General features: G+C 45.8%; 4 protein-coding genes across 7 annotated transcripts in view; 2 read left to right on the forward strand and 2 right to left on the reverse strand.

Annotated features, from left to right (window-relative positions):
• The first annotated feature begins 5,338 nt into the window (after window positions 1–5,338).
• POP5 (POP5 homolog, ribonuclease P/MRP subunit) lies at window positions 5,339–8,561 on the forward strand. The gene is made up of 5 exons (XM_059676209.1): window positions 5,339–5,478; window positions 5,570–5,712; window positions 7,413–7,562; window positions 7,728–7,811; window positions 7,900–8,561. The coding sequence occupies exons 1-5, from the start codon at window positions 5,459–5,461 to the stop codon at window positions 8,007–8,009; spliced, it is 507 nt and encodes a 168-aa protein (XP_059532192.1). The 5' UTR covers window positions 5,339–5,458; the 3' UTR covers window positions 8,010–8,561.
• Window positions 8,562–9,246: 685 nt separating this feature from the next.
• On the reverse strand, window positions 9,247–44,492 carry RNF10 (ring finger protein 10). 4 transcript variants are annotated; one of them, XM_059676185.1, is made up of 17 exons: window positions 44,200–44,492; window positions 32,657–32,853; window positions 26,212–26,411; window positions 24,998–25,088; window positions 23,878–24,062; window positions 23,662–23,798; window positions 20,802–20,962; window positions 18,118–18,243; window positions 17,593–17,863; window positions 17,265–17,398; window positions 14,840–14,957; window positions 14,512–14,613; window positions 13,609–13,764; window positions 10,736–10,836; window positions 10,375–10,432; window positions 10,121–10,279; window positions 9,247–9,532 (listed from the first exon to the last, which is right to left on the reverse strand). In XM_059676185.1, the coding sequence occupies exons 1-17, from the start codon at window positions 44,351–44,353 to the stop codon at window positions 9,456–9,458; spliced, it is 2,427 nt and encodes an 808-aa protein (XP_059532168.1). In that variant the 5' UTR covers window positions 44,354–44,492; the 3' UTR covers window positions 9,247–9,455. The 4 variants fall into 4 exon arrangements, with proteins under 4 accessions (XP_059532168.1, XP_059532169.1, XP_059532171.1 ...); XM_059676186.1 differs by lacking the exon at window positions 18,118–18,243; XM_059676187.1 differs by lacking the exons at window positions 9,247–9,532; window positions 10,121–10,279; window positions 10,375–10,432; window positions 10,736–10,836 and adding an exon at window positions 13,054–13,085.
• Window positions 44,493–47,687: 3,195 nt separating this feature from the next.
• COQ5 (coenzyme Q5, methyltransferase) lies at window positions 47,688–65,003 on the forward strand. Its single transcript, XM_059676206.1, has 7 exons — window positions 47,688–47,923; window positions 52,660–52,809; window positions 56,560–56,781; window positions 60,735–60,841; window positions 63,367–63,455; window positions 64,053–64,164; window positions 64,247–65,003. Exons 1-7 carry the CDS (start codon window positions 47,722–47,724, stop codon window positions 64,346–64,348), a joined length of 984 nt encoding a protein of 327 aa, XP_059532189.1. The 5' UTR covers window positions 47,688–47,721; the 3' UTR covers window positions 64,349–65,003.
• Window positions 65,004–68,483: 3,480 nt separating this feature from the next.
• The window catches only part of DYNLL1 (dynein light chain LC8-type 1), a 2,454-nt gene continuing 874 nt past the window's right edge, over window positions 68,484–70,063 (reverse strand). The window contains exon 3 of the mRNA XM_059675811.1: window positions 68,484–68,909. Coding sequence (XP_059531794.1) covers window positions 68,772–68,909 — 138 coding nt within the window. The 3' untranslated portion in view covers window positions 68,484–68,771. The remainder of the gene's footprint in view (window positions 68,910–70,063) is intronic.

The raw sequence follows: 70,063 nt of genomic DNA on the forward strand, positions 1-70,063 counted from the left end.
CAACAGCTATTTTGAGCCCTTCTCCCTCCTAGCATGAGCGGTGGGAAGCGCTGGGAACAGCCCAAAGGGGAGGCCGCCCATCGCAGCCTCCCTCTGGATCTGGGCCACACCAGCCCTGCGGCTCTGCCCGTTTTGTTCCAGCTCTGGCGATGCGATCGGTTCTGATCACACCACCACACTGAGAAAACCCAGGAGAACCGACGCAAAGGGCTTCGCTGGGGGCTGGAGCCGAGGGCAGCCGGGCCTTGCCCTTCGGGGAGAAAATGAGTCGCCACAGCTGGACCCCCAGCCGGGAGAAGGACCCGCTCTGAGCTTGACGCTGGGGAAGATAATGTTAGCACAATGCTATAACCATACCTAAAGTTTCGCCCTGGCCAGTGTGGGTCAGTTGCCTGGGTATTGTCCTGTGCACCAAAGGGCTGCCGATTCCATTCTGGGCCAGGGCACATTCCTGGGGGCGTGCGGGAGGCAGTTGGTCAATGTTTTCCTTTCACATCAATGTTTCTCTCTCCCTCTCCCTTCTTCTCTCTAGAAATCAATAGAAATATATATTTTAAAAACACCTGACTTTCATTGAGCACTCAGGGTGAGACAGGCCCTGTTCTAAGCACTTGCCTTGGAGATGAGTCACTTAACCCTCGGAGGGGAGACTGAGGTTCAGAGGGGGGCAGTGACTAACCCCGGGTCACACAGCTGGTGAGTGGCTGAGTCAAAACTCGATCCCAGGCAAGCTGGCCCCAAAGTCCATGCTTTCATCGCTTTTCTCTCCTCTGCCCCTTCCCAGCCCAGGAGGCTAATATAAACCAGGGGCATGAACGCTGGCTCGAGAGTCAGCTCCCCTTTGCCGTTCTTAGCCAGCGGCTGCTTAACAACCCCTGGGTGAGCTCCGCTTCCTCCCTGTAAAATGAAGGTGAAAATAGCACCCACGTCCAGGATAAAGGCCAGATTCCTAATCACATACTTTGGGGTCTGGGGCTCATATGAAATTAACGTATGCACATGGTAAAACAAAATAACCCAGAGAGGACACGGTAAATAGTGAGTCCCCTCCTACTTCACACCTTGAACTCCTCTCACCAGAGGTAGCCATCATCAACATGCTTGGCATCACCGTTTGGGAATTTTCCACACACAGAGAGGTTGTACAGGAGCCGGCTAAGGACATGGGCTGCCTGTGGCTCTGCAGCTTACTGGCTGTGTGGCGCTGCCTTTTGCTCACAAACAAATGCTGCAAGACACATCCTGTTCACCTGTCATTTGGCACAAGTGCCAGCATCTCTGTGGGATAAATTCCTGGCGGAGAAATTGCTGGGTCAAACAGTAGTGCCCTTGCAACTTCAATTAATTTCTGGATGAGCAAATCCTCGCAGCAGGTGAGGGGAGGGAAAAGAGGCCCACCTAGCAGTGAGGACGAGCGGAGCGGACATGTGATGTTCTGACTCTGAGGTCCAGGGAGGGCCAAGTCTGCCCCAGCAACTTGGAGGATGTGGCAGCTCCCCAGGCCCTGGCCAGGCAGATGAGGGTTTAATTTTATCCAGATTGTCCCCATAAAGGCTTGACAGGGAATTGGTTGATGGGATTAGAGGAGCAGGAGCCCCTAATGAGCAGCGGCTGCTTAACAACATGCCAGAGCAGACACGATGTTCCTTTGCCATCGTCCGCCATGGCAGCCTTGCCCCGCTCTGATAGGGAACCCCTCCGTGCCAGCGGAGATCAAGGTCTTTTGTCGACTGGAATTGCTGTGTGACTTCGGGCAAGTCCTTTCCCTCTCTGAGCCTCAGAGACTCATGGGACCGGCGGGCTTGGAGGTGCTGAGAGGATTAAACGAACTCAGACGAAGAAAGTGCTTGGTTCCGTGCCTGGCACACGGTCAGAGCCTAATCAATGGCAGCCCATTAGATGAAGAAGACCCCCACCCCAGAAGGTATGTTATACCCTCCCGTTTACGGAGCATCGCAGCAGTCGCCCCACCACCTCGTGGGATTGTCCCGGATTCCCGGTCCGAGAGATGCACTGTGTGATTTTCGTGTTCAAGTAACTTTTAAGGCTTTGCCAGGATTAATATTCGGTTTTGTGTCTGATCCAAACGCACAAATGGAGCGTGGGAACCCTCAGATGGGAGGAAGGGGAAGCGCTCAAAGGAAGTTTCCTACGCCCCCCCTCCTCCCCGAGCCCCTCCCTCCCTCGCTGCAAACTGCGGACAATCGGGAGCGAGTGGGGGCCGCGGAGCACCCGGCCGCGCCCGCCCTGCATTCCGGGGACCCGCCCCGCCCGGGACACACACCGGTCCCCGCCACGCGAACCCCGCCGGCGGGAGGAGGCCGCCGCCCCCCCCCCCCACGCCTCCCGGGCGGGATCCGCGCGGCGGGGACCGGGAGCGCGCGCCGCCGGCGGCCTCCTTGCAGGCGCGTGGGCAGCGCTGGCGGAGCCGGGGCCGCGGGGCTGCCGCCGCGTCCTGATCCGCCCGGGCCCGAGGCGCGGTCCAGGCCCGAGGAGTCTCCCTCCGGGGCTCGCCTGCGGGGCGGGGGAGACGGTTCATTCAAAACCGCCTTTACAGCCACTCCCCGCGGGCGCTACACCGCGTCCCCGCGCTGAGCTCCACCCGGCCTCCGGGGGAACCTGGTCGCGTCGCTCAGCGGGGGACTGAGGTCTGGGGCGGGTCAGCGTCCCCGAGGGGACGTGGCTGGGAAATGGCCAGGAGAGGATTCGAGCCTCGTGGTCTCTCCATTTACACAAAGCGGACCAGCGAGGCCGGCACGGACATCGCCTGAACGTGAGAGCCAGGACCGGGGGTCGGTGGCTTTGGTTCGAATTCCAATCCCGCGTCTTACGGTGTGAGTTTGGTCTGAGCCCCAAGTGCATCCCATAAACTGTTGGATTAATGAGCTGAAGGCCGGCCGTGTGAGGGGTTGTCCCGCGGGAGGGAGAAGGGGAACTCGGAGTCCGTCTTTCTCCCGCACTGCGGGCCTCTGACGCCCCCTGCTGGCGGGGGGGGGGCGCTGGCGCGAGGCCTTTTAGATGCTGAGGCTGCTCTTGGGTGAGGAGGGCGGAGACACCTCAGCAGGGCCACTGCTCTTCTGTCCTCTTCGCTCCCCACCCCTCCTCCCCCCGCATCCCTCCTTTGAGGTGGTGAAAAGTGAGAGGTGGGAAAATCGAGGACTCATTCCACATCTTGCAAGTAATCAGCTGTGAAACTGGCCTTCCTTTATGGAGCTCCCAGGGCCAGCCACGCCCTTGACAGTTCTAACAGGAATGGGGGTAAAGAATAAAGACCTAACCACAGGCTGTGCGCCCAACACAGGAGCTGCCGGACCGCACTGGCCATTTACAGAGAAACGGCACCGGGGACCTGGTGTCCACAAAGCAACACTCGGCTTCCCCCAACCGGGACACAGGTCCCACCACCACCCCCGAGTGACAGCCCACCAAATCGCAGCCGGGGCTGCCAAGACCCCATGGCACAAAATGCACCCGACAGCCCAGCCCAGCTGTGGGTAGTGGGTAATGATGTCACGTAGCAACACCCAGCTTCCTCTCCCTAGCAACTAGCCTCCTTGGAGTTTCTTCAGCCCAGGAACATGACTTGCTTTATAGCCAGGTGCAAACATTTCACACTGTAACCAAATGTCTGTGAAGCGTTTTCCCGTACCTCATTTGATCCTCACAGAAGTCCTGGAGTGGGTAGATAGGAGACTCAGTGGAATCCTATTTTCTTTTCATTAGCCGGAAAATGGAGATTTAGGAAGCTTAGAAACTTGACCCGACTGAAAAGAAGAAAGAAATGCTGGACCTTGAAAATGACTTCAGGTTTTCTCCCTGAGCAGAATATAGTCAAACACTGCTGCAATTAAATATTTTACCCTTGGTTCTCCCTGCATGATCTACAATAATAATCTGCTTCGTGCTGATGTTTACTGCTGTGTTGCTGACAATTACCTGCAAGAAGTTGGGGTGCCTCACTGGGCCTCTAGTCTTTCATAATAGAAGTCAGAATAGAGGCTGCTTCTGGGAAGGATTTTGACTGGGAAGGGGGCATGGGAACCTTCTTGGGCACTAGAAATGCTCCCTTAATTTGGGCAGTGGTTTCACAAGTCTATGCATTTGTAAAAACACATTGAGTTGTACACTTATATGCATTGTATGTATGTGATACCTCAATAAGACATTTTTTAAAAGATATTCAAGCAGGAAAAAAGAGTACTAATCAGTATGATCCTCCTCTTAATAAGAAAATAAAAGAAAAATATAACAACATAGGGCAGCAGTTCTCATCTCAAACGTTTTTCATTGTCTCAGGACCCTTTACACTCACATTATCGAGGATCCCAAAGAGCTTTTGTTTTTGTGGGCAATATCGATGCTTACCATGGATATTAACATAGAAATATTTAAAACTCAATTGCATTAGCCATCAAAGGGATAACGTCAGCATGTCATGTAACCTCTGGAAAACTTTACTGTCCATTGTGAGAGAGTAAAAAAGACAAATAACATCTTACTGTTATTATGAAAGTAATTTTGAGCTCGGAGCCTTGGAAAACCCTGGGGTCCCTAAATCTCACTTTGAGGACCGCTGGCAGGAGAGGGGGGGGTGGGCGGGGTAAGGGGAGACACACCACATGATAAATTATTCTCTCTCGGTGATGGATTATAATTTATTTTTATTTGCTTCTTCGTGCTTTTCAATTTAAAAAATGGAAAATATGCCCTGGACGGTTTGGCTCAGTGGATAGTGTCAGCCTGGGGACTGAAGGGTCCCAGGTTTGATTCTGGTCAGGGATGCAGACTCAATCCCCAGTGTGGGGCGTGCAGGAGGCAGCCAATCCATGATTCTCTCTCATCATTGATGTATCTCTCTCTCCCTCTCCCTTCCTCTCTGAAAACAATAAAAAAAAAATTTTTAAGGAAAATATAACGACCACTGATTGGTTTTGCAAACAAAAAACGAGACTCATCTCCGTGAGACTGTTGAAAAGCCCAAACATAGTTGGCGGTAAGGAAAAAGCAAGCCGAGCCCTAACCTGCAAGTAAGGGCCGGATCTCCTGTGTCAGTCCTGGCCCGTAGGTTGAGAGCGCCACCGTCCAGCTTTCAAGAGGGAATATGTAAGTGCATGCGCGACTGTGTTGTAGTGGAATAGAAAGTAAGCGCCCTGAGGGCCCACGGGCAGCAGCTGCATGCTCTGCAGGATTGCACACCCCGGCGCGGACCATAACTACCCATCACAGCCACCAACCGCCCAAACGCCGAGCCCAGCGCCCAAATCCGGGCGAAACTCCGCAAACGCAAACGGAGGCGGGGCTTGAAGGAGACTGACACTGGGCTCGGCCTCTCAGCAGTACAGCTCCGCCTTTCTAGCCTACATCCCTCTCTGAGTGGTTGAAGACTGCGGAGGTGAATTCCCATTGGTCACCAGCAGACACCAGCTTTGCGCGTCAGGACGCCGGAGCGGAAGTCGCCATGGTGCGGTTCAAACACAGGTAAGCAGCGCGTGGCTCGCCCCTCGTGCCCTTCCGTGCCCGGTGCCCGCAGCCCTGGCCTCTGCTCACCTCCCTCTCGTCCGCCCCCCAGGTACCTGCTCTGCGAAGTGGTGTCTGACGACCCCCGCTGCCGCCTGAGCCTGGATGACCGAGTGCTGGGCGGCCTTGTACGGGACACGGTCGCCCGCCTGCACGGGACTTTCGGCGCGGCCGCCTGCTCCATCGGCTTCGCGGGTACGAAGATGCTGGGAACCCAGAGGGCTTGGGGGCCGGAGGAGGGAGAACGGGCACAAGCGGCCCACGGAGCTGCCAAGCCTGGTGCACCGCCCACGAAGTGTTTTTTGTTTTTAATATATTTGTTATTCATTCAGAGAGGGAAAGGGAGAAACATCGGTGATGAGAACCGGCTGCGTCCTGCACGCCCCCTACTGGGGACTGACGTGACCTCCCGGTTCACAGGTCCAGGCTCAACCACTGAGCCAGGCGGCTGGGCCACGAAGTGGTCCTTTTCAGGCGTCTGGGACTCGGAGCTCCAGGTGTGGACAGTCCAAAGTTAGGCGGAGAGCTAAGACAGAAGGCAGTGGAACTTTGGGCAAGAATCCCCTGTACCTATTTGACATGTGTATATTGGTGATTGCTACTGAATTTAATAGGATGACTAGAATTAAACGAGGGGAGGTGTGTATAGTTCCTATGAAGTTAGGTGGCTGGTTACATTAATATCACATGGGAAAAAGTCAGAATTGACCCTGAAAAGCCCTTATTAGGGCCTGTAAAGCACACAACACACAACTGTGTGTATGGAAATGAGGAAGAAGTGGTGCCTCCCAGGAACCACACAAATCTATATTCGTTCCGTTTTACTATATGCTTAAAAATGGGATCCTGGGGAATTATATGCACACTAGGGGCCCAGTGCACGAGTTCGTGCACCTTGAAAGGAACTGTGGGCCGCGAGGCTGTGGTGGGCACAGGGGCGGGTCTCGGCCCATCCTCCACTGCCCCCGTACCCCCTCTGCCAGCAGCTGCGCTCCCACGCACTGACAGCTCCAGCCCCACTCGCACCCGAAGTCTGGGCCAGCAGCAGCAGCAGATGCAAGCAGTGGCTGCTGCTCCAATCACCCCTCAAGAGCAGGGGGAGGTGGAAAAGCCCTCAGAGGTGATCGGGGCCCGCAGCCGCGCACGCACCCACTGATGGCGCCATGCGATTGAGACTGGCACCAGGCGCCAGCAGCGGGTACGAGCGGCAGCTCCAGTACCAGCAGTGGGTGTGAGCGGCGGCTGCCAGTGCTGGCAGCAGGTGCAAACACCAGGCAGGACCACAGTGCACAGGAGCAAAGAATTTTCAGTATCACCAGAGGCTCGCCCCAATGACAGCAACCAGCACCCCACCTTGGTCTGGCACCCCCACTCACCTCCTCCACCATCCCACCACAGCCGACACCCACCATGTTCCGCGTGCACCCCCTGGTGATCAGCGCACATCCCATGCATACTGACCGGTTATTTGGTTGTTCTGCCGTTCGATCTATTTGCATATTAGAGTTTTATATATGTATAGATAGAAGATAGGCACAATGGTACATCAGGTGAAACTCAGCCGGCTACAGAGCCTAGCTGCAGAGCCTTTCTTCAGCCAAGGGTTTGAATCTCCACCTCCCCACCCCCAACTTATTAGCCAGTCAGTGAATTAGAAGAACATTCAGATTTCTAAATTCATCAGTTCTGAGTGGTGTGCAAGGCACTGGCTATTGTCTCCCCCTCCCCCTTCCATAAATGACAATCTTTTCCTTCAGGAATCTATTCTTACTCAGTGATGTGTCCCAAGAGCCACTGCTTTGGACAGTTGTTGGCACTTAGTAGGCTTAGTTACCCTAAGACCTTTGACCTGCTGCTTAGAATCCAGTTTCCCAAAAATTCTTTCCCTGCTGTAGTGCGATACCTCAATGCCTATACTGGAATAGTGCTACTTCGATGCCGAAAGGAATTCTATCAGCTTGTGTGGTCAGCCCTTCCCTTCATCACACACTTGGAGAACAAAGGACACCGCTACCCGTGTTTTCTCAACACCTTGCACGTGGGAGGTAGGCTGCATGGGGTGTGGCTGATTTTCGGTGGGTGTCAGGCTCAGAGTTCAGTCATGTCTGGTGGGTGGGTCTTCCTATCCTGCCAAGAGCAAGATGCTTTCCCCTAGCTCTGCAAGTCTCTGAGGCAGACACCTGTCACCACAAAGCTCTCTCCTGTGCCAGGTACAATTAGAACATGTCAGAAGTTCCTGATTCAGTACAACAGGAGACAGCTCTTGATCTTGTTGCAGAACTGCACTGATGAAGGTAAGCCACACTAACCCAGTGCGTACTGAGCAGACTGGCCCCCGGCTGTCAAGAACATCTTTCACCCATGCTGCCTGCCTTTCTTCAGGAGAGCGGGAAGCTATCCAGAAGTCCGTCACAAGAAGCTGTTTGCTGGAGGAGGAACCGGGTGAGGAGGAGCTTTCAGATGGTGAGGAGGCTGCTGAAGCAATGGAGTGAACCTCTGCGGGCTGCACTGTGCCCAAGCCTTGGGGCCCACTTATTGGAACAGGGCATTCTGGGAGGCAGCTGGATCTACATTTCTAGGATCTGCTTTCTCCATCCTAGAATGGATGTCACGCAGAGTCCCGGACACATCTGGTAGATTTGTGACTTCTGCCTCAACCTGCCCTTTCATCTCAGGCTGGAACGCCCTCATCCCCCAGAGTTCCTGACCCTGGATTTCTGAGCGGCTTCCGGTTAAGAATGACAGGCTAAGCCCAGCTCACACTCATAGTAGCTGATACTTTAACCTATTTATAATAAGTATGTCCAGCTGACCTGACTTGAACTTAAAAAAAAAAAAAAAAAAAAAAGCTGCCCTGTCCAGGCAGCTCAGTTGGTTAGAGCATCGTCCCGATACGCCAAGGTGGCAGGCTCGATCTCCAGTCAAGGAAACATACAGAAATCAACCAATGAATGCATAGATAAGGGGAACAAAAATCGATGTTTCTCTATTTTTTCCCTCTCTCTAAAAACTCAATGAATTAAAAAAATAAAACAGAAAGCTCACATTGCTTGTGCAGGTAATTTATTGCAACTGTTTGCCTTCACATTCTGTTAGACCTAGAGGTTACTTTATTAAGCAGCAAAAGAATTCACATCACTCAAATTTAGCTCAAACCAAGGCATAAGACTACTCTAGACCACAGGCAGTGGGCAGCCCTGCCGCTTTCAAACCTGTCCTGCTCTACCTCCAGGTGTGCTGGACGCCTGCTCCTACAACTCGGGCTACTGTCACTTTAAACAACTTGGATTTAAAGGTTGGAAGGTCCTAAGGCTACCTTTAGTGAGTTATGTCTTTCCTTGCCAAACAGAAGCCATGTGGAAGAGGCCAAACCCTCCATCATACATGCAAGTGCAGCCTAGGTCTAGCCCCTGAGCCTGGCCATGTCAGATGAAAAACTGCAATTCGAGCCGAGTATCCTAAATCCATTTTATGCCATCCCTCTGTTTCTTAAGAGGACTGGACAGACAGAAAAGATTCAACTACTTTTAAAAGACTCACTGAAAGGTGCTGAAACCAGGATGCCCTGGCACATGACGTCAGAGCACAATAGTGCTATTTAACGCTCTGTTCTGGGCTGCTTTTCCAAGGGATGTTGAAGGGACTTGTTTATTTAAGGTTGAGAAAAACTAATTACACATGGTCAAAAAGACTAACCTATAACAAACTAAAAACCTTGGCAGGAAGAGATCTCTTATGAGTGTCAATACTTTATTTTGGTGTAAAGACGGGAAGCTGGAAAATACACTGTATTTAAAATCTTGGTTCCCCCTCATATTGTGGAAACCCCCTCCCCCCAGAACTAATCTGTTCAAACTCAGATACTTAAAAATTACAGCAGCAAAACAAAAGCACGGAAAAAAGAAAACCAGCTGGAGAAGTAGCCTGGGCCGGTAGTGTCACTTGGTGTGGACGACTGAGGTGCTGAACAGGAGCTTCTGTTTCTGTTTTTTTCTTTTCTTTCCTCCTTTCTCTTCTAAATGGAAACAGAAAGAGAACTTAGCTTAGAATGCCACCCCTTGTCCCCTGGCCAGTTTTCATTACTGAGAGTGACAATGGCAGCTAAGCGTACAGGTTCTGGAATCAGAATGCCTGTATTCACACACCAGTCCTTGCATACTCTTTGTTTTTGGACAAGTCTATCTCCCTTGAACTGTTTCAACTGTAACAGAGTTATACCTATTTAATGTGGCTAATGGGAGAGTAAAATTGGCACAATGCCAGGCACACACAGGAAGCGCACCATAAATGTCATTCTCTAATCATGAATGTCAGGGGGTGGGCTTCGAGCATCTATGAGCCACCCTTTACCAACTCAGGATTCCAAAATCTACTCTCCACTGCTGTGTCTTAGAAGCGGAAATAATAGTTCCTCATAACGTCATATCCAGGCCTCAAGAATGAATCTGAGGTGGCAAGAGGTGCTATGTGACACCAAATGGAATGTTAGCTGCCACGAGAAGGTGAGCCTAAGGGCTCAGGGAAAGGCCCGGCTGATGAGTGCCATCTGCCACAGGCCCCGGGCGGGAAGGACACCCTGTGCTGAGCACTCCCCGGCCTTTACCAGAGAGGGCATCTGAAGTAGCGGGCGTGTCCAGTTTCATGAAGGCTGCTTCGATAGCTTGGCTGAAGGAATTCTGGAAACTGGGCACAGGAACACGGTCCGAGTTATCACTCTCCCCATCACTGTCCACGGTGGCAGGAGGGACTAAGCTATTTTCATCTAAAAAACAACCAGTGTTACAATTCTAGGAACTCTAGAGACTTATATCTTCTGAAAAGGGAAAAACCGCCCTTCACCAGGAGGGCCATCCTCACCTTTCTTTGGAATAGTTTTGGGCCACACATCTGCTTTTGCTTTTCCAACTCTCAGCATCTGCCAAAGTGGGAAAGGGGGGGAAAAAAGAAATCTAATGATTTGCTGAATAATGAAAACACTGATTCTCCCTCAACTACTCTTAGCCTCTCTCCTTGGTACATCTACGATAATATCTGAGACTAAATCTATGAACTTCCCTCTTAAGAAAGCCTTCTGTGATTATCAGAATCAGTGCAACATTAGCCTATGAGCCCCCTCCCGCCCCCCCCCCCCCCCCAGCTAACAGAGTGGTTTCCAGAAAGAACAAGCAGTGGAGTTTGTGTTAAATATCCTTGGCTGCTTCCCAAGCACAGGACTTACCTGGGCAAACGAAGGGAAGGGAGAATCTTCCTCCAGGCTCCCGATGCAGAGTGAAGGACTGCCCTGGCTCGCAGTGGGTGACACAGGGGTCAGCAGAAAATCTGAAAGGGAACCAGACACCTGATTATATGAGTCAAGTTCCAAAGAACTAGTTTCTTAACAAGAGTGAAGAGATGAACCCTGAATCAGGTATGGATAATTACCAATCTCAACTCAAAAAGCAAACTTTGACCCAATTTCAACTCTGCCATATTCTCAAAAAGCCAAGAACAAGGCCTACTATCCATACCAGTGGTCAGTAGAGAAATGTTTTGCGTTTACAATAACACTAGAAGGTCTGGCAGAATCTACTCCCACAGTAAAAGACCTTTCCACACCGAAACCGGTTTGGCTCAGTGGATAGAGCGTCGGCCTGCGGACTGAAGGGTCCCGGGTTCGATTCCAGTCAAGGGCATGTACCTGGGTTGCGGGCATATCCCCAGTGGGAGATGTGCAGGAGGCAGCTGATCGATGTTTCTCTCTCATCGATGTTTCTAACTCTCTATCCCTCTACCTTCCTCTCTGTAAAAAATCAATAATATATATATATATATTTAAAAAAAAAAAAAAAAGACCTTTCTACATCAGCTGACTCTCAGGGCTAGGTTTGGTCTGTCATGACTTGGTTTTATGTAGATGAAAACACTCCAAGGAAAAGCTATAAAATGGAATCTGGTCAGCTTTTATGTTCCAGTCAGCAGATGTCTAAGACTTGGGAATATTCAGTTAGAATCCGAACACACACATCAACAAATCCCGAATGAAGATGCCAGCTTTTTCCTGTACTCCCCCGGGAACAGTCTTCCCCATCCTTTGACCTTAGGTTGAACGTTTCCCACAGATCAGGTCTACCCGCTGCCCTGATCACTACCCGGGGAAGAAGCCTATTCACTCTCCCACTAGCAGGCCCTTCCCCCGCCAGCCAGAGCTGTTCTATTTCTAGGACCATCCAACTGCTCTTGCTCAAACACCTTCAGAAAAACTAGTATGTGAAAACACAATCTTTATATCACATATAACGTGGTTGATAGTGTGCTGTATTCCTTTGTATAACAGCTCTCTTCTTAAATATGCTCTTCAGAGCATCATGGTCATGTAGCCCTCAAGATCAGCCCAGGTTCTAATCCCAGTCCCAGCCACTAACTAAGGCCCTGCCTTAACCTTAGACTCCTAATCAATGACAGCCATATCATCAAAGGGTAACCAAGAGTTTTAAATATTATGATCTTGGACATTTTGTTTAAAATACCTGATAGAGAAATAAAATTTAAGTATCACAATATCTGCCAGGTGGATGAAGATCAGAAATGATAGCTCTCTGAAATGATAGCAACTCTTTCTTACGTGTTTAATTTCATAACACGGTAATACATTCTACAGGAGGAAAAAAAATATTTTTTAAAGGCTAAAGGCAATCTCTCAATCCTGGTCTCACTCCCTAGAATGGAACACGATTACCTGTTTGGAATATAATCACCCCACTATTTTTCTATACACTTAGACATACAAACCCATAACATGTTTTGCGTGTTTTTCTTTAAACCCACAAATGGTATCATGTTCTGTTTGTTCTAAAAGTTTCTTTTATCCTACAGGTCTACCCATTACTTCATGAAGAGAGCCCTTTCTTTCTTCCTTAGGTGTAAAGTACAGTGTTTCAAAGTATAAATACTATAATTTAGCCATTTACTTAACAGTACACTTTGTAAACTATTTCACCCCACAAACACACCTGCTATCTATATATATAAAAGGCTAAGATGCTAAATGTGTCTGAATGTCTGACCAGTTGCTATGGTGCGCACTGACCACCAGGGGGCAGACGCGGGCTGCCATGACCCACACTGGCCATTTACAGAGAAGCGGTACCATGGACCTGGTGCCAACAATGCGACACTTGGCTTCCCCCAAGTGGGACATAGGTCCTACCACCACCCCAGAGTGACAGCCCATCAAATCGCAGCCAACACCGAGACCCCATGGCACAAAATGCGGCCTACAGCCCAGCCCAGCCCAGCCCGAAAATGATTGCTGTGGGCGCCGGGTAATGACGTCACATAGCAACACCCGGCTTCCTCTCCCTAGCAACTAGCCTCCTTGGAGTTTCTTCAGCCCAGAAATAGGACTTGCTCTATAACCAGGTGTAAACATTTCACACTTTAACCAAAAATCTGTGAAGCATTTTCCCTGTGTCTCATCTCATTTGATCCTCACAGAAGTCCTGGAGAAGGTAGATAGGAGACTCAGTGGAATTCTATTTTCTTTTCATTAGCCGGAAAACAGATTTAGAAAGCTTAGAAACTTGACCCGTCTGAAAAGAAGAAAGAAATGATGGACCTTGAAATGACTTCAGGTTTTCTCACTGCGCAGAATATAGTCAAACACTGCTGCAGTTAAATATTGTCCCTTTGTTCTCCCTGCATGATCTACAATAATAATCTGCTTCGTGCTGATACTGCTGTGTTGCTGACAATTACCTGCAAGAAGTTGAGGTGCTTCACTGGGCTGGAAAAAGTTTAGCTACATCAGAAAGCAGGTCTAATTAAGCAAGTTTATTCTACATCTATAAAAGGCTAAGTTGACTCGCACATGTGCCATATATATAAAGCTCTCGCTGGCGCCAATGGTACACGTGTGTTTCGACCTGACTGTCAATGGTGAATTTGGTTGACACTTCTATTACAGAGAAAGGGCAAATAGCAATATTAAAATATTTCTTCTAATTACTTTCCTTTCAATGTACACGAATTCATGCACCAGGCCACTAGTTTATTATAAACAATGCTACAAGGAAACACTTGTACCTTCATTCTTTACATCCCAACTTTATTTACCTGCTTGGGAACCTGGACTTCTGCTAAGAGGAGAAATGGAGAAAGCCCCATGGCCCTCAGTGCTGGTGGGACCCAAAGCAGAATCAGAGGAGCAAGTATAGGAATTGAAGGCAGGAAACTGCTGTAGATTCTCCAGGGGAATGTGGACTTCTGGGTCTGCAAAGGAAAAGATGAGAATGGTAGGCCCATTTACAGATTTCCTCAAAAGAATTTTTAAATATATTTTTTTATTTCAGAGAGGAAGGAAGGAGGAGAGACAGAAACATCAATGATGAGAATTGTTGATTGGCTGCCTCCTGCATGCCCCTACTGGGGATCGAGCCCACAACCTGGCTTGTGCCCTGACCGAAATAGAACCATGACCTCCTGATTCATAGGTCAACACTCAACTACTGAGCCACACTAGCTGGGCATATTTCCTCAAATCTTTTTCAACAGTTGAGGACTCCCCCAGGGGAGCAGGATCTAAGCATGTCAAACTCATAGCCCGCTGGCCACAAGTTTGACATGCTTGATAGATGTTTCAAAACCTACATTTATAACACTCCTTAGAGAGTCAAAGGTGAGGTCAATGATCCACCCAGAGAACACATGGGACAATTAATCCCAGCATTCAGCAGATCTCTAATTCTCTCCCCCACCAGGTTTTCTCACCCACTATACCAAGGATGAATTTAATCTTACTCCTTACTATATGCTATGCACTTTGATCCAAATTAACTCATTTAATTCTCAAATAAGCCTACGAAGGAGGTACTCTCACACTTCACACTTAAGAACTGAAGAGAACAAGTGGCAGAGCTGGGATAAGAACCCAAGCAGTCTGGCTCTGGGGCTTGGGCACTGAGCCTCTGGACATGATGCACAGCCGTATTAGTCAATGATGAGAGTTACTGAACTTACACTTGCCCTGTTTCTTGTTCTCTTCCATCTCAATCCTACGCTCTCGACGGCGCTCCTCCCGAGCCTTCTTCTGGCGTTGACGCTTCCTCTTCTCAATGTCATCTGTGGGTTGGTCAGATTATGAGGAGGCAGACCCAAGACAACCTGGCCATTCCCTCCTCCTAGTTGACTAGTACCTAAGGCCCGGTTGGATTGGATGAATAGATGGAGTGTATCAGGAGCTTCTGAGACTCTTGACACGGCTCCTGAAGTCCTCCCACACTGGGTGTCTAGTAACAGGAATCCCTGAACTCCACTATAACGGGAAGCAAAGTTGGGGCACTCTTACCTGAGAATATCTCTAGGGTTTCCTTAGAGACCACAGGGGGCTGCAGAGCCAGTTCACAGATGCTGAACTCACAGGTGAGGGGCAAGTGAGAGAGATATCTATGACGCTGTCGAACATCCTACAGTGGAAAAGGGACCAACACTCAACTAAGACCAGGCCTTACTCTGTAGAAAGAAAATCCCATCCTAGACATCCAACAGTCTACACACACTCACAGCCAGCACTGGGGCTCATAGAGTAGTCCTCACAGAAAGTGTCAATTAAGCTACAGTAAGGTAGACTAAGCAACCAAAAACGGTATTTTTGGTTTGTGCTGCAAATGAATAAACGGAGCCTGGCAATTAATTATCTAAAGCTGATCGGCTGTTTCTATTTTCTGGGGTCCATATCTCGGGGGAGAGAATAAAGAAAATAAAAAGAGTAACTTGTCAAAAATCTGGGAGCCACTGACAGAATTAATGATAAGTAGGTAGATACATAAAGCAGATTGCCCCATGGCATGAAGGTCAGCCTAAAACAGTAAAAATGAAGCCCATCAACTTTTGTTTCCTTTTTCTGCAAGTTTTATGGAAAGTTTATAGTACCCCAAGATTCTAGGCTTATAAAAAAATTTCAGATCAATACAGAAATAACTCTCAATGGGCAAATTTCACGTATGTAAATTATCAGGCAATTAACTCATAGATGTATACCCCAAAAATTCATTTTGAATTTGCATAAACTAGCTTTTCAAACGTCCTAAAGGACTTTTCATTTTCTTGGACATTTCTCCTAAGCAATAAGGAGAAACAAAAAAACAAACTCATCTTGAATGAAAGTAGGAGACAGCTATATTCCCAAACCACAGTAAGTAACCTGTGAAGCAGAGCACTAGTTGACTTAACAGAACCTAGCATCTAAATTTTTTTTTTTAAATATATTTTATTGATTTTTTACAGAGTGGAAGGAAGAGAGATAGAGAGCCAGAAACATCAACGAGAGAGAAACATCGATCAGCTGCCTCCTGCACATCTCCCACTGGGGATGTGCCCGCAACCAAGGTACATGCCCCTGACCGGAATCGAACCTGGGACCCCCCAGTCCGCAGGTCGACGCTCCATCCACTGAGCCAAACCGGTTCCGGCCTAAATTTTTTTAAAATAAATTTTTATTGATTTTAGAGATGAAGGGAGAGGAAAAGACAGAAACATCAATAAGAGAGAATCATCGACCGGCTGCCTCCTGCATGCCCCCTACTGAGGATCGAGCCCGCAACCCAGGCATGTGCCCTTGACTGGAATCGAACCAGGGACCCTTCAGTCCGCAGGCCGATGCTCTATCCACTGAGCCAAACCAGCTAGGGCTAGCATTTAACTTTGAAAAGTAGCACCAATGACCTGGCCACATAGCTCAATTGATTAGAGCATCAATATGGGTTCGATCCCTGGTCAGGGCACATATAAGAATCAACCACTGAACACATAATTAAATGAAACAAAAAATAGATATGTGTGTGTGTGTGTCTCTCTCCCTTCCTCTCTTAAAAAAAAAAAAGGTAGCACCATTTAACTTTTTATTTATTTTTTTATATATTTTATTGATTTTTTACAGAGAGGAAGGGAGAGAGTGAGTTAGAAACATCGATGGGAGAGAAACATCGATCAGCCACCTCCTGCACATCTCCCACTGGGGATGTGCCTGCAACCCAGGTACATGCCCTTGACCGGAATTGAACCTGGGACCCCTCAGTCCGCAGGCCGACGCTCTATCCACTGAGCCAAACCGGTTTCGGCAACCATTTAACTTTTTAAAGATCCATGGGTACCATCACCAACGAAAACAGACTTAAAAAATACAAAAAAAACCCTGGTGGATGTGGCTCAGTGGGTTGGGCATCGTCTCATGCACCAAAATGCTGGTTTGGTTCTTGTAAGGGCACATGCCTGGGTTACAGGATTGATCCCAAGTAGGGGGAGTGCAGGAGGCAGCCCATCCATGTTTCACTATCATATTGATGTTTCTCTGTCCCTTCCTCTCAAAAAAAAAAAAAAATCTTGGGGACTCTTTCCTTCTCCCCACGTGGGAGTCTATACTTGTTCTTCAATAAATCTCCACCTCTGCTATACAAAAGAAAATAAATCAGAAAAGAAAAGAAAAGAAAAGAAAAGAAAAGAAAAGAAAAGAAAAGAAAAGAAAAGAAAAGAAAAGAAAAGAAAAGAAAAGAAAAGAAAAGAAAAGAAAAGAAAAGAAAAGAGAAAAGAAAAGAAGAGAAAAGAAAGAGAAAAGAAAAGAAAAGAAAAGAAAAGAAAAGAAAAGAAAAGAAAAGAAAAGAAAAGAAAGAAAACTAAAAGGCCTTGAAGATTTGTGAACTTGGGTTGAGTAGGCCCAGCTCAAAGACATGAGGTTACTGATGCTCCCCGACCCTCCACCTCTAAGAAGACCTTACCTCAGACATGGAGTACCCAGCGATCTCCACCACCACTGCTGAGATCTTCTCGGGACTCTGCTCCAGGCTGCCATACTCCCGCACGAGGCAGCGCACATTCACAGGATGCAGGAACATGTACTGCCCATCCTCCGCTGAAGACAAGTGGCTCTATCACACAATGGTCTTGGCCAGTCCTCAAGATGGGTCCCTCCTCATAGCTAGGTCTGTCTCTCCCGCCCCAAGCCAGAAGGCCAAAGAGACCTAGTGGCGATGCCTCCTGCTCAGTTAGGTCCTCTCTCTGAAATATGTCTGTTGCAACCCAGCCCTCCTCCTCAGGGCCCCTCACCTTGGTAAAAGTAGTAACAAGGAGAGCTGCTCAGGGGTGTGAAGCCTGAGGTGGGTTCCTGATGGCTGGACTCAGTACTAATGGTACCCTCTCCAAGATCGTCATCTGCTAACTCCAAGCCATCACAAGCCTCTGGACAACCCTTCGGATCAGGCTCCGGTTGATCTGCTTCCTCTTCTTCTACCAGAGGGAGACCAAGAGGACGAGAAGAGCCCAGAGAACAACCTTCGGTGGTTTCTTCATCAAAAGCAGACAGGTACTCTAGCACTCCCTGTTGGGACAAATTCTAGGTCAACAGAAAGTACACCTGGCAAAGGTAGGCATAGGAACCAAGTCCTCTGGATGTTTACCTTAGCTGACACATCACCGGTGTAACACCCCTGGGGAAAGAACTAATAAGCATCCAGAAAAGACTCATGGTTTCTCCTTCATCCAAGAAAGCTTGGATCTCACACAGTGCCTACCAGCTCAACAGCAGGACTTGAGGAAAGGCAGCCATTTAGTTTGGAACACGGACACACTAACCTTCCTGGGTTGAAAAATAGACTCCTTCGCCAAGGGAGCCATCAGCACCAGTTGTTCCAGAGCAGCCACCACACCAGTGACCTCCCCTCTGCTTTCAGCCAATCCTGAAAGAGCCTCTTCCCGAGTCTAGATCACCAGAGAGAAGACAGGAGAAAGCTGTTTCCAGAAACACACTTAAGATGAAGGACAAGGGCTTTCAATGGCCTCTCTCAATAGGAATAGAAGTTAAAAGGCAGCCTAGCTGGTTTGGCTCAGTGGATAGAGTGTTGGACTGCAGACTGGAAGGACCCAAGTTCGATTCCAGTCAAGGACACATGCAAGGGTTGTGAACGCAATCCCCAATAGGGGGTGTGCAGGAAGTGGCCAATCAATGATTCTCTGTCATCACTGACATTTCTATCTCCCTCTCCCTTCCTCTCTGAAATCAATAAAAATGTGTATTTTTTTAAAAAAGGTAACAAGACCCATGCTGGCCAGGTAGCTCAGTTGGTTAGAGTGTAGTCCCAATATGCAAAGGCTGTAGCTTGATCCCCAGTCAGGGCACACACAAGAAGTAACCAATGAATGCATAAATAAGTGGAACAATAAATCAATGTTCCTCTCTCTCTCTAATAAAATAAAATAAAAAAATAAATTAATAGCCCAAGTGTGGGTCAGTGGTTGAATGTCGACCAGGAGGTCTCCACTCCAGGTCAGAGCACATGCCCAGGTTGCAGACTCGATCCCCAGTAAGGGGCGTGCAGGAGGCAGCTAATTAATGATTCTCACTCATCACTGATGTTTCTATCTCTCTCGTCTTCCTCTACCTTCCTCTCTAAAAGCAATAAAAATACATTTTAAAAGTTTTTTAAAAAGTTAATAAAAATCAAGCAATGAATGCATAAATAAGTGGAACAACAAATCAATGTTTCTCTCTCCCCCTTGCTCTCTAAAAATCAATTTAATAAGACCCAATGGGTCTTATTGTCTTTAAAATTTTTTTAATTGATTTTTAGAGAGGAAAGGTTCCCAGATTCTTGGCCTTTAAGGGAAACAAAGCCAAAAGCATCTGGTACTCAAACAGGATGGTATTCTGCTTAGAGTTTCTGACAATGAAAACACTACACAGAAGCTTCCTCAACAGAAATCCAAGAACACAATACTAGTTTTTACAAACACGGCTGAGAGAGCCCCAGCACCCCCAGCACAGGAGGCAAGCAGGGTTTGGCCAACCCCTACCTCAATGTAGACAGTTCTACTTCTATGTACCTTTTCTTTACCTGAAATGCATGTGGACAAATGCTCTGTACTGTAGAAAGTAAAAATTAAGTACATGTAGTAGGATCCTGCCCAAAGAGGACTTAGAAGTCAGAGAGAGAGGAATTCAAATACCAGATTCACCTCTTATTAGTGAGGTATCTTCAAACAAATTACCTAATCCATGATTCCATTTCCTCATCTGGGAAACAGGATAATTGTGTCTATCATGCCAGAATATGAAGCTTGAGATAACTTCTTCTTCTTCTTTTTTTTTTTTTTTTTTAATATATATATTTTATTGATTTTTTACAGAGAGGAAGGGAGAGAATTAGAGAGTTAGAAACATCGATGAGAGAGAAACATCGATCAGCTGCCTCCTGCACATCCCCCACTGGGGAAGTGCCCTTAACCCAGGTACATGCCCTTGACCGGAATTGAACCTGGGACCTTTCAGTCAGCAGGCCGATGCTCTATCCACTGAGCCAAACCGGTTTCGGCAAGATAACTTCTTTTTTAATCCTCACCTGAGGATATGTTTTTAATTGATTCTTAGGGAGGAAGAGAAAAAATTAATTGGTTGCTTCCCATATGCCCCCCAACCAGGGATCGAACTCACAACCCAGGTAAGTGCCCAGACCAGGCAGTGAACTCACAACCTTTGTGGTGCACGGGATGGTGCTCCAACCAACTGAGCCACCAGGTCAGTGCTGAGATAAATTTAAGTACAGTACCTACTGAATCAGTCTCTCAGGGTATAGTAGCCCAACAACCAGTGATTCTGATGCTTGTTAAAGCGTAAGAATCCCTGTTGCAGCCCTAGCTGGTTTGGCTCAGTGGATAGAGCGTCAGCCTGCGGCTTGAAGGGTCCCAGGTTCAACTCATCAAGGGGACATGCCTAGGTTGCTGGCTCGATCCCCAGTAGTGGGAGTTCATGAGGCAGCCAATCAATGGTTCTCATCATTGATGTTTCTATCTCTCTCCCCCTCTCCCTTCCTCTTTAAAATCAATAAAAGTATTAAAAAAAAAAAAAAAGAATCCCTGTTGCAGAGGATACAATACATAGGAAATTCTTTATTTGGGTAATTTTCTTGCTGCTCCAAAATCCTCAGCAGATATTGCTAGGGCCTGCTGGATAGGTCATAATACTTTCTCCATAATGTCCCTCAAATAAAACATCTCTAAAAATAAATCCAAGTGTTTTTCTAGAATACAAAAAGCATACCTTGCTGAACTAAGAACATAGCTAACCTCACAAACTCCAGTGTCTCAATGAGTTATAAGGTCATTATGACAAGTTCCTTTCAGCTGCAGAGAGTGCCTAAAATCCACTTTGCCCTTCCCTTCCAGAGCCAATCAGCCTTTTTAGTCATTTCCTGCTTTATCTTAAATGTGGGGCTGAAGTAACTTACGCCCACCATCCAGTCAGTTTCCAGGGCACCTCTCACCTTGAGCTCCTGGATGGCTGCCTCAATAAAGCAGGACTCGGGACTGTGCTTCTCCTCTGCCAGCTGCTGTTCCAGCGCCACTTTCTCCTCCTGGACCACCCGGCTCAGCACCTGCTCCTTGGAGGCCAGCAGCAACTTGGAGTACTGGCTGTGCTGTTCATCTACAAGAGAGCCAGCAGGTCACAAGCCTGCAACACTCAAGCTCACAACCACGTGGCTACACAGAAACTGTCACACACATCTGTCTTCTAAGGTGAAGTAATTTAGCACAATTTCCCAAAAATAATTTAATAATGACCTTAATATAAGGTTTATAACTCTGACCCCATCATATGAGAAATCTTTCCTAAGAAACTCAAAGATGCAGTAAAAAATTTAGTTAAAAGAGAATTTTGCAGACAGTACATGAGAAAAAAAGATGCCAGACCAGAATAAATCTTTTGGGGGTACCTCTGGGTAAAAGGATTATAAATGATTTATTGCCTTTACTTCTCCATATTTTCAGTACTTTTTTAAAAAATATTTTTTTATTGATTTTACAGAGAGGAAGGGAGATAGAGAGTTGGAAACATCAATCAGCTGCCTCCTGCACACCCCCTACTGGGGATCAAGCTTGAAACCAAGGTACATACCCTTTTCCAAAATTGAACCCAGGACCCTTCAATCCGAGGGGTCCACTGAGCCAAACAGGGTAGGGCTTTATTTTCAGTACTATTGAAAAAGTTTAAAACCATGTTATCTTTTGAGAAACTCTTAAAATGCCCCGTGTTTTCCCCTTTCCATCCTAGTACCTGCCCAGAGAAAACCATTTACAAATTTGTATATGTATCCTTCAAATCTTTTATATACATTTATATACTCATGTTCAGCCCTGGCCAGTGTGGCTCAATTGGTTGAGCGTCATTCCATGCACCGAGAAGTCACCACTTAGATTCCCAGTCATGGCACATGCCTGGGTTGCAGGCTCAATCCCCAGTAGGGGGCATATGGGAGGCAGCCTATGGAGATTTCTCTCTCTCATTGATGTTCCTCTCCTGCACCCTTTCTCCTTCTAAAAAAAAGAAAATCAATACACACACACACACACACACACACACACACACACACACACTCATATTTATAAAAAATAAGTATTTTCCAAAAACAATAAACTATACATTTTGTTTTGGTTTTTCATTCAATGTCTTAAAATTTTTCAAAATATTTTCCCCCAAAATATTAACACAGAGATCTATCCCATTTTTACCTCCTGTATAGTGTTCCATAGTATTATATATTCTGACAAGTTCCTTGTGGAACATTTAGGTTATTGCCAATTTCGTGGTTACAAAATAAATTCTTATACACACTCCTTGATACAAATTATTCTTTGTTATATTTAAGTATAAATGCTGGATTTAGGGTTGTGCATATTTTAAATACTACTGAATCCCTACCCCCGAAGGCTGTTATTGATTTATACTCCTACCAAGAACAAGAATACCCCTGCCAATAACTGGTGTTGCCAATGTCTTTTTTTTTTTTTTAAATCACCCAAATAGGGATTTAGATTTGCATGACTCTTAGCAAAGTTAAATCTGTGTAGATATTTAGAGGTTACTTAAATACCATTTCCTGGGAAAAGTCTGGTCATATGCCTATTGAATTCTTCTACCAGGTTGTTAATCTTCTTTATAGAACACCTTTCTGATCTGGACTTTAATCTCTAGCTTTGAATGTGTAAATTTTCCTCTAGTCTATTTATCACCTGTTGACTTTGAGGAATCTTTTCAGGTTACAAACTTACTAATCTTTTCTTTTTTATTAACTTTACTTGGGTAACACTGGTTACTAACATTATATAAATTTCAGGCGTACACTATAATTCGACATCTGTATACTTTATTGTGTGCTTACCACCTGAAGTCTAGTCTGTCACCATAGTTGACTGTTCACCCACCTCACCCCCCAATCTTTTCTTTTATAGCATCTATGGTTTCAGCCTGATTCAAAAATCCATATATACCTTAGGATTTATAAAGATATTGTTCTATATTTTCTTTTAAAGGTTTTGGATGTTTACATTTAGTTCTTTAATCCATCAGGAATTGATTTTATGAATGGTATGAGATTTACTTTTATCCTTTTTTTCCCCTTAATCCTCACCTGAGGATATTTTTCCATTGATTTGAGTGAGGGGAAAGGAGGGAGGAGAGGAGAAAGAGAAAAAACATCAATGTGAGAGAGACACATCGATTGGTAACCTCCTACATGCGCCCGACCAGGGCCAAGGATCAGGCCTGCAACTGAGGAACATGCTCTTGACCGTGCATTGAAACCATGACCCCTCGGTCCACGGGCCGACCAGCCAGGGCTACTTTTATCCTTTTTTCCATAAAAGGAGTCAATTGTTTCAATACCATTTATTGAGAAAGCATTTTAGCCCAAAACTGAAATGCCACTTTAATGTTCATTTCTACAGGGAATATAACCCCTTAGACTTTCCCCTCTGTAAGCACTTGTCACACTCCATTATACCCCAATTGCCTGCCTACCAGTCTGTCTCGTCTCTCAGACTGGGTCCCTTGATTAACAGGTACCAAGAATGGCTAATTGGAATCCCCAAGATTGGGCACAGTGCCAGATACTATTCAACAAAATCTTGTAAAGTAAGAATTAAAGTATATATAACTGAACCAAACTTGAAACCAAGTTAAGCCACTCTCTGCAAATGCCACCCTAACCTACTAGAATCCTATGACTAATCTGGAAATGCTAGAAACTGCATACCCAAAGGCTAAATTCTGGACAGTAGAAAGATATTCACTAGCCTTAAAGAATGTACCCAAGTTAATTTGCCCCCAAAATTAACAGAACTCACCTCCTAGATGAATAGGATGGTCTACATTCATCCACTTGGATTTGGGCAAAGCCACCAACACACCTTTCTCCCTCTTCATCAGCTGCATCGTAATGGTATCACCAACAACATACTGACGAGACTCTGTGGCAACAACACTGTAATATGGACATTCAGATGTAGCAGGGCAAGGAGTTAGCAAACTGGGGTCTAAGCTAGTAAATATCTCCATCTCACCTCTTGAGATCCTTCTTATGCACAGAACTGTAACAGATGGGACATTTACTCCAGGTCTTCTCACTCAGTGAAAGATAATGCAGGATGCATGCCCAGCAGAAGATGTGTCCACAACGGGTGATCTTGGCCGCAGTAGGTGGATATAGGCATATTGGGCAAGATGGCACTTCATGGCTACAAATACGCTGAAACAAAATGCCACAAGTTACACAAGTCGCACTGCTTTCAGAACTGACTAGGGATTATCAAAGTTAAAGCCTCTCCTCTCCCATCCCCATACATCTCTACTCAACACACCTTCATAAAACTGTAACATTTAATATAATAAAACAACTACATAACAGGTTATCTTGAGGGTTCTATAGCAAAGGGGGGAAAATGACAGAAATCAACATATGATCCCATTTACAAAAAAAAGATTTATAGATACACGTCCATACATAAAGGCACAAAAAGGGCTTAGAAGTAATGTACCAGTAATTTCCAACAGGAGTCAATGAGACTTGCATTTTCTATGAATCTCTATTTTTTAAACCAGTGCATATAAAACATGTTTCACAGGCTTCATGTCATTCTCAGATGACTTTATGAATTTTCACAGTAATGGGAGTCCAGGCTTTGGGACCTACCGTTCTGAAAGGTATTTTACATCATAAAACCTAGGAGCGGCAAGGGGATACCCAGAGCTCATTTCAATGGAAAACATATGTAGCAGCGGCTTGGACAGAAGTACATCTGTGTGGCTCATTCACTGGCCACAAGGCTGAGGCCGGACTTGATATTGGTCACTACAAACGACTACCAATGAAGCCATGTCCATGTAATGAGTCTACTCTGGGTCAGGAGGGTAACCAGAGCTCCTCACATTAGGTAGTAGATAGGACTGCTTTTATACCTTCAGCTCAGAGCCCTCCAACTCGCCAGTCTTGCAAGTCAGCTCCAATCAGAGAGCCCAAAATGAACTCCAGGAGAAACCAGGCCTGATCTCTGGGCAATGTCTACGTAATGAAAAGGCATCAGCAGGGGACCCAGCCAACAGCTGCTATGTCACCACAGACCCAGTCCCTTTCTTTAGTTCTCTCCCCCACTAACAGCTTATAAGCTGAGTTGAGCTACTCACCACTTGTTCCACAAAGTCCCAATTGACTAAGGTATCAGGATCAGCAAAATGAACTGTGTAGTCTTGGTCTTCAGACACCACAAACTGGCAGCTAGAAATAGGAAGGAAGACACGGAAACGCAGACTGTCAGAATTCACCAACAAGCCCTCAGCAGAAATTATCTCTTCACTTAGAAATCAAATGCAGCCCATTAGCAGCCATGGTTTCTGAAGCACTGAACTCAGTTCTGAGCCCTGGCTCTGGAGAGAATCCAAAGACTCAGCAGGTAGGAGTCTAAATCCATCAACTGCTTCCAAGCCCAGCCAAGCTGCCTATTAGCCTCCCCTGAACTAAAACTAATCCGTACTGTGACTCCATCAACCAGCAGGAAGCCAGATTTGCTCCCTCACCCCGAGAAAGCCAGGAACATAGCTAATCTTCCATGCAGTAGAAAAGGCTGTTCTCACTCAAATCACCTGAGCACTGTTTATGTAAAGCACTAAATGGTTACTTCGGTCTAGACCAGTGGTTCTCAACCTTGGCTGCGCATTAGAATCACCTGGGAATCTTTTTAAAATCCTGATTTCTGGGCCTCATCCTCCGGAAATTCTGCTTCTTTGTTATGGGGTGGGGCCACAACATTAGTAACAAAGAAACAGAATTTCCGGAGGATGAGGCCCAGAAATCAGGATTTTAAAAAGATTCCCAGGTGATTCTAATGTGCAGCCAAGGTTGAGAACCACTGGTCTAGATCCAAGGTTAAATCTTACATTAGAACACCACACAAAAAGAGAAAAGGAATCAGCAAATATATGCCAACCACTCAAACTTGTCATTCAACTCTCCCTTAAGTAATCTCTACTCCTTTGCAGAGACGCTGAATCTCAAAGTAGTTAGGTAAATTACCCAAGACCAAGGGCCAAAACAAGATTCAAATCTGGGTTCAATTCCAAAGCAAATCTTTTTACAAACTCATCATGATACTAAAGCATTATTTAATTTTAGCATTTATTTATTCACTTACTTTTAAGCACCAAGAGCATTCACTTGGAAAATGGGTTTTTTAACACTAGCCAGAAGAAGAAAAAGAAAACAGGAAAAAGAAAAAAGAAAAGAAAAAGAACCAGATCCAGTCCCTCTCTGCCTCTCTCCCGCAAGTTTAAAAGAAGTTTCTTCTCAACACAACTGCCCAGAGGCTCAATTTCACTTTCCTCCTAAGGGTAGCCATACTCACTTGGCCTGTAAAAACAGCTCCTTGTTAAAAGGCTTATGCCCCCACTTGTTCCTTCTTCCCCAGCTGCCATGTCCACTGCCTTCAAAGTGACCTGCCTGGCCACGTGGTTCAAAAGTGAAATTCAACAAGTGGTTCAGGTTGATCTTCTTTGGACCAGAGAACTGGGCAGGGCTAAACTCTGCCCGTTGAGCCTCTGCTACCTAAAGAGAATGAAAATGAATGAGTATTTTGATTAGAATGACGCCGATTTACAGCAGAAACCAGCACAACACCTCTTTCTATGACTTAAACAAAACATGGGTGTAAAGTACACAATCTTTCTAGGAGGTGGTAATGCAAACGTCTACCCAAAGTCTAAGTGGAGGGGAAAAAGAGCCTTTAACATGCAATTACTTAAACTGTGTGGTCTGTCTTGCTAAGTGGCAATAAACCATTAAATGACAAAATGAATTCCTCTAGTTATCTTGAAGCACGAAGATTACTGGATTAATCTTTTGACAGTCCATAGGACTCCTACACCTTCACTCTTGTCAGTCACTTGTTCTCTGGTGTGTTCCTGGAGAAATCATGTCTGTGGACCTACACTCTGGAAGCGGCTAGCAGGCAGCTGTTCATTACCATAGGCTTCAGGATCCTGCCAGAGACCTCCTACCTAAGACACACACTGCTATTCATGGTTAATTAAAACTAACAGAATTAACCCTGGCTGGTCTGGCTCAGTGGACAGAGCGTCAGCCTGCGGACTGAAGGGTCCCAGGTTCAATTCCAGTCAAGATCACATGCCTGGGGTGCGGGCTCGATCCCCCAGTGTGGGGTGTGCAGGAAGCAGCTGATCAATGATTCCCACTCATCACTGATGTTTCTATCTCTCTCTCCCTCTCCCTTCCTCTTTGAGATCAATAAAAAATAAATTTTAAAAAACCGACAGAATTAGAACATGTAGGCAGACTAGCTGTGTCTAGAAATAAACCCAATCAGCAGACTCAGAAATAGTTTAGAAAGGGGCAAGAAGCAACATAAGAAATACCACTGCACACAAAGATGGAAGAAATCTGCTATACGTCAGCTAGTTCATTTTCTAATCCTACTCTCCCATTTAATGTCATAAGTACTTTACCAGGTCACTAAATGTTACTGTGCAATCACTTTAAAGGGCTATATATCTACACTAATAAAAGAGAAACATGGTAATTGGCGTACGACCGCTACCCTTTTCATTGGCTAATCAGCAAGATATGCAAATTAACTGTCAGCCAAGATGGCAGCCGGCAGCCAGGCAGCTTGAAACTAACATGAGGCTTGCTTGCCTCAGTGACGGAGGCGGCTGCAGGCCTCTGAGCCGGCAGTTTAGGAAACATTGTAACAAATACCGCCGGGCTTCAGCCAGCAGATTCGCAACATTGTAAGCAAAGGCCAGAAACCTACTTTCAGCTGGAGGCCTAAGAGCTGGAGCCAAGCCTCAAGGTAAAGCTGGCCCAGAATAAAAAAAGAAAAAAAGGAGCGGTTGGGAACTTCAGTCACTCCCAGCCTGAAAACAGCCCTCAGCCCCTCACCCAGACTGGCCAGGCACCCCTGTGGGGACCCCCACCCTGATCCAGGACACCCTTCAGGGCAAACCAGCCGGCCCCACCCATGCACCAGGCCTCTACCCTATATAGTAAAAGGGTAATATGCCCCCTGGCACCGGGATTAGCATGACAGGGGGCAGCGCCCAAACCCCCTGATCGCCCTGCGGCTCTGTGTGTGACAGAGGACGGGGCCCCAACCCCCTGAGCAGCCCTGCTCTGTGCCTGATAGGGGGGAGCTCCCCAACACCCCCCCCCCCACGGGCCCTGCTCGGTGTGTGACGGGGTAGAGCCATAATCTCCCCATCGGCCCTGCCCTGAGTGTGAGAGTGGCGGCATCCCAACCCCCTGATCGGCCCTGCTCTGTGGGTGATAGAGGGCGGTGCCCCAACCCCCTGATGGGCCCTGCTCTGTGTGTGACGGGGGCAGCGCCCCAACCCCCTGATTGGCCCTGCTCTGTGGGTGACAGGGGGTGGCACCGCAACCTCCCCATCGACCCTGCCTTGAGTGTGACAGGGGACGGTGCCCCAACCCCCCAATTGGCCCTACCCTGAGCGTGACTGAGGGTGGCATCACAACCTCCCAATCTGCCCTGCTCTGTGCATGACGGGGCGGCGCCCCAACTCCCCAATTGGCCCTGCTCTGAGCCCGACCAGGGGCTGCACCTAGGGATTGGGCCTGCCCTCTGCCACCCAGGAGCAGGCCTAAGCCAGCAGGTCATTATCTCCCAAGGGGTCCCAGACTGCGAGAGGGCACAGGCCGGGCTGAGAGACCCCCCCCCCGAGTGCACAAATTTTTGTGCACCGGGCCTCTAGTCATTACATAAAGGGCTATATAATCCCCCAGTGTAGGACACAGACTGTACATAGCTTTTCTACCATGAAAACACAATAATGCAATAAACACACTTATGGATAGACATTCGTGCGCAAATATTTGGGCACCTACCATTATTTCTTTTGAATGTATAGTAGGAATTACTGAGTCAAAGAAAATATAATTTAAGATTTTTGCTGCTTAATCATATTCAGAAATTAGTTATCAGCATTTGCACATGTAATAAAGAATCTGAAGAGTATAAAAGGGCAAAAGATACCTTCTATTTCAGAGGCATTCTCTGCATATATTCTATGTATACAGAATCATAATATATGATACAGTGACATACCATACAGTTAGACACTGTTTATGTAACTCAGCACAGGAAGTCCAAGACTTCCATCATCCCATCTCATCTCTTAGATAAGTGGTTCTCAACCTTCCTAATGCATCGACCCTTTAATAGTTTCTCATGTTGTGGTGACCCCCAACCATAAATTATTTTCATTGCTACTTCATAACTGTAATTTTGCTACTGTTATGAATTGTAATGTAAATATCTGATATGCAGGATGTATTTTCATTGTTACACACTGAACATAATTAAAGCATAGTGATTAAGCACAAAAACAGTATGTAATTATATATGTGTTTTCTGATGGTCTTAGGCGACCCCTGTGTAAAGGTCGTTTGACCCCCAAAGGGGTCGCGACCCACAGGTTGAGAATCGCTGCCTTAGATGCTTATCTCCGTAGGGCTGGGCTCTGCTAACCACTAACCAGGTTTTCTACTTCCAATACCCAAACTTAGGTAAGAGCTATGCTCACTCAACAAAATTCCCCCTATCTCAGCCTCATATCTTCACCTTGTTGTCCTAACTGGCCCACTGTCACTCTCCCCCATACAGCCCATCATAATTCCTGATTATCCTTCCAACATGCTGATTTCTCAGTTCCTTAACCTCTTCCTCTCCTCCAATCAGCTTGTCCTCTACCCCTCCCAAGGGCATACCATCTAGGGCTGTGCTACCCTGGATGTGGCTGCTGAGTATTTCAAATGTGATCAGTGCCATGCCATATTGAGAAATAGCATTTTAGCTGTATTGGGTTAAATATATTCAAATTCATTTCACCAGCGTTTCTTTACTTTGGTAATGTGGCAACTAGAAAATTTTAAATGACACACGTGGCTTGCATTTCTATCGAACAGCACTGCTCTACCGTCTAGATCAGTGGTTCTCAACCTTCCTAATGCTGCGACCCTTTAATACAGTTCCTCATGTTGTGGTGACCCCCAATTTCATTGTTACAAATTGAACATAATTAAAGCATAGTGATTAATCACAAAAACAGTATGTAATTATATATGTGTTTTCCGATGGTCTTAGGGGACCCCTGTGAAAGGGTCGTTTGACCCCCCAAAGGGGTCGCGACCCACAGGTTGAGAACCGCTGGTCTAGATCCTGTGGGTATAAACTACCAGCCTCTTCCACCCTATATCCAACCAGTAACTCATTCCTATCCTGGTCTGTTCTATTCAGTCCTAACTCCAACAATTCTTCACCCCCACTGGGATCTGCAAGCCAGTGATCCAACCCCCAAAAACCTTCTTTCCTGATTTGCCTTAGATCCTACGGTCCAGTGCCTCCTTCTCATCAGTTGCACTCACCCAGCAAAAACCTTCCCCTGATTAACCCAACCCTCCACCTATTCCACACCAGCACCAGAGCAGTGAAGCATGGCTACAGCACACAGCCACATCACTGACCAGCCTCACTGAAGCAGATGCTTATGCTGCCTGGCAGTCCTGCTACAATTATACTTCTGTTCTCCATTAATCCCCCGTCACCCAAACAATTCTACTCCTCTGGCTTCCAAACCTGCTCTCCCGGCTCATCTTTATCTATTTCACGCGGACAATAAGAACAATCAGAACAGAACTCCTGCACCCTCCTACCGGAAGTCTGCCTTCCTCTCTTTACTGTGGATGAACTGGCGAAGCTCCTATCTAAGCCAACTCCTCCGGAACTCAAGGACACTGTTCCAGCAGTCCTCCCCTTCCTGTGCATCAAATTTTCCCCCTCACCAGAACAATCCTGTTAGCGGAGATATGCTTTAATTTCTCCAACCTTAAAGTCTCTCTTGACCTCACATTCCCTTCAAGCTACTGCCTTACCTCTCTGCTCCCTTCAGAGCAAAGCCACTAGAAAGTGCTGTCTGAACCTGCAATGTCTCCTTCCCGTCTCCCATTCTCCCTAAATCGGGTGTTTGTCCTCACCATGCCACCAAAGCAGCTCAAGGCCAACAACCTACCTTCACATTTTCAAATCTAATGGTCAATGTTCAGATTACTCAGCCTATCCGATCACAGAACAAAACTGATCACTTTCTACAAATAGCTTTCAATTCTCTTCCTTTTTGCTGGTTCCCTATCATTCTGACTTAGGGCTCAGTCCTTGAATCCATTCTTTTTTTTTTCCCAACACTCACTTGCTTTTACCTTACTTCTCTTCTAAAACCCCACAATAGCTCCCCGTTTCTCGGAATAAAAGCCAAAGTCCTCAAAGGCCCACATAGTCCAACCCCTCTCTCTCATTATTTGGCTTCTTTTCCAACTTCTCCACCCACGGCAGCTACTTGCTTTACCTCAGACACACCAAAATCAGTACCACCTCTGCTCCCTGGCACTAGCTATTACTTCTGGCTGAGACACCCTTCCTCAAATTGTATAGTGTGCTCCCTTGATTCACTCAGGGCTCTAGTCAAAATTCACCTCCGCAGAGAAGCTTTCCTCAGCCACCTTCTAAAACTGTATTCCTTGTAACTCTCTATCCCTTTACCTCTCAGTCTACTTTTATTTTTTAACTAGGGTCCCTAGCAGCTGTGTACTCCCTCCCTTCCCTCAGCTGCCTGCCAGCTTGGGGAGCATGGCGGGGGGGGGGGGGGGGGGGGGGACGACGACGACACTCCCTTCTCCTGGCTGGCCCGCCCCCTGGCTGAACTCCTGGAAGAACTCCAGTGGAGGGGACAATTTGCATACTATGCTTTTATTATACAGGATTCAATAAGCACTTACTATACAATGGTTACTTAATGTCTCCCAAACTAGAATATAAGCTCCTGAAGGACAATGTTCTACTAAATGTTGTATTCCAGACTCCTAAATGGTATGTGGTGCACAGCAGGCAAGGAGTAAATTTCTGTGAATGAATGAACTCTCCCGTGAGTGCATCCATTATATCTGTCCTATTCTATAATGGTTGCATTGCATGGGACATTCAAACAGCAGGATAATTTATTTAACCAGTCCCTTGGCAATGACGTTTGTTTCCTAAATTTTGCAACTATAAAAAATGCTGCAGCCCTAACCGGTTTGGCTCAGTGGATAGAGCATCGGCCTGCGGACTCAAGGGTCCCAGGTTAGATTCCAGTCAAGGGCATGTACCTTGGTTGCGGGCACATCCCCAGTAGGGGGTGTGCAGGAGGCAGCTGATGGATGTTTCTCTCTCATCGATGTTTCTAACTCTCTATCTCTCTCCCTTCCTCTCTGTAAAAAATCAATAAAATATCTATTAAAAATAAATAAATAAAAAATAAAAAATGCTGCAGTGAACTCCCTTCAACATAAGTCTTTATGCCCTTCCAGAAGGATATCTATGAAACTCCTAAAATCAGAGTGCCTATGACTAAAAATATGGAATTTTACATTTTGCTAGACACTACAGGGCAAATGTCATTAATTAATGTCATTTTATCATCAAAGAGAACCCATAACTCAAGAGTGATAATGAAATGACTGTACAAATTAAGGTGCCCCAAATTTGCTATAATTTCTCACATTTCATGATTATGATATATTCTTCCTGCAAGGGAATTTTCATAATCTTCAGGGGGAAAAGGAGGTAAACCTAGTTAATTCCCAACTACTCAAGACTGCTTTGGTTACTTATAATTCCACCTCTTGCTCTACACCCCTGCCCAACTGCTTATAAACTAGAGGGGAGGGCGAAGAATCGGACCTCATGCTCACTCTCTAGAAAAAACATTTCGGAAATCCCATACCTCATCTCGTCTTCCACCATTGAAAGAAGAGCTAAAGAGTTTGCTGCTGCCGCCGCCCTTTTGAGGAGGCATCTTATTAAAAGTTTTGCTTTTCTGTGAATTGGAGCGACGGGACTGGTTGCTAAAATTTTCATTTTTGGGGCAGTAAGGTTCACGTTTTCGATTGTAACGCTTGGATCCACTTGAGTTCTTTCCATCTAAAAGCAAGAGACACAAAAGAATTAGGTGAGAAATTATATATGTACTTGGCCAATTACTCTTCTCCTCCCAACAAAATTGTGTTTAAACAAGGATAAATGGGGGCTCTGTCTATGAAATAGCCACTCTGTCTCATTACTTCACTGATGAACTCGTTCTTTTATATATATATATACTAGAGGCCCGATGCACGAAATTTGTGCAAGAGTAGGCCTTCCTTCCCCCGGCTGCCAGCACTGGTTTCCTCTGGCACCTGGGACCCAGGCTTCCCTCTGGATGCCAGCAGGTACCCGGACCCAGGCTTCCCTCGCAGCCCTGGCTTCGTCCAGAAGGACTTCCGATCTAATTAGCATATTACGCTTTTATTATTATAGACTAGAGGCCCAACACATGGATTCGTGCACAGGTGGTGTCCTTTGGCCTGGCCTGCAGGGATTGGGCCAAAACCGGCTCTCTGACATCCCCCAAGGGTCCCGCATTTCAAGAGGGCGGTTCTCAGGTGACGCACCCCAGAATCGGGCTCCCTCCTCTCTGGTTCCAGGTGTGTCACTCGAGAACTGCAGCTGCCAAGTCACTGCAGCTCAGCAGTTCCTGCAATGAACATCTGCCCCCTGGTGCTCATTACACATCATAGCTACCAGTCAGATGGTCACTTAGGCTTTTATATAGAGAGATAGTAGCCAGACTACTTTAAACTCTTTTTTTAAATATATTTTGATTTTTTACAGAGAGGGAGAGAGAGGGACAGAGAGTTAGAAACATCGATGAGAGCGAAACATCGATCAGCTGCTTCCTTCACACCTCCTACTGGGGATGTCCCCGCAACCAAGGTACATGCCCTTGACAGGAATCAAACCTGGGACCTTTCAGTCCATAGGCCAATGCTCTATCCATTGTGCCAAACCGGTTAGAGCTACTTTAAACTCTTATAAAAAAAAAAAAAAAAGTTAAATGGGCCCTTCCAGGAGCTCCAAGAATTCTGGGTTTGGACCAGAGCATTAGTGCTTTGGGTAAGATATCACATAGTAAGGTAGTTTGTGTGTGTGTGTGTGTGTTTTAACGATGAAACTTAAAAGGTCCCTCCCTCAGGATGAATATGATATAGATCAAACCACAGAGAGTCTGTTTACAGAGCTAACCACTGCCCTTGTAAAAGTCCATTCAGGCCGGGCTGGTGTGGCTTAGTGGTTAAGCATTGACCCATGAACCAGAAGGTCACCGTTTGATTGCTGATCAGGACACATGCCTGGGTTTTGAGCTTGATCCGCAGTAGTGGGCATGTAGGAGGCAAGTGATCAATGACTCTCTTTCATCATTGACGCTTCTATCTCTCTCCCTCTCCCTTCCTCTCTCTGAATAAAACCATTTTCTTTTTAAGTACATTCAGACAAACTAATAAGAAAAGGAATAGCCTATCTATGTTAGGGAAAAGTACTTTATCTGGAGGGACGATAGAAGATATTTTCTCCTTAAATTACTACAACATTGCTAGATCCTACACTACAACAGCTTGGCCTAGCTAGCCCCTAGCAGATATATTCATGAGGCACAAAAGCAATACAACATTTAAATATGTTCTAGAGGTCAAACTGAGAATCTATTAAATTGACAAAAGAGGGTGAAATCGAAGACCATATTAGATCAGCTTGAGTTATACCCTTTTATAAAATATTTCTAGCTTTTTTTCTCCAATTGTAAGAATAATGTTCAATTTTGAAATCCCAAAGAATTTATATTTGCCAATACTCACAGAATGCTAACCTATAAACAGTGTTTAATTTCCTTTTACTCTCCATTTTATCCACATGCCACACATCTTCCACAAAATGACAGATATACAAGATATGCTGTCTTCTACCTATTACTCCATAAGCATGTTCATGCTTCCATATTCTTCAAAAGCATGACGAATGGCTGCATTATTGCGTACCATTTATTTATAGGATATAACCAATCCCCCATTGCTTAATATTGAGGTGGCTTCTCATTTTTTTGCTAGTGTAATATAGTATTGGGAGCCACTTTACAGAGAGGCCTGGGTGTATGATTACTTCAAATTCTCAAAGTAGAATAAGCAGATCAATAATAATCATGAAAGCCTTTTTACACATTCACAAGTTGATTTCTAGAACCATTATAACAACAATTTACTTATATTCTAACGATACTGTAAGAATGTCTAATTCACTATATTCTTGATAATACTGGGTTGAATAAACTTTGTTGAACTGAATGGTCAAAATAACTTCTTGTTTTAAATTTGAATTTCTCTGGTTAGCAACACTTTTTCAGTCTGTTGACCATTTGCAGTTTGTGTAAAGAGCTTGTTTGTATTCTTTGCCCCATTTTCTTCTACTAGGGAGCTGAACTGCATAGATTATTTTGTCCCAAATTAACAAAGAACCCTCGCCAGATATATTTAACACTAGAGGCCCGGTGCACAAAAACTTGTGCACTGGGGGAGGGGGGGTGCCCTCAGCCCAGCCTATGCCCTCTCACAGTCTGGGACCCCTCAGGGGATGACCACCTGCTGGCTTAGGCCCACTCCCCAGGGGATTGGGCCTAAGCTGGCAGTCAGACATCCCTCTGGCAGCCCAGGAGCCCTCAGGGGATATGCACTTGCCAGCGGGGAGCAGGTCTAAGCTGCAATTGAACAACCTTAGCATTGCTGAGGCGGGAGAGGCTCCCACCACCACCGCTGTACTGCCAGCAGTCAGCCTGGCTTGTGGCTGAGCAGAGCTCCCTCTGTGGGAGTGCACTGACCACCAGGGGGCAGCTCCTGCATTGAGTGTCTGCCCCCTGGTGGTCAGTGTGTGTCATAGTGACCAGTCATTCCTAGTCTTTCTGCTGTTAGGGTCAGTTTGCATATTACCCTTTTATTATATAGGATAGAGGCCTGGTGCATGAGTGGGGGCTGGCCGGTTTTCCCTGAAGGGTGTCCCGGATCAGGGTGGGGGTACCACTGGAGTGTCTGGCCAGCCTGGGTGAGAGGCTGATGGGTGTTTGCAGGCTGGTCACACCCCCTTCAGGGTGGGGGTCCCCACTGGGGTGCCTGGCCAGGCTGGGTGAGGGGCTGATGGCTGTTTGCAGCTGGTCACACCTCCTTCAGGTTGGGGGTCCCCACTGTGGTGCCCAGCCAGCCTGGGTGAGGGGCTGATGGCTGTTTGCAGGCTGGCCACACCCCCTTTAGGGTGGGGGGTCCCCACTGGGGTGCCTGGCCAGTCTGGGTGAGGGGCTGAGGGCCATTTTCAGGCTGGCCAAGCCCCCCCACCCGCAGCGACAGAAGCTCCCAGCCTCTCCTTTATTTATTTATTTTTTTATTCTGGGATTTATTTACCTTCTATAATTGAAACTTTGTTGCTTTGAGTGGAGCTCAGAACCGGCAGTGGCAGGGAAGCTTGGCTTCCTTCTCGCTACAGCTCCGTGGCTACGGCCCGGCTGAAAGCAGGTATCTGGGGTTTATTTATCTTCTATAATTGAAACTTTGTTGCTTTGAGTGGAGCTCAGAGCCGGCCACGGCAGGTGGGAAGCTTGGCTTCCTCCCTCATTGGGGCAACCAAGCCTCCTGCTTGCTCCAGCTCCGTGGCTGCCGGCCGTCATCTTGGTCGGGTTAATTTGCATATAGTCGCTCTGGTTTGGTTGATGGGCATGGCTTAAGGTATAGCGAAGGTACGGTCAATTTGCATGTTTATCTTTTATTAGTGTAGATGTGCCAAAGTTTACCAACTTTGAAAAGGGGGGAGGGGGCAAAATATAACCTATCTAGACAATCATTCACAACTAAATAACTAAAGGTGATAGGTTTCCAAATTAGTCTTTAGACGCAAAAAAACTAATTTATTAACATCCTTGTCCTTCTGCTCATTCCATATTGTCTTATTTCAACATGGAAATCTGACCAAATCAAGTCTGCACACTAATTTAATAACTTTAAAAGCAAAAACTTAAGAATAGAAGTTAAGGGTCTTTTAATGAAGAAATCCATTAGGCTTACCCTCAAACTAGAAGGGAGTGGTGATTTACCAAGTCAAGAAGATTCTGCATGAACCTCAGAAACTATAAAGGTTTCCCCCCAAAATATATGGCTTAATCCTGTTTATGTTTAAAATATGTAAATACTAGAAATATGTCTGGAAAGGCAACACAGCAGGCTGTTAATGACAATTATCTTTAGAAAACGGAACTATCCACTTTTACCAGTTCATAGGCATCATCCAGATGAACTTTTAAGGGGTTCCTGTGCTCAGAGCTCACCCTATAAGAGTCTGACTTCAGTATATAGAATTATTGTTCTGTATACGTACTATTTGGGTAATTTTAAAAACTATTAAGTACCTAAGAAAAAGTATCTCTAGACAAGTAGGATAATCCAATTATTTTACAGCAGACTAAATAAATACAAGGTGAAGCATATCTTCAGAGAAAAGTAAACCACACTCCAAATTTTGATAGCAATCACCTCACACTCTGTCAACAACATGGGCTAAATGAAGGGTATGCCATCCTCTCTAAATCTAACCAAACTACAACTTAGGAGACAAGCTAATAGTCATGTGAGGTGGCTGAAATGCAAACAGAAAGCAGAAGGTCACAGAAACACTACTAGCCTAGGTTCACTCCTACCAGTTACCTTTAAATCTGTTAGGGAAAACAACCAGAGTTTAATCTGAAATTAGAATTTTGCATTCATTGGTTGATTCTTGTATGTGCCCTGACCAGGGGATCCAACACGCAAACTTGGCATATCAGATGACATTCTAACCAACTAAACTATCCAGCCAGGGCTGAAGTTAGAATTATTGGAACAGACTTTTACCAACTTCTTCAGTTAGCAACCATTATTGACAAACAAGGCATCAGTGGTTAACAATGAGAAAGTGAGGCTTCAGATCTCATACAAATTTTGCCTTGCCTTTTAACCCATTCAGTTAGTTTATAATAAGACTAGTGCCCCAGTGCACAGATTCGTGCACATTGAAAGGAAATTAATTAGAAGGTGGCTGGCTGGGCAGGACTGGGTGAGAAGGGCCGGACACGCCCTGGAGCCAACCTCCCGCAGTCCCTCCCCAGCCGGCCACACCTAGGGAGGCGCTGCAGCTCAAAGGCCGTCTGTGGAGTGAGCAGGGTCCCTCCAGCAGGTGGGGTCCCTCAGCCTGGCCTGCGGGGATGGAGCCAAAACCAGCTCTCTGACATCCTGAGGGGTCCCAGATTGTGAGAAGGTGGTTCTCGGGTGACACACCCCGGAATTGGGCTCCCTCCTCCCTGGTTCCGGGTGCACCACCCAAGAACCACTGCTGCCAAGTCACCACAGCTCGGCAGCTCCTGCGTTGAGCATCTGCCCTCTGGTGGTCAGTGCACATCATAGCACTGGTCGGGTGGTTGGACGATCGCTTAGGCTTTTATATATATAGACTGCAGATACATAGAAAATTCAGAGGGATACAGAACTCCAGCTAACATTACCATGAGAACAAATGAGATCTTCTGAAGAGAAGAAAACACATATTCCCCAAACCTCGTTACCCAAGACTATTTCAGATGATCCTATATTTGACCCTGATGCTTTCTAGACAAGCAACTTGCATAGATTCAGGCAAAGCCAGGTTCCATATTTTGAGGGCTCAAGAAAGTAAGCTGGAAGCTGGAACTCAGCAAGAGGTTGTTTTCATTTCAGTCACGTATTACCACACTGGCAAGGAAACAGTTTCAAAATGCTTGCAGAACTGCTCTCTGAAGGAAAGAGAAGTGCCATTTCTAAAACAGATTACAACAACTGACCACATATGGATTAATGATTTTAGTTGCTAAAATCAACTCCTTCATCTTCTCTCCCACTTACCTAAAGGTATGAAGTCAGACATCTAAAGTGAGAAGTTGTCTCTTATCTCTACTCCCAGGCAACAGGCAGCTAAAGACTGAAGGTACAGTCAGGCCAGGGATCCAGAGATAAAATTCAGAGTACTGTTTGTGAAATGTTTTCTATACAACTTGCCAGGATGCTTGGGACACAGAGATAAAATTCAGAGTACTGTTTGTGACATGTCTTATATACAACTTGCCAGGATATACATGTGAATAACTTAGGGATAAAACTCTTCCTCTTTTCTCTTATAGGAGATAGCAATGAGATGATCGGATTTAAATTTTGGAAAGCAGACAAAAATGTCAAGTTAAGTTCCTGGGAGAAACAGATTCTCTGTTCAACAGAATCCCTCTCAGAGACTTTTGAAGCTATGGATGCCAGGGCCCAGGCCCGCCCAGACTGAAGACTCACTAGGGAAGGGCCCCACACAGCCCTGTTTCTATAAAGGTCTTCAGGAGATTCTAATCAGAGCCAGAGCTGAGAACTAACTGCCAAAAAGTACTGTCAAGACATATTCCAAGAGGGCCAAGACCACTAATTAAATGGCTTACGTCCAAAAATCAGAATCTCAGAACCAACAAGAGATTTGGGAACTTAATCCAGTGTCTCAGTTATTCCACATTCCCTAATAGAAAGTTCCCTACCAAGTAAAAGTAAGCATATCTCAGTCTCTTTCCCCCATTACCAAATTAAAGGCCATAAATCTTCCATTAAATGATTTGGCATCATCAACGTTTCTAGCTCTAGTGCTCACAAGTGGCACAGCGTAGAGGTCAGATCAGCCAGGAAGTTTCTGCTGCTGATTCATGCTGTAAACACAAGCAAGTTGCTTACCCATCCTCCAGAGTGGTTGACAAGCACCTCCGGAGAGGCAGTATATGGCTTTACTACAGAATCAACTGACAACAAATTGAATCTAGCTCAAATTACTAATTTGGACTGAAAGGAAGAGAGAGGTAGTATCAGGAACAGTGTATGTGCCAGTAAGTTGCCTGCTTGCTAAGTGAATTTATACAAAGTGTATTTATAAATATTACCTAGGACTTCTTAAGAATTCACTTGGACAAATCACTCTAACCCCTCTAAGCCCCGGTTTTCTTGTCTGTAAAATAGGGCTAATCCTCTACCCTCCCTCCTCACAGGGTCATGAGGATTAAGAGAAAACTTCTGGCCGGGTTGGTGTGGCTCAATGGCTGAGCACTGACCTATGAACCAGGTCACGGTTTGATTCCCAGTCAGGGCACCTGGCAGGGGTTGTGGGCTCAATCCCCAGTGTGGGGGCATGCAAGAGGCAGCCAATCAATGATGCTCTCTCATCATTGATCTTTCTCTCTCCCTCCCCCCTTCCTCTCTCAAAAATCAATAAAAATGTATTTTTTAAAAAGGAGAAAACTTGCCGAAACCGGTTTGGCTCAGTGGATAGAGCGTCGGCCTGCGGACTGAAAGGTCCCAGGTTTGATTCCGGCCAAGGGCATGTACCTGGGTTGCGGGCATATCCCCAGTGGGAGATGTGCAGGAGGCAGCTGATCGATGTTTCTCTCTCATCGATGTTTCTAACTCTCTATCTCTCTCCCTTCCTCTTTGTAAAAAATCAATAAAATATATTAAAAAAAAAAAAAAAAGGAGAAAACTTCTGTGAAATGCCTACCACAGTGCTTGGCACACAGTTAATATTATTATTTGAAGGCCTATTATTAATAAATCTAAATCATTCCAGTCAAGAGTACCCACTACACAAAGCCACATAAACCAAGGACTGCAGCCAACAGGCCCAGAAATTCTTACAACTTCTCTAGCTGGTGTTTTATTGAAGGCTTCAAGTCACGTCAATTTTCAAAGCCATCGAAACCCCCAGGTCTATTTGCAACTCAGAGGCATTCTTCAAGGCAGATTAACCACTAGCAACCTGGCTTCTGTTACCGGAATAAGAGGAAGAGTGCAGGACAGTGCTTCATATCACCAACCTCAAAATAACTGCCTCATAATGCCTGACCTTCCCTTAACCTCCATTGCAGTTCAGTACTATCCCTTGCCCAGGGAGATGGGGCAAGAGCCCGCTTCCGGGCTAGGGTCCACTGTATGCCCATGAACTGCCTAACCTCTCTTTACTTTGCTTTTTCTAAATGACTTTCCCCAAACCTCTAGGATTCCTTAGAACTGCATCTTAACCCTACCAGAACACAGCTGTTGGAATATATCCAAGAAAAGGAATGTTATGTAAAATATTTGAAGCAATTAGCCAACACAGAGAAACTGTGGTATGCCACTCTGACCAGAAAGATCAAATAAATCTCGGTGGCAAGTTTACCTATTTCCTGTGTGCATGAAGGGCAAACTTAAGCCAGCCCCAGGAATAAAGACTCAAGTATATTAATCAGGTAGCTTGGAAGCAAATGCCCACTTATGACACACGTTTTAGGGAATAGAAACCAGAGGTTATTTCTTCACATGAGGTAGGGAAAGGAGAGAGGAAAATAAAATACAATATTTATAAATTGACAAACTTATTTTTTAATATATTTATATTGATTTCAGAGAGGAAGAGAGAGGGAGAGACAGAAACGTCAACGATAAGAGAGAATCATTTATCAGCTGCCTCCTGCATGCCCCACATTGGGGATTGAGCCCATAACCCGGGCATATACCCTGAGCGGGAACTGAACCTGTGACCTCCTGGTTCATAGGTCGATGCTCAACCACTGAGCCACAGTGGCTGTGCTAGAAATGGAAAAACTCTTAAAGAAAAAAAAAAAGGCAAATAATGTCTATTCTACCTACCCTTCTTGTTCTTCACTCAGTACTCTGAAACTCAAGAAGTCCTTTCCACAATTTCCAGCAGCATCAAGTACATCGAAAGTGGAGTCAGCTTTTCTGAAACTTTTGTATGGAATTATGCTGAATCTGAGTCTACCTATTGCTCCAGCAACCATCCAGAAGTCTCTGTACAGGAGGTCCTGAATGCTATCTGTTGTGGCAGCACTGGTCTTAGCTAAATGTTCCGAAGGCAGCATATGTTCCCCTTCACTTCAACCTTAAAAGTTTATTCCTAAATGCAAGCAATGTGGGCTATGGATGAAGAACTGTGTATTTAGCTACAAATCTTCCTTTTTGCTAAAGGAAAATACATAGCAGTAGTCAGAAAAGTAGGCCCTGGTAAAGGCAACTATGGCCAAACTTTCTAACACATTGAACAAAAACTAATGATACCTGAGGGCACACTTGTGTATTTCATATAACCTAGGAAAGTCTTTTACATGACTTTCTCAGAAGCTTTTAATTAAGAAGATGAACAATGCCCTGGCTGGTTTGGCTCAGTGGGTAGAGTGTCAGCCTGCAGACTGAAGGGTCCTGGGTTCCATTCCAGTCAAGGGCACATGTCAGGGTTGCGGGCTTGATCCCCAGGGATGGGCTTTGCAGGAGGCAGCCAATCAATGATTCTCTCATCATTGACGTTTCTATTTCTCTCTCCCTCTCCCTTCCTCTCTGAAATCAATAAAAAAAACTTTTGATTTCCATCCTTTGCAGCTGGTCACACCTCCTTCAGGGTGGGGGTCCCCACTGTGGTGCCTGGCCAGCCTGGGTGAGGGGCTGATGGCTGTTTGCAGGCTGGTCAAGCTCCCCCCCAAGAGGGGACCCTCACGCCATGGAGGTTTGAAAAAGATGAACAAGTACTTTAAGAGTGCTTCATAGTATTTGTTTAAAAAAAGAAGAAGAAAAAGAATAAATCACTTTAGTAAAAATGTACCTAACAATTAATATTTATTCTATGCAAGTCTGAAAAGTTGCTGACAAATATTTGCTTTGGTCACCCTACAACAGAATTCTTTATGATCCTGGCATTAGTTCTACTAATCAGCATATTCAAAGTCAGGGACAATATGAGTGAAATGCCTTAAATACCTCAGTTTTAACTGTTTTATATTGTTTGAGTTGTTGCAAACTTTTACCTACTGCCTCACTAAAGAATCAACATTAAGGCATTTATTACTGCTGTCTCATTTATGTTAATGGCTTGAAAAGGAGCCCCAGAAAAATTAGTTGAGAATTCAGATAGCTGGAGAATCGAAATCTTTAACTTTATATCTGGGAATAGTGTGCAAAAGTAATCACCTACACTGAGAAATATTCAGACCTCTCTAAACCAGTTCCCAACACTGGCCAGAACTGGCTACCCTCTATCTCTAAAGAGATCTGTGATAAAGCTATACAGGTGCAAAACCCCAATATTAATCTACATAATACTGCCTGATGTGGCCTGAGAGTCCCTCTAATCCCTGATTAGATACTTAAAACACATTCATTATCTTGTCAACTGCATTCCACTGAGTTCCCTAAGCAGTCCTAGAAGTCCTCAGAACCCCAGGTAAGCAAGTTTACTACATCCAGCAGGTAAACTCAAATCAGCCTTACACTTGTTTTTCCTTTTAGAGTCAGCCTTACAGTTTTTTAATCTTAAAAAGTTTTAAACAACTGCACTCAAAATGTTTCCCTCTCTGACACATTTCCCCACTGAAAACATCTTCCTACCACTGCTAATATGATCACAATACAAAAGAGCAGAGATTACAACTCCAGACCTGCCAACTCCTAACTAAACCCTGGCCTCTCAACTTTTTCCTTCTTTAGATGAAAATTCCACCTTGTTGGACCGGTTAGCAACTGGCGTCTCCACAGCAGAGGTAAAAGCCTAGCCCAGTACCTGGTACCTGCTAGCTGGTAAGCTCTAGATAAATGGTGGCTAGTATTATCATCATCATGGTCATAATTTAATACTGACTGAGGCATGACTACAGAAATGACAAAATCTTCCCTGTGAAAGAACACAACCAGAGCCTAACAGAGGGAAATAGGCATGATGTGTATTTGGTGCATAACAGCTGTCAGGTACTTTCCTAAGCCCTTGGTTCATTTGTTTCCTAAGTTAATTTGTTTAATTCTCATTATCTCCATCTTTACCGGTAAGGAAAGTCAGACACTCACTCAAGGTCTGGCAAACCTAAGAAGACTGAACCCAGAGCCTGTGCTCTTAAACACTGCTCCACACAAAACAAAGCCTTTCACGGATATTAAACCCAAGATCTGAGTCTGAAGAGTCTTTGGGCCGCACCCTCTCCGGTTTAAACTTGAACACTATCCAAAGCCAATTCAACATTAAGGAGTAGAACAACTTCGTGTTTTTAAGCGCGTGAGCTGATGAGTCAGACAACTAGGTATTAAGGCGACCTTAGCTTTGCTGACCTCAGTTTCCTCATCTGCAAAATGGGAATAAGAACAGCACCTACTCCACGAGCTGTTTCGAGTCTCGATGCCAGAATTCACGGAAAGCCCTGGGCTCATTAAGAGTTCGTTGTAAGCAAGGGAAACCGGGGACGTGGAGGGGGCGGGGGCTTGGGAACCAGAGCAGAACGCGGAGCTTGTCCCGGGTGTGACCCCGCGGACCGGAGCGAGGGTCCGCCCCGCGCCCACCGTGGCCCGTGCTTACCGCTCTTGGGTTTAGACTCGCCGGCCGGCCCCGCGGACGCGGAGCGGGGCGGCTGTTGCCCTTTGCTGCTGCCCGAAGAGGCGGAGCCGCTGGGGCCGCTGTTCTTGTCCATGTCGGAGGCGGTGGCGGCGGCGCTGGGGGAGCTCTGCGGCATCAACGGGGGCCTCGGCGGCGGCGGCGGCGGGAGCGGAGCGGGCGCGGCAGGGACCCAGGCTCATGGCGTTCGGGGCCGGCGGGGGTCGGCGGCGGCAGCGGTTCTCGGCCTTCATGGCGACATTTTTCCCTGTTTCCTTACTCGGCTTCTCAAATTGGGAGGAGAAGCGGCGGGCGGGGCTGTGGAGCCCGGCGGCGGCAGTGAGCGAGGCGGCGGCGGAGGCCGGGGCTCGGAGGTCCGGGCCGGGCCTGGCGGGGCGGAGGCTGTGGGGCAGGGGGGCGAGGAGCGCGTGCAGGCCCCGCCGGCCGGCCGGAGACGCTCTCCCGCCGCGGGGCAGGGGAGAGGGCTGGCCGTCTTGGTGTCGGGGACGGGTGTCTCCGACACGGCGACCGACACTCGCCGCTGGGCCGAGGCCGAGCTGCTCCTGGAATGGCGACGAGTCGCCAAACAGCATCTCGAAGAACCCGGATGGAGTATATATATAGTGGAGAGGTGGCATGGTGCACGCTGGGAAATGCAGTTTTCAACCTTCATCCGGGTCCAGTGACTTCCGCCTCCCCTCACAGGGTTGAGAGCCTACAGGATGATGGAATTTGTAGTCCAGTTTTTAGTATTAGCACGGTAATAATGTTGCATTACATAATAACAATATACACTACTACTTATAAACCATCCAGACATTGGAATACCTGTGTAATTCCTTTACTGTTTCATTAATTTATACTTACACTAGAATTAATATTAATTTATTCATGGCTTATCCTAGTTCTTAATAATAATAGCAACGATAATGGCAAAATCTTACATTTAATATAACTTTACAGCACTTCCTCATGTAAACTTTATTTCATTGTTAATAAGTCATTTATTAATGTAATTAATTGTTAACATTTCATTTCATTAATAAACGTCGTCATTCAGTGCAATGCTGTGCAATTTATACAGATTATCGCATTCCTCACAATAACTCAAATTTAAAGACGAGAGAATGGGTTAAAAAAGCTTAGATCAATACCCGGCCCATGTTGCCCAGTGGTTGAGAGTCCACCTATGAACCAGGATTTGATTCCTGGTCAAGGCACATGCCTGGGATTGCGGGCTTGATCCCCAGGGTGGGTGTGCAGAAGGCAGCAGATCAATCATTCTCTCTCATCATTGATGTTTCTATCTGTCTTCCCCTCTCCTTTCCTCTCTGAAATCAATAAAAATATATTTAAAAATGAAAAATAGTTTAGTGGGAAGCATGTTGTCTTTATTGCTCAGAGTTGCCTACGCCTACGTCAACTTGAAAAAGCCTACAAAAATAAGCAAAAGCATCCCATCTCAGGAGCTCCACAAGAATCCTGGTGAAATGGATGGCAGCCAGCTCAGAAAAATTCGTTTGGATAAAGCACTACAGAACAATATGGGAGACTAGATCAAAACTTTTTCTGGTGTCTACAAGAAGCTCACAGACAAGGATGTTAATTTTGAATTCCCAGAGTTCCAGTTGGAAACAAAAATGACTAAATACAATATCATTCACATGAAGAAAAGAAAAAAGAAACTACAATGGAAGATCATGATAAGGGCTATAATAAAGTTAACACCAAATGCTGACCAGGGCAGAAGCTCCAAGGAGAGAAGTACAAACAGTTGAGAGGAATAAAAGAGGACTTCCCAGAGGTGGTGTCACTTGAGCTGAGCATAGAAGGTCGAGTGGAATTTCAGCAAATACGAACAAATAAATAGGTAGACAAAATCCTTGGATTCCTGTAATTGGGCCTTTTTTTGGCTTCTTATTAATCATCACATTATACAAAGCATTAATGAGTATATATAAGCTGATCAGTTTCTTAAAATTATCAGTTTTAACTGGGATAAAGAAAAGTAGATACTAATCTTATATATTTTTTATATTTTTATTGATTTCAGAGAGGAAGGGAGAGGGAGAGAGATAGAAACATCAATGATGAGAATCATTGACTGGCTGCCTCCTGCATGCCCCACACTGGGGATGGAGCTGGCAGCCCAGGCATATGTGCCCTTGACTGGAATCAAACCTGAGACCCTTCAGACCGCAGGCCGATGCTCCATCCACTGAGCCAAACCAGTCAGGGCTAATTTTATATTTTTAAATTTCCTTAATGTGCCCTCCACCAGTCCTTATCTTGGTTCACCTTTTCCAGTTTTTTGCCCCCACAGATCATACTGAAATGAGAGGATACCTACATAATGTTGGTCTGGAAATTTAATATTTAGAAGAAACATCTCAAATCCTGAGGTCCATTCTCATGCATGACTAGATTTGGAAGACATACTAAGATTCCTTGATGAATTTTTATATTTCCTTTAACAAAGATATGAGAACTCTGATTACGTGGATGAATCATTCCATCTATCACACATAAAGATAAAAGAGAAGGGACGAGAAATCCCCTTGCAGTTCTTCCAAAACAAAGTGGTAGGTGTCCATCTGTCAGGCTACATTACACCAGAAAGAAAATTTTCATTTCCAAAATAGTTTCTTAGGGTCCTTGTGGAATATTTGCAGGAAACATACACTTAAAAAGAGAATCAAACCGCCCCCATCTTCTTTTGCACAAGACGGACTCTACATTACCCTTTCCATAAAAAGAAAAGAATGGGGAAATCTGGGTGTGAGGTAAAATACCCATGCTGTGCCAGCTGGAGCTGGAACTGTAGCTGTGCCTCAGAGGGGAGGAAGCGTGATGGTGATTTGTTCTGACTTGCTAACTAGATACCAGAGCCATCCTTCCCACTTCTTCCAATGTTTACTTTTCAGCGTAGTCTAGCATATGTTTCTCAAGAGTGGTCTGTGAATTCCTTGCGTCAGAATCACGTGAAAAGTTTGGTCAAGTAAAGATTCCCCAAACCCGTATCAGATTGGCTGATTCAAAACCTCTAGTATTGGGGGCCTGGTACTCTGCATTGTAAACGCTCACACCAGGTGATTCTTATGCATGGCAAAGTTTGCGAGAACTGACCTGGAATCTTAGCCTCTCAGCACACCGTACCTCAGTGCCCCCTCTTCTTCACCATAAAACAGGAGTTATTGGGTATCTTGCAAATTGGCACTGGTACCACTGGTTGGCAAGATTCAGAGACGTGGCCGCTGAGAGATGATGGGGGGGGGGGGTCTCCCTAAGGTCCGCTTATCCTGGTGAGTTGTGTTCAATTTGGGAAGAGAAAGAAAGGACTTCGGGGACTCGATGACTAAGTAGACTCTGGATTCCAGCGATCAGGCATGACTCCTCGACTTCAGGATGCAGGACGCGTTCGACTAATTCTGACTCTGGCCGGCCGCCGTCAGCCGTCCAGTGACGCAACGTGACGTATGGTCCGGCTGCTGTCAGCCGTCTGTCAAGATGGCGGCCCCCAGGAGCTGCGCTCTATGGGGCTACTGCGGCCGCGGGTGGTCGCGCGTGATGCGGGGCTGCCGGCTCCCCGGGCTTCGAAGCTCCTGGCCAGGGAGTCCGCTGGGTGCGCGGCTCTTGTCCCAAGAGAAACGGGCAACGGAAACGCACTTCGGGTTTGAGACTGTGTCGGAGGAGGAGAAGGGGGGCAAAGGTGAAGGGGCGCGGGGGCGGGGAGGGCAATGGCCGTCTGCGGGCCTGTTTCTCTGCCCGCTAAGGGTTGGCTTAACGTCGTGCTATGTGAGCTCCGGCGCTGTAGCCCCGGGGCGGGCCCGACTCTGCAGAGCTTGGACGCCTCCTCTTTTTAAGCGGAGCAATGATCGGGCCACCCCATCAAGTTAGCGTTTACACTGTGCCAGGCGCCGTGCAGACACGTCCAGTTTCCATTCCGACCTCTTGGTGGTGGGCGTTGTGTTCCCCAAGTTACCCAGGAGGACCCCGAGACTTGAGGTTAATCGGGAGCGTGTGCAGTTTAACGCAGGAAGGGGTGGGACCATTACTCCAATTCAGATGGTCTGACTGCAGAGCCACGTTAACCTCCTGCTAAAAGAACGGGTCACTGTTTTTATAGAAAGGAAAAGGGAAAGTAAGTATCTTCTCTGTACCTCAGCTTCCACATTTGCCAAGTGGGAAGAATAGTAGCACTTTTCTTAGAGTTCTTGCGAGAATTAGATTACTTGATACATTAAAAGTATTTTGAACAATGCCTGACACTTCGTAATTGTTCAATAAATAGTAGCTATTACTGAGCAGTTTCTTGGAGTCCAGCCCGGTGACACAGGCCTGGGAAAGGACAAGAACAGTTTTTTAAAAAATATATATTTTGCCGAAACCGGTTTGGCTCAGTGGATAGAGCGTCGGCCTGCGGACTGAGAGGTCCCAGGTTCGATTCCGGTCAAGGGCATGTACCTGGGTTGCGGGCACATCCCCAGTGGGAGATGTGCAGGAGGCAGCTGATCGATGTTTCTGCTCATCGATGTTTCTAACTCTCTATCTCTCTCCCTTCCTCTCTGTAAAAAATCAATAAGATATATTTTAAAAGTATATATATTTTATTGATTTTTTTACAGAGAGAAAGAGAGAGGGATAGAGAGTTAGAAACATCGACCAGCTGCCTCCTTCACACCCCCCACTGGGGATGTGCCCGCAACCAAGGTACATGCCCCTGATCGGAACTGAACCTGGGACCCCTCAGTCCGTAGGCCGTCGCTCCATCCACTGAGCCAAACCGGTTAGGGCTATATTAATTCTTATAAACACAACCCAGTTGTTTTATAGATGAAGAAACTGTTGAAAGAGATAATAAGTCACTTGCCCGAGATTCCCTAGTAAGCTGCAGAGCTGGCATTTTAATCAGGTGGGCTGCTTCCAAAATGTTAATAATACCTAACCTCTGTAGTTTGCTTTACAGTATAGAAACATTTCACACAATGAGAAGCAGGGGGAGGAATTACCCACTGAGCTAAATACAGCTTCCAGATTGGAGACCCAAGATAGAAATACAGGCAGGATGGTGAAAACGACTGTGCACGCTGAAATCATGCACAATGATCTTAATAATCAATGGGGGGAATTATAATTATTACATGGACTTTGAAAATGATTGAACATGCAAACCTCTGTGTCAGTTATAAATATATAGGGAAATCGAAAGACAGTAAAGTTAATATTTCTTTGGCATAATTAACATATAATTATGTTAGTTTTAATTCAATTAATATAATTAGAATTTTTAAATTTAAGTTTAAATTCTTTAATTAAAATTATAATTAAAAAATTAGAAATGTTGAGAATTAAGTGCCGGAGCTTCTCACACGGGGCACCACCTTGCGGGGGCTGACCAGCAGCCCCTGAAGAGGGACGGACAGTTTACTCCACAGTTTCACTGTGAAAGAGAGGGCTAAGGGGTTTCCTGGCCCAAGGGACCAAGCAGCCTGGATTGCCTGCCTCGTTAGGCTTCTATTGGACCAGCAGTTTGAGATAAAGTTTATCTTTTATTTTATTTTTTTAAAATATATTTTATTGATTTTTTTTTACAGAGGAAGGGAGAGGGATAGAGAGTTAGAAACATCGTCCAGCTGCCTCCTGCACACCTCCTACTGGGGATGTGCCCACAACAAAGGTACATGCCCTTGACCGGAATCGAACCTGGGACCCTTCAGTCCCCAGGCCGACGCTCTATCCACTGAGCCAAACCGGTTAGGGCTAAAGTTTATCTTTTAGATACAATCAGCAGGGTAAGTAATATTGGGAGGACACATGTGTTTGTAGTGTCTTTTAAGTAAGGGCATCCAGGGATTAAGCATAAGGATTCCAGTAAACACCCGGGGGTCTGCACGTGCACAGACTTGTTTGGAAAGGTCAAGGAATAATTAGGGGCGCTGCCTTCAACACCCCTAACTCTCCTGTAAGTTGGAATTCCAATAAACAGGGCAGGCGGCCTTCCACACACTTCCATTCTCTCAGAATGTCCTCCTTACAACTTTCCAACCAAGTCTCGTGTGCTCCCCAACCATTAAGTTCTGTTATTTCTTTGTAAAAAATGTACCAATAGCTTGCACAGTGTTTGCTACCTTCTCAGCATTTAATTTGCAGTAGGGAGAGGGCATCTTCTCTATGCGTTGGCAAATTGCCATACTCCTTCCTAAGTTTCAGTCAGTTTCTAACATTTTATCCTTTCACTTTCAATGTCATGAAATAGCTCCAAGAATTCCTTTAATGTGAATTTTTTTTGCTGGCATCGTTTCCTCTGGGGCATCTTTAACGTTTTCATCACAGCCACATCCTCATTTATGTCAGTAAGTTCATCTTACAAAGATCTGGCTGCATCTGGAGTCTCTTGAAGGACGGCAGTGTCAGCATTCCACGGTCAGCCGTTTCTCCGACAACTCCATTGACATCTATTTAAATTTCACTTCCACCATTATCACTTTTTGTTTTTGTTTTTTTGTTTGTTTTTTAGTATTTCTTACAGAGAGGAAGGGAGAGGGATAGAGAGTTAGAAACATTGATCAGCTGCCTCCTGCACACTCCCTACTGGCTATGTGCCTGCAACCAAGGTACATGCCCTTGACCGTAATCGAACCCGGGACCCTTCAGTCCACAGGCCGACACTATCCACTGAGCCAAACGGGTTAGGGCACTTTTTGTTTCTTTGCTGCGCTTTCATTTTTGTTGGCCAGTTTCCTCTTAATTACCCAGTTTTTTAAAATGCCACATGTTTTCAACAGAGATAAGGAGGTAACACAACTACCTGCTTTGCTGTCTGTGTGTGAACTGAACAACTGGTAGTGACACTTACAAACTATGAAAGAAGTTACATGACTGGTTATCGATCGTGATGCACATCTGTTATTTATATAGTACTTTCTGGACTGAAGAAGTGCGAGTGAAGTTTATACTTTATGCAGTTACAGTTAGTATGCCATTGTATCTTTTTTTTAAAAATATATTTTATTGGTTTTTTACAGAGAGGAAGGGAGAGAGATAGAGAGTTAGAAACATCGATGAGAGAGAAACATCGATCAGCTGCCTCCTGCACATCTCCCACTGGGGATGTGCCCGAAACCCAGGCACATGCCCTTGACCAGAATCGAACCTGGGACCCTTCAGTCCGCAGGCCGACGCTCTATCCACTGAGCCAAACCGGTTTCGGCTATATCTTAAAGATGTTATTGGGGGACTGGTATTATTTAACTAAACCATAGTAACTGAAATTCATGCATTTTGGAACCATGCAAAGCTAGGGGTGGTTATACACAGTGGTTTGAGCCTGTGTTCCTCGACTCCTCAAAAGATGCTCAGAAAGAAAAAGCACCCTAGCCAGTTTTGCTCAGTGGATAGAGCATCGGCCTGAGACTGAAGGGTCCCAGGTTCAATTCGAGTCAAGGGCACATACCTTGGTTGCAGGTGCCCTGGCCCTGGTCGGGGTGCGTGCAGGAGGCAACCAATCGATGTGTCTCTTACACCTCGATGTTTCTCTCTATCTCTCCTTCTCCCTCCCTTCCACTTTCTCTAATAATCAATGGAATCCTCAGGTGAGGATTACAAAAAAAAAGGAAAAAGCAACCTTGGAGATCCCAGGGTGGAGAATAGGCATTCAAGATTGAGTTCAAGGAGTAATTCTGTGGTCCGCAGACTCAGCCGAGGGCAGTCATGTTTTGGATCTATGTGGTACATTTCATCCGAAAAACGCAAAGCATCTCCCCTCCACTACCTAGTTCAGCCTTGTGGCAGGGAGGTCGGGAGGGACGGGCACTGACTTTCTCATCTTATGGGCAGAGAAACTGAGGGGCAAAGAAGTTACTAGTAAATGTAGCCTGTGTCTTAAAGTAAACTCCTCTCTTTCCAGCTAGCCCAGACTCCACATTCTGCCTTGATCCTATGGAGATGATTCACGAGGACCCTCCACAATGTAACTTAACCCTGATTCGCATCCTGCCATCCACCTGCCCACCGAATTGTACCTGAGGTTTTTCTCGGCGTCACAGGCAGAGATGGCCCGAGGCTTTCCCATCCATTAGCCGTGTGTCTTTCTAATGGGTTTTGTTGCCTCACTATAATAACCATTAGAAAAAATTCCACCTTCACCCCTATCCTCTAAGAAACAAATCTGTTTAGTACCAAGTATGTGTGTGGCATGATTACAAAGTAATGGTCCTAAGATAACTAAGACAGTAGGAAAGAGGTTGATTTTTTATATGAAGTAATATAAACCTTTTATAAAGAGGGGATGCTAAGGTGTAGGTTTGGACATGAAGCATTATGGCTTAGGTTCACTTTGGAAAGACGGGCAATTTCAGGGGGGACAAAGCTTCCTTCTCTTTCATGTAGGACTTTCCAAGTGAAACTTGTCAGTAGCACAATTACGTTGTATTTCTCCCATGTCAGTCTATCAGGTGTTTGAGAGTGTGGCCAAGAAGTATGATGTGATGAATGATATGATGAGTCTTGGCATCCATCGTGTGTGGAAGGACTTGCTGCTCTGGAGAATGCACCCGTTTCCTGGGACGCAGCTCCTCGATGTCGCTGGAGGCACAGGTAATGTCCACGTTAGCATCCCCAGGTACCACTGAGCACCTTTTACACAGATCGGTGTCTCCTGTTGGAATGAGCCACCTCACCTACCATTAGCCTGAAGATGGTTGTTGAAAATCAACACGCTTCTAAGAAAGGTTCACTCTTTTTTTTTTTCCACTGAATGTCAATCAAAAGCACAGAATGTCAGCTTCGTGCCTGTCACTTTCCTAAAGTGCACAGATTACAAAGTGAAAAGACCAGTTTTTTACTCCTGTGACATTTTACCATCTAAACGACTTTTACCTTTTTATTTTTTTTTTAATATATTTTATTGACTTCTTACAGAGAGGAAGGAAGAGGGATAGAGAGTCAGAAACATCGACGAGAGAGAAACATCGATCAGCTGCCTCCTGCACACTCCCCACTGGGCATGTGCCCGCAACCAAGGTACACGCCCCTGACCAGAACCAAACCCGGGACCCCCCAGTCTGCAGGCCGACGCTTCATCCACTGAGCCAAACCGGTCAGGGTGACTTTTACCTTTTGTTTGACCTTTGACCACCTTTAACATCTTTCCTGGGGCTGGGAGGATGCCTTTTATCATATTCTATAAGCTTTCTAGGCAGCTTCTCCTGCTTAATCCATTGTCACACCAGATATCAGCAGCTCGTTTGTAGCTGCATGCTCCTTTGGTGCACACTAGACATTCGGGGAAAGTATCACAGGTTTCTAAATTACCTCTTGGTGATATCATTACATGGCTAATGTACATGTTAAATGTGCATTACAATGTATAATATAATGCAATAGTGTTGTACCAACAGAAAAATGTATAATAAATTATCCTATACTAATAAAAGAGAAAAATGGTAATTGGCGTACGACCGATACCTTTTTCATTGGCTAATCAGTGAGATATGCAAATTAACTGCCAACTAAGATGGCAGTTAACCGCCAAAAAAGATGGCGGCTAATTTGCATATTGCAGGCAGGATGGTACAGCGCCATCAGAGAGCAGGTTGGGGGTGTGAGTGCCAGCAGTCGCCCGAGACCTGATCCCGCCGGTAGACCCGGACGCGGGCCGGTGAGGCGGCTGCGGCGTCCGCCTGCACTCACGCCGCCAACCCGCGAGAGCGGGTAGGGGGCGTGAGTGCCAGCGGTCGCCCGGGACCCGATCCGGCCGGCAAACTGGGATGCGAGCCCGCGGGTTGACTGCGGCATCTGCCTGCACTCACGCCCTCAACCCAGGAGAGCGGGTTGGGGGCGTGAGTGCCGGTGGTCGCCCGGGACCCGATCACGCGGGCCGGCAGGGCGACTCGCCCCCAACCCGCTCTCCCGCCCAGCAAGGGACCCTCATTTCCCCCCATCACTGGTTCTGCCCCCAGCCCAGGCCTGACGCCTCTGTCAGAGGCGTCAGGCCTGGGCTGGAGTCAATGCCTGAGGGCTCCCAGTATGTGAGAGGGGGGAGGCTGGGCTGAGGGACACTCCTCCCCCCACACACACCCAGTGCACGAATTTCGTGCACCGGGCCCCTAGTAGTAGAATAATCTCCATGTTTGAAACAAATGTGGCTTTATTGACACAGTCCTCTCCCCAGATGAATCTTAGAGGGCAGAAAGAAAGTCCTGCTCAGTGGAGGACAGACAATTTAGCAGAATCTATCAAAGTGTAACATGTTTATAGTAGGATCCCACAATTATAATTTTAGATAGCGAATCTAAAAACATGGCACAAAGATAACGTACAGAAGGGGTTCAGTCGGAGCTGCCTCCATCTCCGGTGACCATGACCAGTAGCATCACTTCATGCTGACAACTGCCCATTTAGAAAATGTAATTAAAAGGTAATCCCATATATTTTATTTATTTATTTATTTATTTAAAATATATTTTATTGATTTTTTACAGAGAGGAAGGGAGAGAGACAGAGAGTTAGAAACATCGATGAGAGAGAAACATTGATCAGCCGCCTCCCGCACATCTCCCACTGGGGATGTGCCCGCAACCCAGGCACACGCCCTTGACCGGAATCGAACCTGGGACCCTTCAGTCCGCAGGCTGACGCTCTATCCACTGAGCCAAACCGGTTTTGGCTAATCCCATATATTTTAAAAGACATTTTAAGAAGATATAGCTAGCCCTAGCCAGTTTGGATCAACGGATAGAGCATCAGCCTGAGGACTGAAGGGTCCTGGGTTCGATTCCAGTCAAGGGCACTTACCTCGGTTGCAAGCTCAATCCCCAGCCCTGATGAGTCCGTGTGTGGGAGGCAACCTATCAATGTGTCTTTCTCACATCGCTGTTTCTTTCTCTGTCTCCCCGCCTCCCTTCCACTCTCTAAAATCAATAGAAAAATATCCTTGGGTAAGGATTAACAAAAACAACCAACCAAGATATAACTATAAATATGCTCACTGCATCATTTTTAGTAATACTAAAAAAATTAGAAATAACCAATTTATCCTTCAAAAAGCAGTTGCATGCCAAAACCGGTTTGGCTCAGTGGATAGAGCGTCGGCTTGCGGACTGAAAGGTCCCAGGTTCGATTCCGGTCAAGGGCGTGTGCCTGGGTTGCGGGCACATCTCCAGTGGGAGATGTGCAGGAGGCGGCTGATCGATGTTTCTCTCTCATCGATGTTTCTGACTCTCTATCTCTCTCCCTTCCTCTCTGTGAAAAATCAATAAAATATATTTAAAAATAAAATAAAATAAAATATTAAAAAAAAAAAAAAAGCAGTTGCTTTAGCCCTAGCTGGTTTGGCTCAGTGGATAGAGCGTCGGCCTGCGGACTGAAGGGTCCCAGGTTCGATTCCGGTCAAGGGCACATGCCTGGGTTGCGGGCTTGATCCCCAGTAGGGGGTGTGCGGGTAGCAGCCTATCAATAGTTCTCTCTCATCATTGATGTTTCTCTCTCTCCCTTCCTCTCTGTAATCAATAAAAAAATATTTAAAAAAAATAAAAAAGAAAATGTGATTTCAGCAAGCACTCGCTTTGCCGGAACAGTATTTACCTGGTCACATTATTTAAACACTTTGATTTTCAGCTTTTAGACTGAAACCACCAACATAGCTCAGAAGGCTCAATTATAGCTGTAAAACAAACAAAATGTTACCAGTCTTGACAGAGTAGAAGTACATAGGATGGAAGATTGAAGGGAGTCATCTGTGGTTGACGGAATAGGAAATCAAATATTGATTCGTTTATTATGCTAGGTTACCCAGGTATTCTGAGGAACTGTGAAAAGTGATATGAATATATTGAGTAGAGGCAAGCAGAGATGGGGGAACAGGATATCATAATTTGCTAAGGAAAGAAATAGCTGTAACTTATAGAAGAAACAGCTAAAAGAGTTGCAAAGATGGTCTCTGGAGAACTGAACTGGGAGAGAGATGTGGGGGTGGGACAGGGAATTATTGCTTGTAACTATGTTATTTCCATAAAAATTATTAGAAAAAGACTAGAAGGCTGTACACTAAACTCTGAATACTTGTAAAGTCTGGAGAAGGTATGGACAGAGAATGCAAAGTTCATGTTTTATTCTAAAAATTGAGATAGTCTTTTATAGTAAGAATATGTCCATACATTATTTATGCCATTTTTAAATAAAGTTTTCTAAAGAACCTTAGAAGTTAAAAAATAACAGTTACCGTGGAGATGAGTCCAAACTTCATTTTCGTACACTCCGCAACTCCTGTGCCCTGTTGTCCCTTCGGAGCTAGGACATGCTGGGCTTTGTCTTTATGCTTCCATCTTTCCTCCTGGCTTCCCACAGGTGACATTGCATTCCGGTTCCTTAATTACATTCAGGCCCAGCACCGGAGAAAGCAGAAGAGGCAGTTAAGGACCCAGCAGAATTTATCCTGGGAAGAAATTGCCCAAAAGTACCAGAATGAAGAGGATTCCTTGAACGGTTCCCACGTCGTGGTCTGTGACATCAACAAGGAGATGCTGAAGATTGGAAGGAAGAAAGCCTGTGCCCAAGGATACAAAACTGGCAAGTCCCACAGAAAGTGCACAGAGGACGTGCTTATATGTTTATACAATGAGATGGGAGGGGAATGTTGACGTGCTTTACTTTCCTGCTTTAGAAACTTACGCTAGGAAGGAGTGGAAGGTCATTTGTGGGGGCGGATCCAGTGTGTGGTTTCATGCACATCATTTCAGCAGCCTAGAGAGTTCGATGACCAGCCCTTTGTGACCAGGGAGCTGCCCGAGGCCCAAAAGGGTTACATGCCTTCCCCAAGAAACACAACTTAGGTGGCAGATCTCCAGTTGGAGCCGAGTCTTCTGATCTCAGCCCCTGGACCCTGAGACAGAAGTTGTGCTTTCGATTCCCGGCACCTCCCCATGACCGGCGTCCTGTTCTTGAGCCACTCCACTTCCCTGTTAGCACTAGGATGCTTTGATCGATGTGGAAGCCGAGAAGGGGCACTGCCCTTAAAAAGGGGACTTGCCCTTCAGCCACGGGAGTGTAGTTAGCTGACAGCCCCCAGCTCTTAGCACCTGTAAACAGTACAGTGAGTCCTAGGATAAAATTTTTAAAAATATATTTTTATTGATTTCAGAGAGGAAGGGAGAGGGAGGGAGAGATAGAAACATCAATGATGAGAAAGAATCATTGATCGTCTGCCTCCTGCATGCCTCGCACTGGGATTGAGCCCGCAGCCTGGGCGTGTGCCTTCACTGGGAATCGACCCATGACCTCCTGGTTCATAGGTTAATGCTCAACCACTGAGCTACACTGGTTGGGCTAGAATAAAACTTTTTTTTTTTTTTTGGCGCTGACCGGTTTGGCTCAGTGGATAGAGTGTCGACCTGCGGACTGAAGGGTCCCAGGTTCGATTCTGGTCAAGGGCGTGTACCTTGGTTTCGGGCACATCCCCAGTAGGGGGTGTGCAGGAGGCAGCTGATCAATATTTCTCTCTCATCGATGTTTCTAACTCTCTGTCCCTCTCCCTTCCTCTCTGTAAAAAACCAATAAAATATATTTTAAGAAAACAAACAAACAAAAAAAAAAACAACTTTTTTTTTTTTTTTTTTTTTGGTTCAATGTTGTTTTGTTATAACAATGACGAGAGGAAAAGGTTTGATTCCTGGCCAGGGCCACCGTCTGTGTGGAGTTGGCATGTTCTCCCCATGTCTGTGTTTTCTCCAGGTACTGCAGTTTCCTCCCACATCCCAAGTGCACGGAGGTGAACTGGCCTGTGATAATTGTCCCAACCTGAGTGAGGGCGGGTGTGTGAGAGGCCCTGTGATGGAGGGTGTCCTGCCCAGGGCTAGTGTCACCTTCCTGCCTGAGCTCCCGGGACAGGCTCCGGCCACTTGTGATCCGGAACCAGAATCATTAAATTGGAAAATCATTATCTGATTTGTTTTTAGTAATTTTTCTTAAACTCAGTACCTATGGCTCACCTTTATTTCATTGTTCAATATTAAAATGGCTTTGAACCTTTCTTTAGAAGTTGGGTGATGTTTTTATGGCCAGAAAGATGCTGTAAGGACTTAACTCTTGTTTATATCAGTTAGCCTATGGTCAGATGGGTTTTCGTTACCCATCATTTCACTTGAAGACGTAGTTTCCAAGAACCTGTCGGCGATGTGAGTGAGCACTGACTGTCCTCCTAAGCCACAGCACTCTGCAGCAGCTAGGGGACTCTGAGCTCCGGGAAGCCACCGCAGCCACAAAATGGACAATTTGTGGCCTCGCTTAAAGATGTACACTTTAGAAGCATGTATCTCAGTCTGTTCAGAAAAACAACAACATACATTTTACATCTGGCTTTCTGTTTGTTTTGCTATTTTGAAGTTCTACTTTCCCCACAATATTTTCCGGTAGAAGTGGTGACCCTGCAGCTGCACCATGTTTGCCGAGTTTTCCAGAGCCGCCGCCTGCCCTCGCCCATGCTGGAAGCCCGGCAGGCAGCCACTGTGAGAGGCAGGCTGTACACAGAGAAAGCCAGTCCCTCCGTCATCAGCACTTGTCTCCTTCCCGCCCCCCAAGGAGTGTCTGTGGTTATTTTAGCTCAATTCTTTCTCCTCCTCCCCCTCAGAACAGCTGCCCACACAGGGGCAGCCCACGGGGCCCCCAAGATGAAGGGCTCTTTTGTTCACCATCAACACTGACCAGGAGGCAAACAGTCCCTAGTGTTCTTAGACAAAGCCACTATGTTTCCTTACTCCTACTGGAAAACGTGTTTCCTTTCGCTCTGGTACTCAGCCATACAGAATGGCAAACAAAGACAGAAATGATAAGTAACGTTCCATTTCTGGAATCATCTCGTCTGTAACATAGCTTGCCCTTCAGGCTCTCCTAACTGCCAAGACTAATCGACCTGCATAGGAATCATTAAATGCCGGATAGTACAGTTGTCTTGTTGTTATTAATCCTCATCTGAGGATATTTTTTCCATCAATTTTTTTAGAGAGAGTGGAAGGAAGGGGGAGAGACAGAGAGAAACATCAATGTGAGAAAGACGTATCAATTGGTTGTCTCCCACACGCACCCAGCTGGCTGGGGATTCAGCCTGCAACTAAGGTACCAACCGGAGACCTTTCAGTCCACAGGCCAAAACTCTATTTACTGAGCCTAACTAACTAGGGCCAGAAAGGCTATTTTCATTTGCCTTCCTCTATAGAGTGTTCCTTTTATGTCATATATTAATGTCTGATTCACTGCATATGGAATAATGTTCAAGCTGAATCAGGATCCTTAGGGGACACAGCCTCTCTGCTATGGGGCTCCCTTAGGTAATTTCTGAATTCATGACCAGACTTAGGGACTAGAGCAGCTGTGGGCAAACTATGGCCCGCGGGCCGGATCCGGCCCATTTGAAATGAATAAAACTAAAAAAAAAAAAGACCGTACCCTTTGATGTAATGATGTTTACTTTGAATTTATATTAGTTCACACAAACACTCCATCCATGCTTTTGTTCTGGCCCCCTGGTCCAGTTTAAGAACCCATTGTGGCCCTCAAGTCAAAAAGTTTGCCCACCCCTGGACTAGACACTTTCATTCTCTAAGACTCTGACAGAATCAATATAACAATGCTAAATTCTGTACTTAGAGTACTTCCAGTGACCCTCTGAAGTGGGTGTTATTGTTAACTCCATTTTACAGATGGGGAAACTGAGGCAGAGTAGTTTTTTCAAGATCATACAGCTAATAGTGAAACTTGCCCAGCCAATGTGGCTCAGTGATTGAGCATTAACCTACGAACCAGGTCACGGTTTAATTCCTGGTCAGGACATATGCCTCGGTTTCAGGCTTGAGCCCCAGTAGGGGGCGTGCAGGAGGCAGCTGATAAATGATTATCTCTCATCTTTGATGTTTCTATCTCTCTCTCCCTCTCTCTTCCTCTCTGAAATCAATAAAAATATATTTAAATAAATGGTGAAGCTGGAATTAGAACCCAGGCAGTCTAACCCCAGGATTTGGGCTCCTAACCACAGAACACTGTACAAAACACTTAGCCACGTAAAAGCTGCTTCAGGGTGTCAGGTTTCACTTAGGGTCTTGGGCGAAGGACTTTCCCTAAACTTCAAGGACACCAGCTTCAACTCCTCAGGATTAGAGGTCACCCATGAAGACAGTAGCCAAGAATCCAAGGGAGAAGTCAGGTGATGTTTTCTGACACCAAATGTGATGTTTGCCCATCACCAATCAGTTCTTCAATTCTTCCACACCAAGGAGGTGTCTGACAGTTCAGTTCAATTCTGACACATAACTACCAAGAGTTAGCATCAGATTCAACATGTTTAAGGGCTCAGCCTCACAACTGCCCCCACTTCAGAATCCAGCCACAAATGGGGTGTCCAGGCTGTCCAACTTCTGCCTGGGTGACCACAAATTGGGGGGTTCCCAAGCCCGCCTCCTCAGGTTTGGCAATTTCCTGGGTGCAGGAGAGACAGCTACCAGACTAAGACGAAAACTAATTTTCTCTTTCAGGACTTGCTTGGGTATTGGGAGATGCTGAAGAACTACCCTTTGATGATGACAAGTTTGATGTTTACACCATTGCCTTTGGAATCCGGAATGTCACACACATTGATCGGGTACGAATGGCTGCATCTCAGGATATTAGTTCTCCTGGTATGGCTCCGCAGAATGAAAAAAGATGGAGAGATTCTTTTCTGGGTTCGGCTCTTGAGTGGAATGACTGTTTCAGAGTCAGGGGCCTCAATCCTTTAAGTTGCCAATATTCCTACTCTCAAAATTGATGAGGACCAAATAGAGCAGATCCCATAGAAGCCTTTGTTGCTTGGGTTGGTATTTATTTCTTTGAGACTGTCCGTCTTGCTCTGATATTTCATCTGTTTCCTCTCACTTGTGAAGCCATCCGACCCTGAGAATTTGCAGAAGCTTAGTGGCATTTCTGAGGTTGACGTAGAAAAAAGCACTCAAACGCTATTTTGGCAGAAGGTAGCTAATAGATTCGTGGTTCCTCTATAGAGAGAAGGGAATGTTCAGTTCTTAATCTGATGCAACTCTTTATTTCCACTTTATCATTTGAAGACAATGTACAGGGCCTCAGTTTCGGTTCAGTAATATGGGCTCCGGTTTCCTGATTCTTCTGCTTTGCTGGGCCACCCTTTATGGTGGTCTTTAGCTTTTTAGCTTGGCTGTTGTGATCTGTCCTGTGTCTGTAGTCAGTTTATTATTTCTTTTAATTAAAAAGAAGTGGAAGAGCCCTGGCTGGTATGGCTCAGTGGATAGAGCGTTAGCCTGCGGAATGAAGGGTCCCGGGTTCGATTCTAATCAAGGGCACATGTGGAGGTTGTAGTCTCGATCCCCACTAGGGGGCGTGTAGGAGGCAGCCGATCGATGATTCTCTCATCATTGATGTTTCTGTCTCTCTTTCCTCTCCCTTCCTCTCTGAAATCAATAAAAATATATTAAAAATATACATATCTTAGAGATTTGCCATGTCAGTGCATAAAGAACATGGCTCTTCCTTTTTTCAGTAGCTGCATGGATTCCATTTGCATAGAAGTTCCATCATTTAACCAGTCTCTCATTAATGGTTAAGACGCTTTTGCCAAGACCGGTTTGGCTCAGTGGATAGAGCGTTGGCCTGCGGACTCAAGGGTCCCGGGTTCGATTCCGGTCAAGGGCATGTGCCTGGGTTGCGGGCACATCCCCGGTGGGAGATGTGCAGGAGGCGGCTGATCGATGTTTCTCTCTCATCGATGTTTCTGACTCTCTGTCTCTCTCCCTTCCTCTCTGTGAAAAATCAATAAAATATATTTAAAAAAAAAAAAAAAAGACGCTTCTAATCTTGTGCTGTTCAAATAGTGCTGCATGTCATTTCCATAGTAGAAGCATTTCTATAAGATAGATTCGTTAATGTAAAATTGCTTGATCAAAGAGAATATGCATTGTGATTTTGATAATCAAAAATTGACCTTGGTGGGGGTTGTACCAATCTGAATCTGTTTATATCAAGTAACCTTCTCTTTTATATGTACACTAGAGGCCCGGTGCACAAATTTGTGAATGGGTGGGGTCCCTTGGCCTGGCTGACAATTGGGGCCGATCAGGGGGTGGTGGGGAGGCGCTGGCCAGCCAGGGGGAGGGACCGCGGAGGTTGGTTCACACAGGAGGTTGTTTGTAGGAGCGCACTGACCACCGGGGGGGGGGGGCGCGGGGGGGGGGGAAGGGGGGCAACTCCTGCATTGAGCGTCAGCCCCCTGGTGGTCAGTGCCCATCATAGGAACCGGTCAACCAGTCATTCAGTTGTTCAGTCACTTAGGATTTTATATTTATAGATATATATACACTGAGTGGCCAGATTATTATGACCACCCCATCAGTACTTCATTGACACTTCTAAAAATACTGAATATTGAAAATTTCCTAAGCAAATACTCTCAAGTTTTTATTATTACTACGGTGCACAAAAATTTGTGCACTCGGGGGGGATGGGAGGGGGTCCCTCAGCCCGGCCTGTGCCCTCTTGCAGTCTGGGACCCCTCAGAGGATGACCACCAGCTGGCTTAGGCCCGCTCCCCGGGGATTTGGGCCTAAGATGGCAATCAGACATCCCTCTGGCAGCCCGGCAGCCCTCGGGGAATGTCCACTTGCCAGTGGGTAGCAGGCCTAAACTGCAGTTGAACATCCTTAGCGCTGCTGAGGAGGCAGGAGAGGCTCCCACCACCACCGCTGTACTGGCAGCCATCAGCCTGGCTTGTGGCTGAGCAGAGCTCCTCCCATGTGAGAGCGCCCTGACCACCAGAGGGCAGCTCCTGCATTGAGCATCTGCCCCCTGGTGGTCAGTGTGTGTCATAGTGACCAGTCATTCCCAGTCCTGCTGTTAGGGTCAGTTTGCATATTACCCGTTTACTATATAGGATAGAGGCCTGGTGCACGGGTGTGGGCCGGCTGGTTTGCCCTGAAGGGTGTCCCAGATCAGGGTGGGGGTCCTGCTTGGATGCCTGCTATTACATCTCCCCAACTGAGCATGAACAAAGGATCAGTGGGAAATAACTTATAATGTCCACAGACGCTAAAGCTGTCTCAGCCTCATGGAATTGAGTGAGTCTGCTGAGGAATGTGTTCTTTTGTTCCTTTTCTCACTCAGGCACTCCAGGAAGCTCATCGGGTCCTGAAACCTGGAGGACGGTTTCTCTGCCTGGAGTTTAGCCAAGTGACCAATCCCCTTGTGTCCAGGTTGGTATTGTTAACAGGGCTTGATTCTCATTGTTTAGCCAAGGATTCCCATTCCAAAATGTATAGAAAGTAGCCAGTAAGCAAGAAGCATGAGCCTCAGAGACTGACTCTCTGAGGGATAGTGCCACCTCAGAGGGCAGATGTTGTCAGCCACTCCTGAATGACAACATCTAGGCCAGAAGAGTCTCAAACCAGCAACCAGAGGCTTCAGTCTGTCCATAGATTTTGAGTCCTGGCATTTGAATAAGTTGATTTAGATGTCCATATTTACAATTCATAAAAATTTACATAAAAATCTGGATTTCCAGCTTCACCTGAGAAATCAGAAAACATAGCAACTCTGAGTAAGCCGTATTCCCACATGTCCGTGGTCAGAGCTGAGCAGTAACTCTCCCTTCTCCACTTTCATGGTACTTCCTAACTGTGCCTGTCACCACATCCGTATTGCTCCCTCCTGACCTTGCACCTGGACCACTTCACTTATTTTAGGTACTTGCTTGACCCTCTAGGCATCTGAGTTTATGATCCCAGGCTTAGATCTTCTTGCTTCTCACCAAGGGGCATGTTCTAATCTTAATCTTTTGCCTTTTTGTTTAGGCTTTATGATCTCTATAGCTTCCAGGTTATTCCTGTCATGGGAGAGGTTATTGCAAAAGACTGGAAGTCCTACCAATACCTTGTAGAGAGTATTCGACAGTTCCCAGCTCAGGTACAAAACTTCTGTAACTTATGACAAAGGCCTGAAAGGTGAAATCGAGGTGATCCTTGCCGTATCTCCCTTTGTGTTTTAGGAGGAGTTCAAGGAGATGATAGAAGATGCAGGTTTTCAGAAAGTGACTTATGAAAGTCTAACATCAGGCATCGTGGCCATTCACTCTGGCTTCAAACTGTAACTCCGTCACCATCCTGGAGCATGAACCACTCCCATCCTGTCAAAAGCCTGCAGCTCAAGGGTAATCAGGCTGGTGTGACCAGCAACAGAACATCTCCTCTTAAGGATATGTGCCTTGGACTCATGTTCTGATGTGACCAGTCTCAAAGTGGAAGAAACAAATTCCTGTCACTTTATTTCAGCTTTCACTAGGAACTGCTTCCTGCAGGCCTTCTCCCCAAGGTATTGTGCCTGTAGTTTTTGCTCAGTTCCTGCTATTTTTCCTCAGCTGTGCAGCGTGTGGTTAAGCCAGCACTGAAGCTCAGTCTGGAGTGTGTTTGTAGTTTCTCTGCTGGTTCTGACTTCCAGGACAATGGATCATTTGAATCTAATGATTTGAACTAGAAAGCTTCCTAACTGGACCTGAGGCAATCTTTCAGCCTAGGACTGGTTAAGGGCCAAAGCCAAGGCCCGTCAGGGCTAACGATCACAAGTAGAATTATGTACTGAACCTCTAAATGAGTTTACAATTTGTATGGTATTTGTAAATTTTTTTCTTGAGGGAAATACATTTGCCATCATTCATTCAATGCTCTTCTACCAAAAGCCACTATTGTTCCCTTGTGCCTATCATGAAAACAACAAATCCTTGAAAGAATAAATACCAGCAAACTCCAGCTTTTATGTCTTAGAAAGCTTCTTTGTCAGAATATATTTGAAGAAAGGATTTTATAGTAAAAAATGTTTGAAAAGTATTTATCTAGCCTAACCTCCTCCAGTACATGGGGGCAGAGCTGGGCAGAGCTCTTGTATCCTTAATATAGTAATTGATGTTAAAATGAGGCCCTATTTTTGATCTGGATAAAGCTTAAGGTTTTTGTGGGGCCTTGCTAAGAATTGCAGAAACCAACCTGTGAGTTGGCTGGCAGTTTAATTGTAGATAACTTAGATCAGGGCTATTTGAACAGCCTGCCTCTTTCCCTAGCACAGTAGGGGTCATTTATGTACCTTCACTGAAGATTTTGCCTGTCACTGAAAAGCTTTCCGATATAGCTACCTATATGCAACCATCTCACAGACAGCAACTAAGCACTTAATAAAATGCTAAACCTTATACGAACTTTAGCTAACTTCCCCTCCTCCCCCAAGCTGGAGCCTATGGGCCTTTGAAATTAACAAGGAGCAGGCACTAGAGGGAACTTCATAAAACATCAACGCAGTCCTATCTCCACAGCAATGTGGTTTCTTCACATCTTAATAAAAAAATAAGGTAAGCCTGGCCAGCAATGATTGAGCATCGACCTATGAACGAGGAGGTCATGGTTCGATTCCTGTTCAGGGCACATGCCCAGGTTGCCGGCTCAATCCCCAGTGCATGCAGGAAGCAGCCAATAAACGATTCTCTCTCATCACTGATATTTCTCCTCTTTCCCTCCCTCTCCCTTCCTCTCTGAAATCAATAAAAATATATTTTAAAAATAATAAGTTTAAAACTGCCAGTCCTGGCAAACAGATAAGGGCCTAATCAAGTCAGAACCCCTAATGTCCAGCTGCTTGTATTTATATGAACAGACTGAAAATGTTCTCAGTCCTAACACAGCTCAAGTTCACTAGGAATCCTAAAACTCCAAGTTCTGGTAAAGAAAAACAATCTTGCCCTAGCTGGTTTGGCTCAGTGGATAGAGCATCGGCCTGTGGACTGAAGGGTCCCAGGTTCAACTCCGGTGAAGAGCACATGCCTGGGTTGCGGGCTCGATCCCCAGTAGTGGGGGTGCAGGAGGCAGTCGATCCATGATTCTCTCTCATCACTGATGTTCCTCTCTCCCTCTCCCTTCCTCTCTGAAATCAATAAAGATATACACATGAAAAAAGAAAACGATCCTCCCAAAGATGTTACCAACCTAATACTGCTCTTAAGATGGAATCACCACCTGTCAATTAAAATCTATCACCCACTTCTTATAGCAATAGCCCGGCTGCTCAGAAATCCTAATTGTATCTCACAGACCCAAGCTCTAAAACAAAAAGCCTTCCCTCATGTGAACACTGAGCATAGGATAACTAGAAAGTCCTGACCTTCCTTGCAACTTCCCAAGATGGATGCGTATTGTTTCAGCCTCTGGAGTATTTCCTTTCTACCTATAAGATAAGGCTGCCATGTTTGCTTTTCTTAAAAAGCTGGTCTTTATAGCCCTGGCTGGGCAGCTTAGTTAGAGCGCTGTCCCAATACACCAAGGTTGCGGGTTCAATCCCCACTCAGGGCACATAAAACAATCAACCAATGAATAAGTGGACCAACAAATCAATGCCTCTCTCAAATTAATAAATTTTAAAAATAAACAACTGAAGTCTTTAAGTTGTTTAACCTAATAAAACAATTTGATAGGGGGAGGAAAAAAGACAAGTCTTCCTAAAATTGATGGCAGGAAACCTTTAATGAAGGCTATACTGGGTCTTTTAATGGAAATTTCAATTCACATTTGTTAATTGGGTTTCTGACCACAGCTAGTTTAAGCACAGCACAACAGGCTTACACATTTAAATTCCTGCATGGAGGGCTGCTGCTAAAAACTTTTTCCCTTTTAAAACCACCTTTAATCTTTTTTAAAAAATATATTTTGATTGATTTCAGATAGGAAGGAAGAGGGAGAGACAGACATAAATGATGAGAATCATTGATCAACTGCCTCCTGCACACCCCTAGTGGGGATGGAGCCTGCAACCCAGGCATGCACCCTTGATCGGAATTGAACCCGGGACCTTCCAGTCCGAAGTCGAACACTCTACCCACTGAGCCAAACCAGCTAGGGCCCACCTTTAATCTTTTTATTTTTTTTTTTACTTTTTATTTTTATTGATTTCAGAGAGGAAGGGAGAGGGAGGGAGAGAGAAACATCATCGAGGAAAGAGAATCATGGATCGGCCACCTCCTGCATGCCCCCTAGTAGGGATCAAGCATGTGACCCAGGCATATGCCCTTGACCAGAGTCGAACCCAGGACCCTTCAGTCTGCAGGCCAAACTGGTCAGGACATTAATCTTTACAGTATCCTTTTGGGGCCTGGCAGGGAGGGGGAATAGCCCAGAGACCAAATTTCTCATTAGCCCGTTATCAGCTTATTTTTTTTTAACATATTTTATTGATTTTTTAAAATATATTTTATTGACTTTTTTCAGAGAGGAAAGGATAGAGTTAGAAACATCGATGAGAGAGAAACATCGATCAGCTGCCTCCTGCACAACCCCTCACTGGGGAAATGCCTGCAACCAAGGTATATGCCCTTGACCGGAATCGAACCCGGGACCCTTCAGTCTGCAGGCAGACACCCTATCCACTGAGCCAAACCAGTTAGGGCTATCACCTTATTTTCACATTTTACAGCCATAGAAAGCTTATATAAAGGAGTTCTGCATTATCACCACCAATAGCAACACCTCCCCCCCCCCACCCCCCCCCCCAGAGGGAGAGGCATAGAGAGAGAGAAACATCAAAGATGAGAATCACTGTTCGGCTGCATTCTACAGGCCCGGCACTGGGGATTAAGCCCACAACCCTGGCATGTGCCCCGACCGGAAATTGAACCATTACCTCCTGGTTCATGGGTCTATGCTCAACCACTGAGCCATGCCAGCCGGGCTCTATGGCAACATCTTTCAACAAAATGAGCACCTAAACACAGTATTTACCAGGTTAGGAATAAGACTTAACCCAAAAGTTTCTGACATGCACTTCTGAGTATTCATTCTATCATGCATAACAGTTGCAGATGCATGAGTTAAACTGAATAGGCTAGCCCTGGCTGGTTTGGCTCAGTGGATAGAGCGTCAGCCTGGTGACTGAAGGGTCTTGGGTTCGATTCTGGTCAAGGATACATGCCCAGGTTTTGAGCTCAATCCCCAGTGTGGGGTGTGCAGGAGGCAGCCGATCAATGATTCCCTCCTCATTGATGTTTCTCTCTCTCCCTTCCTCTCTGAGATCAATAAAAACATCAAAAATAAAACATAAACTGAATAGGCTAGTCTACTATATTCCACATAACTGAATAGGCTAGTCTACTATATTCCACAGAAACTTACTTCTAGGACTCACCCCCAATGACCTAGATGGTTAAGGGCCACCTTTAACCCTAGATTAGTTGAACAAATTATCACACACAGTTCTCCGGCAAATTTTATTTTGGGAAAGGAATGGATTTTGAGGAGAAAAAACATGGGGCAGAGAGGTATGGAATAGAAAATAAATACAAATGTAAGCTTCTTTGCTAATTGTTTTATAACCACAACAAATGAGTACAGCGAATACCCTGTACAAAACAACACAATAAAGGTTCAAGATCAAGGTGTTCCTTTAGGCAAGGCTGAAGATTTCAGTCTCTGGTATTTGGAATTTAGGCTGCAATCCTTATTTTTGGATGGATCACTGGGTGTGTAGTACAGTCCATGCTTTTAACCCGATTTGAACAGAAGAATGGCCACCTGGCCCAGGTAGAAGTAGATGAAGTGTTTGGTTTCATGTGTCACGTAACTACCGAAGTTCCTCCCCACGATGCAGTGCCAGGTGGGGTTGTACTTCTTGTCAAACTCCTGGGGAAGGGGGCGGTGGAGAAAAAGAATACTAGAATTTTAGTGCTAAGTCAGAGGTCAGAGCCTGCTGGGCAGAGAGGAGGAACGTTAGCATCTGCAAATTCTTAGAATGAAAGAATGTTTCCAGTTCCAAGTCGCCTACATGGTGCATTAATGCAAACATACTTGCAATCTGTGCTAAGCTGGCAGAGGGGGCTGGGATGTAAAAGGCAGAAAGGGCAGCCTCAAAGACTGAGCATTTGTTACGGCAAATGAACTTCCAAAATATCCACTGACAGCCGGTAACATCAACAGTTCCAGTTTACCTTGTTCTTACTTGTACACAGAAATTAACAATCCTTGTCATGCACCCCCAAACGTTAAGAAAATGGTAAATGTTTAGCTCAAAGTACCCCATTATAACTCATTTCCTTAACGGCACTCCAGTATCCTTGATAAGGAAAGACTTCCAAAAGGAGAAAGTCTCAATTCGCACCACTGTGGATCAACATTTTAATTTAAAGAGACTAGACATCTGGCCACTACTCCTATAGAAAGAATGCTGGAAACAGAATCTGACAACCACCTGGTCAAATTTTATCCTTACAAAAAAAAAAAAAAAAAATTTTATCCTTCATTGTAATTTCAAGAGCCCTCCTTTTCACGTCTGTCTTGCTGCTGGCGTACCACCTGGCCTACAGGATAGCAAGTTGCAGGGACACTGTTCCCCTATTTTCCCTACCCCAAGAGGTTTGGGAACTAACTAGAATGCCCTGTTAATTTCTTAACCAGGTGACTGTAAACAGGCGCCAAAATTAACCCTTATCTCCAAAATTATTACAAGTCTGTGGTTTGGCTACTCTTGAGTGCAGCACGAACATGTTTTAGATTGAGGAGAATAACATTCTTACTGCGTTTGTCAAAAAATGGTCTTTGTTTCTATTCCATCTGAAGTCATCTTCCTATTCCCGACTGGAACCCTGTCACAGCTTAGGTTACCTTCCCTTCCAGAAACCAGAGCTGGGGACGTTGGCAGTTCTGCCAGCAGCTTTCTACAGCCCGTCCTTTGCCAAGCGCCCACCCCAGCCCCCCAACCACCACTCCCACCCACTTTCATCTGCCGACTCAACTCCCCACGGGAAGGCTGGCAAGATCTCCCTCCGGCTGGCTGGGCA

The sequence above is a fragment of the Myotis daubentonii genome, chromosome 19, assembly GCF_963259705.1.
Source record: "Myotis daubentonii chromosome 19, mMyoDau2.1, whole genome shotgun sequence".
Taxonomy (NCBI): domain Eukaryota; kingdom Metazoa; phylum Chordata; class Mammalia; order Chiroptera; family Vespertilionidae; genus Myotis; species Myotis daubentonii.

What these genes read in the sequence shown, in the direction of transcription:
- POP5 (XM_059676209.1), top strand. Translation starts at nt 5,459, where the DNA reads ATGGTGCGGTTCAAACACAG. An exon ending in ATGGTGCGGTTCAAACACAG is followed by an intron (nt 5,479 to 5,569) that starts GTAAGCAGCGCG and finishes TCCGCCCCCCAG; the next exon opens with GTACCTGCTCTGCGAAGTGG. An exon ending in GCAGAACTGCACTGATGAAG is followed by an intron (nt 7,812 to 7,899) that starts GTAAGCCACACT and finishes GCCTTTCTTCAG; the next exon opens with GAGAGCGGGAAGCTATCCAG.
- COQ5 (XM_059676206.1), top strand. Translation starts at nt 47,722, where the DNA reads ATGGCGGCCCCCAGGAGCTGCGCTCTATGGGGCTACTGCGGCCGCGGG. An exon ending in TGCCCAAGGATACAAAACTG is followed by an intron (nt 56,782 to 60,734) that starts GCAAGTCCCACA and finishes TTTCTCTTTCAG; the next exon opens with GACTTGCTTGGGTATTGGGA. An exon ending in ACCAATCCCCTTGTGTCCAG is followed by an intron (nt 63,456 to 64,052) that starts GTTGGTATTGTT and finishes CTTTTTGTTTAG; the next exon opens with GCTTTATGATCTCTATAGCT.
- RNF10 (XM_059676185.1), bottom strand. Translation starts at nt 44,353, where the DNA reads ATGCCGCAGAGCTCCCCCAGCGCCGCCGCCACCGCCTCCGACATGGAC. An exon ending in GAACAAGAAACAGGGCAAGT is followed by an intron (nt 13,765 to 14,511) that starts GTAAGTTCAGTA and finishes TTTCCTTTGCAG; the next exon opens with ACCCAGAAGTCCACATTCCC. An exon ending in CCTTCCCTTCGTTTGCCCAG is followed by an intron (nt 10,433 to 10,735) that starts GTAAGTCCTGTG and finishes CCACTTTGGCAG; the next exon opens with ATGCTGAGAGTTGGAAAAGC.